At 50.8% G+C, this 71369-nt stretch overlaps 1 non-coding gene across 1 annotated transcript; it reads right to left on the bottom strand.

Moving 5' to 3' along the window:
• Positions 1 to 41852: 41852 nt before the first annotated feature.
• On the bottom strand, positions 41853 to 41924 carry TRNAC-GCA. The gene has a single exon. It is a non-coding gene; the product is annotated as a tRNA-Cys (tRNA).
• Positions 41925 to 71369: the final 29445 nt, after the last annotated feature.

The raw sequence follows: 71369 nt of genomic DNA, 5'->3' as shown, positions 1-71369 counted from the left end.
TCCACTTTCTTCTCTATAATTTGCAAAATGGATCCAAAATCTCTCAGATTGGGAATTCTTTCATTTCTGAACGTTGCTCTCAAAGCTCAGGTTTTGCCTCTTTCTATGTCATTATCAAATGTCAGTTAAAAATCCTCTCAGGTTTGCGGCTGTTCCCCGTGTTTCTAAATCCCAGCAACTTCTTCCATCAAGGGAACCTGTTGCCCTGAGTCCTTCTCCATCCTGGATGTTGTAGGGGGTTAAATTGCCCAGAGATCATCTTTCCCGACTCCTTTGCGAATCATTTGTTCCCTCCTTTATCTCTGTTAAAATGTTTGCTGATGAAAGAGACCAGCCAGATATTTAATACACATCAAAGCCAGAGGCCTCCCCCTGTTTGGGGATCGGTGGTTCCCAGCTGGTAACGGGAGAGTTGGCTGGACCCTTTCGTTTCTCCAGCTGGCACGGGATGAGGAGGTCACTCTGAGTGCAGTGTGGGTCCAGAAGTATCCCAAACCCCATGACAAATGGCCTCTGTGAGGGGCTGCTTCCCGCAGTGCTAAGATGCAGCCACTTCTGGGGTGGATCCAGGGTGGCCATTATTTGCTAGTGACAGGCATGGACATTTCTTACCTATTTTGTCCCTCCAGGCCTTCCATACTCAGTTCAAGAGACATCCCCCAGGTCTCCCTCTGCCTGTGGGACTGGCCAGCAGGGGGCGGTGGTCACTTTCTATCCACTTCTCAGGCACTGTGAGGTAACAGTGTTGCTGGGTGGGGGTGGGGCTGTGTGGGGAGATAGCAGCTGAAGGGGGATTGTGGTGGGGGGAGGCCTCTGGGTGGCTGGGCAGGGGGTACCCTAGTGAGGTTGGTGGGTTCTAGAGATTTGGGATTTCAGGGGGTGGTTGTGATGTGCCCAGCCCTGAGGCTGTGGGTCCTGGAGGTGGGTATCGCTGGGGGCCTGTTGGCTGCAGAACAGCCGGGGTGGGCGTCTCTTGGGGAGGCGGGACAGGGGGTTAGAGGGAGCCTGGCGCTGTGCCAGGGGCTCTGTCTGGGCTTCCCCCGCAGACTCCTGGGATCGCTGCCCTGCCCAGTGCACAGAGTGTGTGTGGAGAATCCCGGCGCTAGGCCAGGGGTGCCCCTGTAAAGCACCAGGGGATCCCACAGGGGGGAGGAGGGGGTGCCAGGCAAAGGGCAGGGCAGATCCTGCTGGAGGGCGGGGGGGGGGGGTCCAGGGCAGGCAGTGAGGGACTGAGTTCCCAGTGGGGGTCCCTTTTGGGGGGTCTCTGGCTGTTGGGGTCTCTTGGTGGGGGGAACCCTTTGGGATTCCCAACCTGTCAGTGACGGTCTGGTGGGGGTTGTCTGGCCGGTGGGGCTCTGAGGGGTATCTGAGGTCCCTGGCCAGGGACTCTGGGGGCTGCATCCCAGGGAGTATCTGGGGGGGTTGGCTGGGGCTCTGGGGGCTGCTCCTGACCTCGCTTCTTCTCCCTGATTAGCTTATGCCAGAATCCTGGCTCCAAGCACTGCTCGACATTCCCCAGCCAGGCCCAGTCACCGTGATAACTTTCTTGCCACTTATCAAACACTGTGAGGTGAAATCACAGATTTTTGCTTTTCTCCCCTCTTGAAAACTGCAGGAACTTCCAGTTCCATTGTCCTAGATTGTCCAGTCCATTGTCCAGTCCTTGTCCTGGATCTGGGGAGAGATGGAGGTGGGAGGGGGGTCAGCACTGCCGCACAATGGTCTCTTCCCCAGCGTTCTGGACTCATTCTTTCTGAACTCTGTTTTCATTGAGACCATTGTTAATCCAGAGTCACTGTATGGAAAGACAAGGAGTGACTCCGGATGGACAGTGGGGCTAATGAGATCAGCAATTCTCCCTGTGAGGAGGGGCTCTCGTTAGCTGCTCTCCCCAGAGAGCTAAAGGAGGGAAGCTGCTCAAACGCTCTGTCCATCTCTGCTCAGGATACTGGGGTTCAGCTTCCTGGGTCAGACGCTGCAGCCTCCATTGTGATCTGGGAGACCAGGCTTAGCAGCTGCTGCTCCCCCAGCGGGGTTCTGTGCTGGGAAGTGACCTGAATTAAAGCTGCTTCTCTGCCTGGCCCAGGGGATGACTTTCTCCAGCTGGTCCTAGCCCCCTAGGGCAGCCCTGGGCCCTGTTAATACTAAATTCTGAGCCAGAGTCTCTAGGTAACTGACAGACTTCAGGGAAAGTGCTGGGGACTGGCAAGAAAGTGACTCTGCACAAACAGCCCCTCCACATTTCTCCTCCCCGTATCAATTGCCAGGAGAAAATCCAGCCATGGGAGAGCAAAGCCCCCAGGAATGGGACTGTCCCAGACAGAGGGGCAGAGAGAGAGGACAGAGGAAGGAGAGACTGAAAGGGGCAGTGGTAGAAATGAGTGGAGGGGGAGATTTCCAGCTCTCTAGTCCACCCAGACACATGTATTGCTGCATCCCTGGGCAGAACCACTTTCCAGTGAACAAGCAAAGGATCAGACAGAGGAAAAGCCAGTTCCTGACTCCATATTCCCCCTGCTGGGGTGTGGCTGCCGTGGGGTCAGTGTCCGAGGGAATCCCCCACAGTGACTCCTTTGGTTCTGCTCTTTTCTAGCCTTGTGTTCAGAGACTTTGTTACGGGGTGAGGGGAGGGAGACGGGAGGTTAAAAATGTGTCTGGGCTTAGCCTGGCAGGAGGGGCCAGATCTACATTGTAATAAACAGATTGAGCATTTCCCAGCATGGCAGAATCTAGGGTGTCTGTCTGCAGGGAAAAGGCCTGGGGGATTCTGATGTGTAATTAACTAAAACCGGTTCTGAAACGCCCACAACTGCCCTTCTCCCCCAGACAGGCTGCAGAATGGCGTCCATGTTTTGCTCCAGCTCATCCCAGCCTGGCGTGGGACAGGGAAGAGAAATGGCTGCAGTGGAGCCAACTCAGGTAGAGATTATCGGGGGGTTGCTGGTGGGTTCCTGCTGGAGGAGAGGGACAGGAAATACACCGGAGATGGGAAGGTTTGCACAGTCTGGTCTGGAGGTTGGAGCGGGGCAGGAAATTCACAGCGTGGGGAAAGGAGGAGGCCAGGGTGTAGCAAACCTGCCGGGAGTTATTTAATAAGTGGCCTAGATTCTAGGCACAGACCCAGGAGGTTCGGGTGGAAATGCCCTAATTTGTGAAGAAAGAAAATAGCCCACCTACATGGAGCTATCAAACTGACCAGACTCCCAGTGCTGGAGCCTGAGCTCACTAACCAGCGGCTGCTGTGAGATATGAAGGGGCACCCATGGGTCAGGCTTATTGGAGCTGCCTCTCCTTCATATCCCGCTCCTCACAAGGAGGAGGCTATTGGGCTTCCTACCAGGAGCTCTCCTGGACCCTGCTAGGGCTCCATCTCCTGTATCAGTCGATGGCTGGTAGGTGTGTGATGGATCTGCTGGGAGAGACAAGGGGCTCTCGCTTCGTCCCCTCACCCTGGTATTTGCTGGATACCCTGAGTGGGGTCAGGCTGGGACTCTGTTGACTGCGATCCACCCAGAGCTTCCATTTGATTCGCTCCTCTCTGCCACAAATAGTGGGGTTGTGAGTGGGGCAGCAGGTGCTAAGTGTTGGACTCTTGCTCTTTCAGGGGCCGGTGACCTTCAAGGAGGTGGCTGTTCATTTCACCAAGGAAGAGTACACTCTGCTGGACCCCACTCAGAGAGCCCTCTACTGGGATGTCATGCAGGAGAACTATGAGACTGTGACCTCGCTGGGTAAGGGTTCCTGTCCCCTCCGTTCTTGGAAGGGGAAATGAAGAGTTAAGGTTCATGCCAGCCCCACAATGCCACCTCTACTCTGTCCTGTTTCAGCATCACCCCAATATGCCAGTGACACACACACACTACCAGAGACTCTCCCCTGCTGCCGAACACTTTGGGAACAGAGCACAGGAGCCGTATCGCACAGTGTCAAATAGCTCCTCTTTAGCCAAGTAAAACTGGGGGTTAGGTCCAGCGTAATGAACAGAAGCTTCCCCCGGCTTTCTCTCAAACCCTGAGCCTTCTCTACCCAAACCAGAAAGTGCTTGGGATGTAACAAGCAGGCGGCTGGAGTCAGAGCTGCTGGTCCAGGGTTACTTTTCACACAGACACTTGGTGCGTCCTTGAATGCTGGCTGGGGGTATCCAGACAGGGGAGCTCCAGCAGCAGAACACTGAATCTCACCCAGGGTTACAGATGACACAACTCACTGATCTTGATTGCGCCCCAGCATGTGAAAATGGCCTAGGTTGGTAGTGACATTTCTTGAGACATGCAGAGTCTTGCTCTCATATCACCAGGTGTAATAACAATAACAGGAAAGGCCGAATATGGAAAACTGATTGTTCAGCTTGCTTTTGACCTGCATCATATTTTGCAATATATTCCAAGTAAGGAAATTAACGTGCAACGTATGTGTCATTGTTTGGGGTTTTAAGCTTTAAAAGGCTTGTGTGATTTTTAGCTCAGGGGGACAGTATTCCAATAGCTGTTGCTCCCTGTGCACTTTTAACCAAGAAAAGAGCCTCAGGCTAAGCTGATTCAAAATCAATCATGTGGTTGTTTTCCACAACAGCTTCAAGAGGTCCCTGTGATGGAATGTAAATGTCTTCTTCCCACCTTCCCCCTGCAGGAGAATGGCTGTTTGACCAGCTGTTTGCCTTGCTGTCTCTGAGGAACTGCTCTGTGGGTGTTCCCAGAATTGTAACTTTTTCAGTAATATCATACAGTAAAATCTCATAACTTTACATACAGTGTTACTACACATTTTAACAGGAGGATAATATTCAGAAGATTATGTGTTTTCAAATGATACCTCACAAGCCATACTGTGTACAAAATTGATCATAATTTTCTAGAAGAGTGAACACAGGGGTATAGACTGACACAGTGTCTGTGTGTGTGTTCCCAGCAGATATGTGGGTATTTCAATCCCTCATAAGCATAGTGTTCAGCATCTTCAAGGACCTGGGGTACTGGTCCTGGGAATTCACTGGTTTACCAAGTGTGACACTGTATGGAATTGTGAGACACTTTGGTATTAATAATAAAATAATAATATAATCTGATAAAATTGCAATGAATCGTGCTAGATATGCCATGTAAGGTGTCAGTGAAAATGTTATGATTTGCCAAGTATGATAATATTGTTTCTATGTTTGTATCACCTTTGTATTGTGAGTTATAGACAGGGGCGGCTCTACAAATTTGGCCGCCCCAAGCAGTCATGCCCGGGAGGCGCCCCCGAGCCGCGGGAGCAGCGGACCTGCCGCGGGCATGACTGCGGAGGTTCCGCTGGTCGCGCGGCTCAGCTGGACCTCCCGCAGCTGCGGACGGTTCGCGGTCCGGCGGCTCCGGTTGAGCTGCCGCAGTCATGCCTGCGGGAGGTCCAGCCGAGCCGCGGGACCAGCGAACCGTCCGCAGTCATGGCTGCGCAGGTCCGGTCGTCCCGGGGCTCGGTGGACCTCCGCAGTCATCCCTGCGGCAGGTCCACCGGCCCAGCCTGCCGCCCCCCTGGGAAAGGGCCGCCCCAGGCGGGTGCTTGCCCCGCTGGGCTCTAGAGCCGCCCCTGGTTATAGATATGTAGGGTATATCTATAACTATATCTATACCTAATGGCTGGGCAGCAGTTCTGCAGAAAACGATCTAGGGGTTACGGTGGACGAAAAGCTGAATATGAGTCAACAACGTGTGCCCTTGTTGCCAAGAAGGCTAATGGCATTTTGGATTGTATAAGTAGGGGCATTTCCAGCAGATCGAGGGACGTGATCATTCCCCTCTACTCAGCACTGGTGAGGCCTCATTTGGAGTACTGTGTCCAGTTTTGGGCCCCACACTACAAGAAGGATGTGGATAAATTGGAGAGAGTCCAGCGGGGGCAACAAAATGATGAGGGGGCTGGAGCACATGACTTATGAGGAGAGGCTGAGGGAACTGGGATTGTTTAGTCTGCAGAAGAGAAGAATGAGGGGGGATTTTATAGCTGCTTTCAACTACCTGAAAGGGGGTTCCAAAGAGGATGGATCTAGACTGTTCTCAGTGGTAGAAGATGACAGAACAAGGAGTAATGGTCTCAAGTTGCAGAGGGGGAGGTTTAGGTTGGACATTAGGAAAAACTTTTTCACTAGTAGAGTGGTGAGGAACTGGAATGGGTTACCTAAGGAGGTGGTAGAATCTCCTTCCTTAGAGGTTTTTAAGGTCAGGCTTGACAAAGCCCTGGCTGGGATGATTTAGTTGGGTTTGGTCCTGCTTTCAGCAGGGGGTTGGACTAGATGACCTCCTGAGGTCCCTTCCAACCCTGAGATTCTATGATTCTGTATTTCCAGACTTGTGCAGTGTTTCTGGGTGACACCCCCAGACATATTGACATCAACACTGCCTGATGGCCCATTGAGGGTCATCAGCTGTACAATGAGCCCATGGAAAGGACCAAGGGGATACACCTATTGAGTCAGCAAGACATGTCAGGGTATGCCTGTCTACTGAGAACTCCAAGGCTTTTCCATGCCACATGCTGTGAATCTTGTGTTTGGGACACAGGAAGTACAAGCCACATGGCAAAAGGAATATAAAGGGCAGCTGCATCGTCTCCATTTTATCTGCAATCCCCCTTCCTACCTCTGGAGCAACTTCTCTACAAACTGAACTCTGGAACAAAGGACTGAATGACCCATCCAAGCTGTGGATGTGTTCCAGATGGACTTTCAAGCCAGCAACTCACCAATACTGCTAAGAATGGGGGGAGGGATAGCTCAGTGGTTTGAGCATTGGCCTGCTAAACCCAGGCTTGTGAGTTCAATCCTTGAGGAGGCCACTTTGGGATCTGGGGCAAAAATTGGTCCTGCTAGTGAAGGCAGGGGGCTGGACTCAATGACCTTTCAAGGTCCCTTCCAGTTCTAGGAGATTGGTATATCTCCAATTATTACCTAACCTGATATATCAATTTTGGAATGTATCTGACTGCTTTCCCATTTAACGTCTTTCTTTCTTTCTTTCGTTTAAACCTTTAGTTTAGATGCTAAAGGATTGGCTGGAAGGATGGAATTTCGGGTAATATCCAAACTTATACTGACCTGGTGATGTGGCTGACGCTTTGGGGTCAGAGGAACACTTTGTTTATGTGAGCAGAGTTTTTAAATAACCTCTCACTGTACTGGACTTAGTCGCTGATTAGGAGCCAGAGAACTGGGATGCAATAAAGGGGGCCGTGTGATTTCTTTTTTCAGCTTCTCGATAACCCATGTGGGGGATCAGAAGCACAGCTGGTGACTGGTCGGTGAGTTTAACTTCAGTGTTAACCAGCAGTTTTGGGAACATCTGCTCTCCCTTTTTCAGCCTGCCCTAACTTTGGGATTTTCAGTGAGAACTGCCCCTGGCCCACCAGGTCACACTAAGCACTGAAGTTAAATTAATAGAATGTTTTTTTATGACCAAGTCTTATGAAATCAACTGAATTCCTTTGTTTTCTTTCATCTGAGCAGGGTTTCTAGTTTTCCAGCATGATGTGATCTCCCAGCTGGAACAAGGGGAAGAGCCATGCGTCCCAGACCTCCAGGGTTCAGAGGAAAGAGAGATCCTGAGATCTCCCTGCACAGGTGAGGAAACATTAAACCACCTCAGAATCTGTAAGTGCCTGAAGGAAAAATCTGGAATGCCCAACAAAGCCCTTGGGAGGTCTCTCAGTTCATTATTGTCCCTAGCAGGGGTTATATCCTCAGGGTAAATATAGTTCTTCTTCGAGTGCTTGCTCATATCCATTCCAGTAAGTGTGCACGCGCTGCGTGCACGCTCGTCGGAAGATTTTTAGCCTAGCAACACTCGGTGGGTCGGCTGGGCGCCCCCTGGAGTGGCGCCGCTATAGCACCGGATATATACCCCTGCCGACCCATCCGCCCCTCAGTTCCTTCTTACCGCCCGTGACGGTCGTTGGAACAGTCAATGTCTTCGATCAGTCGAAGTTTTCAATCCTTCCCGACAACGTCGGTGCGCACCTGCCTCGGTCTATTAGGTCACATGGCGTCCTGCACCTTTGTGACCAAGTACGTGAGACTGCGACTTCGGTGCTTCCAAACCTGGCTTGCTTCTCTATACCGTCCACACAGAGACAATATAGATTCGGTGATCACTATCCCCAGGACGGTTCTCGACTCCCTCACTTGGTGGCTGGACCTCACTGTAGTTTGCGCAGGGATGCCGTTCCACCCTCCTCAACCCTCGGTGGCACTAACCACAGACCCATCATCTCTGGGTTGGGGTGCCCACCTCAGGAACCTTCACACTCAAGGCCTCTGGTTGCCCCAGGAGCTGACCCTGCATATCAATGTGCAGGAGCTGAGGGCAGTCCGTCTAGCATGCCAGGTGTTTCGGGTCCATCTCCAAGGCCACTGTGTATCTGTGTTCACAGACAACACGACGACCATGTATTACATAAACAAGCAGGGTGGGGCGTGCTACTCCCTACTTCGCCAAGAAGCCACTCACCTGTGGGACTTTTGCATAGCCCACTCAATCGATTTGGTAGCGTCTTTTCTCCCAGGAGTCCAGAACACTCTGGCAGATCGCCTCAGCAGATCCTTCCTGTCTCACGAATGGTCGATCCGTCCTGACATCATCCATTCCGTTTTCCGGAGGTGGGGCTTTACCTGCATAGACCTCTTTGCCTCCCGAGAGAACAGGAAATGCCAGGTGTTCTGCTCCTACCAAGGACGCTCCCAGGCTCCCTCTCAGACGCATTCCTCCTCCCGTGGACAAGGCACCTATTTTATGCCTTTCCGCCGTTTCCCCTTGTTCACAGAGTCCTTCTCAAGCTCCGCAGGGACAGAGCCAACCTGATCCTCATTGCTCCAGCATGGCTGAGGCAGCACTGGTACACCCTGTTGTTCGACCTCTCAGTGGCGGATCCGATTCCCCTGCCACTGTGGCCGGACCTCATAACACAGGACTTCGGCAGGCTTCACCACCCAGACCTGCAGTCCCTTCATCTCACTGCATGGCTCCTGCGTGGTGGAACCATACTTTGGATATCCATAGGGCTCTCGCCTTTTATATAGAGAGAACAAAACCCTTCCGGCGTTCACCTGCGTGGTGGAACCATCTCACTGCAGAGCTCTGCTGCTCTGCTTCGGTACAACAGGTCCTCTTGGGAAGTAGGAAGTCTTCCACCAGGACGACTTATCTCGCCAAGTGGAAGCGTTTCTCGCACTGGTGTGATCAGAGTAACTTGGTCCCAGGACAGGTTTCCATCCCTACTATCCTGGATTGTCTCTGGTCTCTCAAAGAGCAGGGCCTGGCGGTCTCTTCTATAAAGGTTAATCTGGCAGCTATTTCCGCCTTCCACCCAGGTGAAAGTGACTGTTCAATTTTCTCTCACCCCATGGTTTCCAGGTTCCTTAAGGGACTGGAACGGTTGTACCCCCAAGTCCATCACCCAGCCCCCACCTGTGATCTAAACCTGGTGTTGACCAAGCTTATGGGGGCCCCCTTCAAGCCTATGGCCACATGTTCCCTGCTGTACCTTTCCTGGAAGAAAGGTCGCTATCACCTCGGCGCTATCACCTCGGCGAGGCGAGTCTCGGAGCTTCGTGCCTTGACGGCTGATCCCCCTTATACGTCTTCCATAAGGACAAGGTACACCTGTGGCCACACCCCTCTTTCCTCCCTAAGGTGGTGTCTGCTTTTCATGTCAATCAAGACATTTTCCTCCCAGTTTTTTCCCCAAAGCCGCACTCATCGCGCAGGGAATAACAACTACATACTTTGGATGTCCGTAGGGCTCTCGCCTTTTATATAGAGAGAACAAAACCCTTCCGGCGTTCACCTCAGCTCTTTGTAGCGGTGGCAGACCACATGAAGGGCATGCTGGTCTCTTCCCAACGGATCTCATCTTGGGTAACATCCTGCATCAGAACGTGCTACGAACTGGCTCACATTCCCGCTAGCCATCTCACTGCCCATTCTACGCGGGCGCAGGCCTCTTCTGCCGCCTTCCTGGCTCATGTCCCCATCCAGGAAATACGTAGGGCGGCTACCTGGTCATCGATTCACACCTTTGCCTCACACTACGCATTGGTCCAACAATCCAGAGACGATGCAGCCTTTGGCTCAGCAGTTTTGCATTCTGCGACGTCTCACTCTGACCCCACTGCCTAGGTAAGGCTTGGGAATCACCTAACTGGAATGGATATGAGCAATCACTCGAAGAAGAAAAGACGGTTACTCACCGTTGTAAATGTTGTTCTTCAAAATGTGTTGCTCATATCCATTCCAAACCCGTCCTCCTTCCTCACTGTCGGAGTAGTCGGCAGAAGGAACTGAGGAGCGGATGGGTCGGCAGGGGTATATATCCGGCGCTATAGCGGCGCCACTCCAGGAGGCGCCCAGCCGACCCACCGAGTGTTGCTAGGGTAAAAATCTTCCGACTAGCATGCACGCAGTGCGCGCACACCTAACTGGAATGGATATGATCAACACATCTCGAAGAACAACAGTTACAATGGTGCGTACCCGTCCTTTTTGGGAGCAGGAAGAACTGGACTCGCAGACGCAGGAGCTCTACTGGAGTGAAGACTAATGGACAGGCACAGGAAAGGAAACCAAAGCATTTTCTACAGCAGCCTGGCTCAAGGGCATTGGCCAGTGTGGACTGTATTGTCTTCTTTGCTTCCTGTGCTAATCTAAGGACTTTCCAATGCTGTGTTTCAGTTGACTAATAAACCCTGCTATGTTTTAAAGTCTGCCCAGTGTCACAGCAAAAACTTGCTCTGTGCATTGACTGAGGAACCGTCACTGAACAGGAGTGTCGTTCAGCTGGACCTGCTGGCAGAGCTCACAGGTTGAAGTAGGAGTGTTGAAGCCAGAGGCTCAGTCTCAGATGTTGAAGCTACATGGCCTGTCCTTGTGGAAGAGTGGGACCCCTTGGGGTCTAGTGCACTCAATGGGCACTTCCCTTGGACGGTTTAAAAGCCAGGGCATTGCAGAGATCCTATGGATCCATGACAGTGCCAGAGGTTCAGCCTTATGGGGAAAAGATATCAGACAAGAAAAGGATCTAAATGCGTGTTTACCATCGCTCCCTCTCAGTCCTCATGGGAATCCCTGATCAGTTCCAGTGTGTATTAAAACCGTCCTCTAAGGCTCACCTCTTGGTTATCAGGCCATGTCAGTTTTGTTACAGGGTTTTCCCTTCACCCTTCCACTTCCTGGGTCTTGTCACACAGACAGGAAGCAGCAACTGACCAGAAGTCGAAGCGCAGACAATGCCATGTTTATTGGGGTTAGTTTCAAGCAACCATATTCGAAGCCCTTCACACCAGTCGGGCTTATCTCTTAGTCTGTTTCCCAGTGCTCTGTTCCCAGCTTTGATGCTGCAAAGCGTTTACCCGTGTCCCCCTTACCCGCTCTGACACCAGAGCATTTTCCCCATGTCCCCATTACCCGCTCTGACACCGCAGAGCGTTTACCCCGTGTCCCCCTTACCCGCTCTGACACCGCAGAGCATTTACCCCGTGTCCCCCTTACCCGCTCTGACACCGCAGAGCCTTGCCTGTGTCCCTGTTCCCTGTTCCTGTTCCCCCTCCTGTTTGACTCAGTTTATATAGTAATATGCACAGCTACACCTTTGCTTAACCAATCATTGTACTGAAATGTAACTAATCAGTCCTAACACATTGAAACATAATTATCTAACCAATTGTATCCCACTATCCTCATTAACTTACATCTAGCAAAATTAATTATACAGCAGATAGAAACAATTAGAGAATCAGACTGATTAACAATGTAAAAGTGGTGGCCATCAAGATAGAACAATACAGAAATGAGGGTTTCACAACCACAAGCATTGAGAAGTGATTTCTTGCCAGACAGGCTGCTGTCAAACTAAGTTTTCTTTAACCATCTTAAGATCTGTTTCTTTATCTGGTGGTGATGGGCACTATCAGGACAGGATCATCTTCCTAACAGCCCAGTAGCACCTTATTTCAGTGTGACTGGTTTGGGATGTGAGGATGTGACCCTTGCTTCCCAGCTTATGGCTGCCCCTGCTGCTTAGCCAAAGGCCTTAGCCTAAGAACAAGGCCTCAGACGGTCACAGTAAGAGAAGGCCCTTACAAATACAGACAGTGATTTTGATTCTTTGTTTTCATACTCCTTTAAGTAGCTAAGTGATAAAAATACCCCTAAGTTCTTAAACTATAGATTACAGGCAGGCCTGAATATCTCTATTCTATCAGTGGGTTCTGTCCCTTCCCCCATTCTGTGTCTGTCTTGTCTATTCAGATTGTAAATTCTTCAGGGCATGGCCCAGCTACTGTTCTCTGTTTGTACTGTGCCTAGCACAATGGGGACCCACTGTTAGTTGGTCCTTAGGCACTAAGGTAATGCATATGATTTATAATCATAATAACTCTCCTGCCACTTTGAGCCAAGGAAGCTGGCCTTGGGATGTTACTGCTTAAAAATGAGCTGGGGGTAAAACCATGGACTATTCTTTGTGCCAAGTATCCCACAAATTACACTGACCTCCCTCATTTTCTTTTCCTGCAGTAGGGTTTCCAAATTCCAAACCTGATGTGATCTCGCAGCTGGAACGAGGGGAAGAGCCGTGGGTCCCAGACGTCCAGGGCTCTGAGAAAGAAGTGCTTCCAAGAGCTGCCTGCACAGGTGAGGACTTGGTTAAACCAACTCAAAAACTGTGTGGGAATGCAGGAAACATTCGGGATGCCCTACAAAGATCCTGTGAGCTCTCCAAGTTCAGGATTGTTCCCTGCAGATGTGGAATCATTATGGCAGATGTCACTCATGGCTTCCCTCCTATTCTGACTGACAACTGGCAGCAGGTTGCTCCCTGATCTCACTTTCCCCTGAGTGTTCTCATGAGATGCAGACCAAAACTGATCCCTTCCTCTCTCCTCTGGGGAAAATCAGCTCCTGATAGGTTTGATCTCTCCCACACATATTTTGGATTGTTCATCCCTTTTTCCATTCCTCTCTCTGAAATTTTCTTTCTTTCTGGCGCAGGTAGTGACCTATGCCTGGATTCTCTGTGTCTCCCATCAGGTGATGGGATGGTGAGTCAGAATGAGGAGGAGACACTCCAGCAGGAAGATGCTGAGCAAAGAGAACCACGTGGAACTTTATCAGGAAGACTCAAAGGGAATGTTTCCAGGAGTTGTGCACTCCCAGAAAAACCAAAAGCCTGTGAGACTCAGCAGAGGCCAGAGGAAAACTTTAGTAGCCACTCAGACCTTATAACAAGTGACAGAATTAACTTGGAAGAGACACGCTACATGTGCCATGAGTGCGGGAAAAGCTTCAATCAGCGCTCACACCTTACCAGACATCAGAGAATCCACACAGGGGAGACGCCCTACACGTGCGCTGAGTGCGGGAAAAGCTTCAATCGGCGCTCAAACTTTATTAGACATCAGAGAATCCACACGAGGGAGACGCCCTACACGTGCTCTGAGTGCGGGAAAAGCTTCAATCAGAGCTCACACCTTAACAGACATCGGAGAATCCACACAGGGAGACGCACTACATGTGCCCTGAGTGCGGGAAAAGCTTCAATCAGAGCTCTGTCCTGAGTACACACAGGAGAATCCACACAGCGGAGAAGCCCTACACGTGCTCTGAGTGCAGGAAAAGCTTCAGTCAGAACTCGGACCTTATCAGACATGAGAGAATCCACACGAGGGAGACGCCCTACACGTGCTCTGAGTGTGGGAAAAGCTTCAATCGGCGCTCAAACTTTATTAGACATCAGAGAATCCACACGAGGGAGACGCCCTACACATGCTCTGAGTGCAGAAAAAGCTTCAATCAGAACTCAGACCTTATCAGACATCAGAAAATCCACATGAGAGAGAACTGTAATAAATCCCTTGACTAGGGCTGGGCAAAATTTTAAAAAAAAAATCACATTTCCTAATTCCCACATTGTGATTTTTGCACCATCTTCACCGTGGTCTCTCAGCTCCATCAGATGAGTTACCTGCTTCTGCCTTTTGCAGCTCACCCTTCTTTGGGGTCAGTCCTGTGATCTTTTCTATCAACTCCTTTCCTTTTGAGCTAGGAATGTTCATCAGCTCCTGGAGATTTGATCCCAACAAGGTACAGTGAGGCAAAAAGTATCTGTGCCTTACATCCACTAGGGCTGTACATGGCGTCGTCTGCTCAAGTTAGTGATCTTGATGTAAAAAGACAATTATAGTTGTAGAACAGATGCCCAGGTGCAGTGGTTGGCATTAGCTTTCCCCTTCAACTGACCTAAATTCCATCACTTTTCCTAGTCTAAACAAACCCTGAGCATCACGGTTATACTGTTCCCCCATTTCAAAGCCATTGTTAGTCATCGAGTTCCCTTTTTGGAAATAAATTGTTTCATTCCCAGTTGCTCTGATGTTGCTTCAACTTGTGTTGGAGAGCAGATATTTTACTATCATTTTTCTCACTTAAAATATATTGAACTATAAGAAAGAGCAGGAACAGGGCAGGGATAGGAAAAATTGTCATTTCACCCTCTGTAAAAACAATAAATCAGAGGGATTCCCAACGAGAGGCGTACAGCTTTCTGCACCGGGACTACAGCCCCGTGGTGCCAGTGTAGACACCCTGGTCGATTACAGTGCTGTGATTGGCCTCCGGGAGGTGTCCCACAATCCCTGTTCTCGCCTCTCTGGTCTTTGGTTTGAACTCTACTGCACTCCCTCAGGTGACGAACCGTGAACCCCACCCCTTAAATTCCTTGGGAATTTTGAAAGTCCCAGTTCAACAGAGACTAATTATGGTTACAGACCCATCCTGAAATTAGAGCAGGATATTGTAAAGCTTTATCTCATAGTACAGTAACACAATTCAAACCTGTCGGCACAGAGGAGAAAGCACTCCTTCAGTTCACATTTATTGCTACTGATCTCCCTGACAAACTTCCTTTTCTCAGGGCTGCTCCAGGTGTTTTCCCTCTGTTCCCTCCCAGCTGTGGTTACAGGACTGCAGCAACTCCCCAGGGCCAGCTTTGCTCTTTCACTTACATCCTTCACTTGTTTGGACAGAGCTGTGTCTGCCCCCAGTTTAATTCACATCTGAGAGCTCAGGTACCAACAGATCGTTACAAAGGCTAAATTCCCATCACCATCAGTGGGAGGTTATCCTGGGCTGCCAGGGCTGCAGGATTTAGCCCATGGTCAGTCAAGGTGCTACAGCAGCTGCACTCTTACATTGTGAGTCCTGCAGTTTCATACCAAACTGCTCTGCCATAGTCTGCAGGGGGCCTGACTTGCTGAGAATCTGGCAGAAGAGAGACCCTGGAGTAGAGAAGGAAAATGTCCTCAGCAGTCACAGCCGGCAGGAGCAGGAAACGTTCAGTTTGTTTTTAAACTCCTCTCCCTGCTCAAGCCTTTAATCATTCCTGTGGCTCTTCTCTGAACCCTCTGCAATTTACCAGGGACAACCACCAACCAACCAAACCAGGCTGTTCTGCGCAATGTAACAGTCTATTGCCTTTCAAGGCTGACTATAAATCAGCTCGTTCTATTCACCCAAGAGTTCCACTTTAAGGGCTTTTTGTTTTCTAATTCCAATCAAACCCTGAGTACCAGCATCACTGTTAACTCACCACTTGGTCACTTCACATTCACAGGGTCACAAAGTGGGCAGGTCTAAGTCTTTCCTCCCACACCAACATGAAGAAAATCAGTGACAGAAAATGTGTAAAGGGCCTCTGCTGCCTTGCACAACAGCCTGGGGAAATACACGAGGGGAAGTGCTTTCCTCTCTCCTCCTGACACCGGGTAACATTTCTGTCTGTCCTTGAGATCCTGCCACAGGGACAAGGCTTGAGGATCAAATGACATGTTAAGGCTTCATTGGATTGCACGTTCCTTTACTCCTTCAATAGTGATAAGGGTGCGTGAGCTCGAAACAATCCAGCTCTGACTTTCACACCGGAGGCAATTTTCAGGGTCGCAATAAAAAACCAACTTTTTTTATGAGCAAGTTGAATCGAGTCGTTGCGAGATGATAAATCCGGAGCCCCAGGCTGACTTTCTGTCATCACATGTTTTTAGAGTAGATCACATTCACTGGGTGGGGCTCCTGCTGGGAAGTGTCTGTCCAGTGGCAGCACCCAGTGCACATTCCCCACTTACCAACTCATCTTCAGTATATCGGCCACTCAACCTAGCGAGTGGGGAGGGTCCCAGTGGTCGGGCTCCAGCCCCTGGATCCCGAGCCTGGCAAGCCCGAGTCAGCCGGCCTGGGCCAGCTGTGGGGTTTAATTGCACTGCAGACATACACGGGTGTCACAATCCCAGCTTCCTCCTCAGGGAATCAAGCCCTCGTCCCCCCCGTGACAGGCAGGGAGAGTCACCACTGTACTCGTGAGGTCGGAACTGACGCTGCCCCTGCACAGGGACCCAGGGGAACGGCTCAGGCAGCAACTTGGCCAGCTGTGGCTGGCAGGAGACCCAGCGAGGCAGGAGCTGCTCTGGGTTCTGTGCAGGGGAGAGTAACTGGGAGAAGGGGGGAGTTTGTCTCTGATTTACAGGGAGCTTTGCCAGAGTGGAGCCTGTAGGTCACATGCTGGGGGGCTGTGACGGGCACACAGGCTCCGTGCTCTGGAACAGCTCTGAGTCAAACCCAGGCAGGAGCCTCGTCAGTGTGACTCCCCCAGGGGACGCTCTCACTGGGGGAAGCCTCCTTGACTTCAGCACCTCCTGGGACTGACCTTGGACCTTTCAGCCCCCCTGTTCCACACCAGGAGCTTCCTGCAGTGAGTCCACCTGAATCGGACACCTGGGAAAGCCTCACCCCCCCCGAAGGGGAGTCCTGCACCCCAACTTCCACAGTCCCCAGTGACTCTCCGCCAGCCCTGTACAACAGAAGGTTCGTTAGGGGTCTGGGATCCAGCCTGGGAAAGTTCTGTGTTCGCACAGGAAGCAGGAAGATTCAGCAACGTCCATCTTGGGCAGACCCCGAACTCAGAGCCTGGGCTCTCCCCTCGAGTCCCCAACCCAGCAGACTCCTTGCTCCCAACAGCCCGACTCAGCCAGGCCCTTTGCCCCTCGTCTGTCCTTTGTCCTGTTTCCCTGGCAACCTGCTCACCTGGCCTCCAGCTCGTTCTTTGTTCTCCGACTCCTCCCAGCCAGCTGGCCTCTTGCAGCAGGTGCGCCCCGGCCATCGGTTGCTAGGAGACAGAATTTGTGGCCATTGTCTGGGCCCAGGCAGCCAGACAGCAGCCACACCTGCCCTTTGGGGGTCTCTGCCAAGATTTAACCCCCTTGTCCCACCACCGAGATCCGTGGTCCCAAAACACTTCAGGGTCATGCCCCCACCCCGTCCATGCTCCCCCCGAGTCGTGGCTGGGAGTGGGGCCGCAGCTAAGGGGGAAGGGACACAGACAGGAGTAAGGGGGCTGAGGCAGGGGCCAGAGCTGGGGCTGGAGCCAAGAGTGGAGCTGGGTGGCTCCTCCTCCCCACCCCCATGGGGGCTGGCCCGGGCCCAGTTTCATCCCTCTGAATGTTACTCCATCCCCCTGGCAGGGGGCACCCCACATTTTGGACCTTTAACCTAGATAATCGTGCCACAAATAGGGGAAACTGAGGTACACACAAGCTGCAAACAAAACATCCAGAAAATTCCCACTTCGTCACAGGGGTGTCAGTGGGGTCTGAGCTGGGCAGCAGCACAGGAAAGTGGGGAGGTTAAACTGCAAAACATCCCCTGTGTTCCCACAAAAGCCTCTCGTTTATCCCCTAACCCCTCCCCATGAAAATCTCCACCCCTGCCCTGGCACACAGAGACCCCCTCACTCCTACACAGATTTTTTACTTTTCTTACTTGTCCTTGGCCTTCCACAAACATTGTTCCCATCAAAATGACCCAGGGCTTTTACAACGAGAATGAGAAAACAAACTAAATCAAACCCAAAGAAACCGCTATCGACCTCCCCACCACACACACTTTGGGTCTGAATTTTTCCACTGAAATGTTGAGGCAATAAAACTCTCACTGCTCTTGTCCAGAAACAAACCTAAGCCCCCCATGCAGTACCTGGGGCATCTATGTCTGACCCACCAAGGCTTCAGCTCCTTTGGGGAGATTTCCAGCTGCCCAATTCTGCTGCTATTCCAGGGGAGCAATTCCTGGCTCCTGTCAGCATTTATCTCAGCCCCGTTCTGGGCATCACAGGTTTCTCTGGGAAAGGGCAGCGAGTGGTTCTAGGGTCCAGTGATCCTCCTCCAAATCGAGCTAGAACCTAGGACTCCTTCCCCTTCCCCAGGCTGTGGGTGGGGAGGCATTTCACAGAGCTCTCGGAGCTATAGCTAAGGAGAGAGAAAAAGCCTCCTATCCCCCTCTGCTCTGGGGGCTGGGTTTCCTCCTGAAGCCTCTGCCCCCCACCTAGTGCCTATGGCTCATCCCTGACCCTTGCTGCTGCTCCTTGCTATAGACTGTGAAAGGAGCGGAGGCAGCGCAGGAGCCTTCTGGGGACGCAGATCTGAGGCTTTGGGAGAGACACATTGTCTGAGACATCAGAGCGCTGCAAACCCTGCAGCCACCCCCTCAATCCGGGGCCTGTTCCAGCCCTGAGTCTGGGCTGCCGCGATCCCTCCCCCACAGCAGGGCGCCCACAGATTACAGCCTGGAAATAGGCGTGTGAGACTAACTCCTGCTTTCCCTGACAGGGCCTCCCCTAGACCAAGTAGCGTCCCAGGCAAGACGTGTCTTCGGAACCCCCCAGCCCCGCTCCATATGTTAAACCATTGAATACCTTATTTTTATTGCATTTGTAGCTCATTTCATTATTTTGATGCACAATCTGGATGCATGATTTTCTCTATCATATAAGACAATAAATGTTCATGCTAGGATGTGTAAATCTGTATTTATTCATGCCGTATATAAGCAAATGAAAAAATCATTTCTTCTAAGCATATAGAAACTTTTAATTTTGACAGTAACTGAAATGTACTAACATCTAGAAATGGAGCACTCACCAGCACAGGGTGGGCCGGTATTAAATAGTGTTACAGTTGGAAACAGACAGTGTTAGGATGTTAACCCCAGGCCCTTTGTTCAAAGGTCACTTCTCTAGCCTTTCCCCCATGAACTGAAGCACAGCATTTGAGAGATCCAGAGACTAGTTGATGACGTTTCCAAGGGCTAAAATAGCAAGCGATGTCCATCTTGCATTGGCCATTGTTGACTGGAGAGATGGTTTATGGAGAATAAACTCCAAGGTGAGAAGCAGCAGCCCAAAAAGCCTTGCTGCAAGTGCTGAAGTAGCTCAGTTGGGAGAGTATTAGACTGAAGCTCTAAAGGTCTCTGGTTCAATCCCAGGCTTCAGCAGGCTGTTTCATCCCTCTTGCTGCAGCAGTGGGCTGGAAACACAGCACTGCCTTTACTCAATGCAAGTCCCTCATTTTGGGCTTCACTGCAGGAAAAGGCAGCATTGGCTTCTGCACCCTGTTGGCCCACCGGACCTTTCTTTCTTCTCTTGCTGCTTCTCAGCAAGGAAGAAAAAGCTCCCCTTCAAGCTAGAGTCACAAGGGTGATGTAAGGACGACTTCCTGATCCCTGGCTCCTGTCCTCTGCTCTTCCAGCTGACCCATCAGAGCTGCTGCCAGTTTCTCCAGGTTCGCCCACCAGTGTGTGCCAGGGTGAGCACCACCAAAGTGCAGGGAATTTGAGGGCAGGGCAGGGCAGTGCACTGTAATGGACTTTCTGTAGTGTAGTGGTTCTCACATTTCCCTAACCTGCATCAAGCCGGCTAGGCAGAACTGACACCAACTTGTCTGGGGTGTTTCCCAAAAGCAGAGCACAAGTTTGAAATACAGGCAGCATAGAGCCAATATTCATAACGTCAACTACAAAAATGATACCGATCTAGAGATAGCATCATTATAATCAGCCAATCAGAAACTCTCCATAGACCCCTAACACAACAACCTTTATACAATATTGGCTGCAAATACAGAACAGCAGTCGCAACGGTGATCTATACAGTTACAAATTATGTCAATAACGTCACAAGAGGTGACATGGCATCAGTGAGACTAATACTGGAATAGCCTCCAGTTTTGGTGTCCTCGTTTGAAAAAGATGTTGTGAAATTAGAGTTTGGGGCAGCAAAGAGCCACCAAATGTTCTGAGGGCTGGAGAAAAATGCCTTCTAGTGAGCTATTGAAAGAGCTCAACCTGTTTAGCTGATCAAAAGAAGATTGAAAGGTGACTTCATTGAAGTGTTGAAGTGTCTTAATGGAGAGAAAAGATTGAGTATTAAAGGGCTCTTGAATCGAGCAGAGAAAGGCATAACAAGACCCAGTGGCTGGAAGGTGAAAAGAGACAAATTCATATTACAATTAAGGCACAAATATTCAACAGCGAGGATGATTCACCACAGGAACAAGCTACCAAGGAAAGTGGTGGATTCGCCATCTCTTGATGTCATTTAATGAAGACTAGATGCCTTTCTGGAATGTGTTTGCCCCAAGTGTAGCTCTTGTGTCATACAGGAGGCCTGTGATATGCAGGGGGTCAGATTAGATGCTCTAATGGTCTCTTCTGGCTGTAAAGTCGACTCATTTCTGAACATCTGAGTGTAGCATTGGGAGCAGCGTCTGATGTTTCCCTGTCTAGCCGGCTTGCTGCCTAGAACGAACGCTCCTTGAGTGGGGTGATGCACAGGGAGTAGCTCAAACCTCCAAAGTGCCTGGCCAGGAGCAGGACATTGGCACAGCAAGGGAGGGGTGTGGCAGTGACATCACAAAGGCCTTTTGCAGGACCTCAGACTATTGGTCCAAGGTGGTGGGGAGGTGGTGACCTCACAGAGAGATGCTGACATCAGCCAGGCAGGACAGGGGCGAGGGGCCAGGGAAACCTCAGAGACCCCTGTGGCTTTGCTCCAGCAAGTCTCCTTCTCCAGGTCTCTCTTTGAGGACTGAGAGAGTATTCGGGTTCACGGACGTGAGCACCAGGAGGAACCTCTTTCGAGTTTTCTCCTTCCCTTTTAGTGATTTTACTAGAAAACAGCCGTCCCTGTTTAGAAGGTAAGAGCCTCCTGGAGGTTTGAAACCTGTTCAGTCTGACCCATCTGGTGACAGTTGAATTCTAGGCATGGAAAACACGAACTTAAGGAGGCAGAAGTTTATTCCGCACCTGGGATTTTGTCCCTTAGAATCACTGGAGACATTAGGGTTTGTGCTTTTTTCCTTTTCCTCCATCCCTCTCTCCCTCCTTTCTCTTCTTCTCTTGCTTATTTTGTCCTTTCTCCTGTTCCCCTCCCACTACCGTGTGTGTGTGTGTGTGTGTGTTGCGGGGGAGTGCTCTGCAGCTCCCACTTTGGGAGGTCCACACAAAAATGTGGGGCTGAAATAGTGCTTGGGCAGTGATCCCCACCAGTGACCTGGGCCATCCTTTGGGCTCTCTGGTGAGAACCCTCAGCCTCCCGTCCTCAGTCTCTACCCTGATTGGCTGAGCAGGGGGTTATTGACAGGGAGGAGACTCATATCCTTGTTGGTCTCTTTTAAGACCCAGGAAATAAGTCAGAACCAGTTCTATGTTTGATGAATTTTGCTGCTTCTCTGCATTAATGGTCTCTGAGCAGTTCATGATTCTGTCTAACATTGCAGTTCTCCTCAAATACTTGCTGAATAATTCCTGTCACTGTTGTTGGTCTGGAGCTCATCTGAGAGCACTTTACTCAGGTCATTCAATGTCTGAAATTCAAGATCCGATGGTTAGTTTGAAAATCAGGGCTCTTGGGTCCTATTCCCAACTGTGCCACTGACTGGCTGTGTGACCTAAGACAAGTCAATTCTCCTTTCTCAGCCTTAGCTTCTCCCTCTTTCAAGTAGGGATAATAATGATCCGCTCCTACCTACCTCACGGTGCGTGGAGGCAGGGTCGGCTCTAGGTTTTTTGACGTCCCAAGCAAAAAAAAATTTTGGCTGCCCCCACCCCAGCCCTGGGCTCCCCCCTGCACCTCCCTGCCACCCCAGACCTGGGCTCTGCCCCCTCCACCCACACCCCCTGCCAGCCCAGCCTTGGGCTCTCCACTCCCAACCTGCACCCCCCCTGCCATCCCAGCCCTGGGCTCTGCCCCCCACATACCCCATGCTGCCCCAGCTCTTGGCTTTGCCCTTTCCCCCCACTGCTCCCCCACCGACACCCCAGCCCTGGGCTCTGCCTCCTCCACCTGCCCCCCCTGCCACCCCAGCCCTGGGCTCTCCCCACACACACACACACACACACACCCCACACCCCTGCACTCTCCTTCCACCCCAGCCCTGGGTCACTTGTAACTTGCTCCCAGGGTGGGTCATTTAGCAGGGCAGGGGGGAGGAATAGCTCAGTGGTTTGAACATTGGCCAGCTAAACCCAGGGTTATGAGTTCAATCCTTGAGGGGGCTATTTAGGAATCTGGAGCAAAAATTGGTCCTGCTAGTGAAGGCAGGGAGCTAGACTCAATAACCTTTCAAGGTTCCTTCCAGTTCTAGGAAATTGGTATATCTCCAATTATTACCTCAGGGAATTTGCCAATGCAATATCACTGTTTTCCTTTTAAACAAAAAGGCAATGGCTGTTGAAAATTGCAATTCCAGTCCTAATAACTCCTGGGACACATTTCTTGCTCAATTTTATCCTACTTTTTCTACAGCAAATGACAGTGGATCAGCATATTTGATTTGGGAGAAATGAAGTAACAGCTGCCCAAACTGAGCTTGAGCACTCCTGAATTTTGAGGGTGTTCAAATCTGGAAGGCAGGTGCTAGATTCCCTTTCTGAACATTAACTAAATCTGGAAAGGAAAAGTCAATTTCTGCTTCCATGGTTCAGGAGTGGAAATCCTCCTACGTGCCTGGTGCTGTATCTAGAGCTGCCCAGGTCCAGCAGAGCCTCCCCCCCCCTCACTTTTCATTTTAAATTCTAGTGGGATCCACGTACCTCCCTTGCCAGGCTTCAGCTAGAGAGGGGCCCTGTCCATTTAGTCCCCCCAATTCCTTCTTTGGGGGCTGCCAGGTGAGGCCAGTCTGCGGATGTCTTCTGAAGGGGATGTCTGGGGCAAAGCTTTCTAGTCCAAAAAGTCGGTGGCTGGAGGGAGGTGCCATTTTCAGTAGTTTAATGTTTGGTACTGCAGTGAGTGACTGCTGGGTGCAGTGATATAGTGACCCCTGGGTCTCTGAATGAGGCTTTACACTTGGTGGGGGGTGAGGAGGCAAGCGGCGAGTCGGTGGGTGGAGAGGGGCAAATCTCCCAGATTCAAAATCTGGGACAGTGTCTGTTGGTCCTTTTTGCTGCTTTTCTCTGGGCTGGGGGTTGTCCCAGTGCTGCACAGAGGGGGTTCCCACAGGAAGGTGCTTGCTCCTAACCCCGAGGCTGTCAGTGTGTCGGTTCTTCTCTAGCCAGCCCACTTGCCAGGTCTGATTGGCCTTGGTCGGGCTCCCAGCCCCTCTCCATGGGGTGCAGCTGTCTGGAGGTGCTGCCTTCCACGCCTTCCTCAGTCCCACCTCATTCACTCCACAGGGCGACGGGTTACCAAGTGGGGCGGGGGGGGAGAGATCTTATTCTACTTCTAGCAAAAAGACATTTTTCTGTTACCTTAATTACACTACCTTAGGGGCCTCCTATAACATATTACCAAGGTTCAATACAAAGTCATGTAAAAGTTATACAAAAATGCGAAATGCAGAGATTTATCTACAACCGCACTGAGTGACTGCGGGGTGCAGTGATATGGTGACCCCTGGGTCTCTGAATGAGGCTTTACACTTGGGGGATGTGTGGGGGCAAGTGGGGAGCAGGTGGGCAAGTGGCAGGTGGGCACAGAGGTGAGCAGTGAGCCAGCAGGGGCTCTAGGGGCAGGCAGGGGTTTCTGGCAGGGGAGGAGGAGGTGAAAGGAGGTGAGTGGTGGGTGGGGACTGACTAGCAGGAGATGCAGCAGGCCAGTGGGGGATAGGGGTGAAGAGGGGGGTGATGGTGAGATCTGGTCACCCTATGGGGGCCGTTTCTTCTCCCTCCCCCCTCCCCTAAACCTTCCTTTTCGGCCCAGAGCTGTTTCGGTGGGGAGGCGCTGGGGAAGGAGGGTTTGTTTCCACAGGGGTGGGTGGCGCTGGGGGGGTGTTTCAAGGGGGCTGGATGGCACAGCAGGGGGCGCAATTTTATATTCTTGCCTTGGGTGTAAAAATAGCTAGTTATAGCTCTGGGACCCCATATTGCGCTAGGTGCTGTACAAACCCTGCCAACACTGGACACCCAGGGGTTTCCCCTCAATCTCCCTGAGCCTCTGCTGCCCAACTGCTTCTGACTCCATCTGGATCACCCCCCCCCCCGCAAAAACCCACCTTTCCAAAGAGTCCTTCTTTCCCTGCCCCCTGATTCTGCTTTCACACCCTGGGCCCATCTCCTCTCTTCGTCCCTCCCCCACCCCCAGGTGAGCAGAGATGGAGGCAACTTCAGCCACTGGAGCCAGCCCCAGCGAGCGCTGCAGCCCGCCCGGGGGGGGGGTGTTTGCAGACACAGGAAGGGAGCAGCTGGGGGTGGGGGGTGCTGGGAAGTAGGAGGCAGGAGAACAAAGCCCAGAGACCCAACATGGGGCAGCTCCTGGGGGCGGGGCTCAGGCACAGGCCGGGGGCGGGGCAGCTCCTGGGGGCGGGGCTCTGACAGCCCAGGGGGGGGGCAGCTCCTGTGGGCGGGGCTCTGGCACAGCCCAGGGGCGGGGCAGCTCCTGGGGCGGGGCTCTGGCACAGCCCGGGGCAGGGCAGCTCCTGGGGCGGGGCTCTGGCACAGCCCGGGGCAGGGCAGCTCCTGGGGCGGGGCTCTGGCACATTGTGACGCAGGAGCCCGGGCCCAGCGGCTGCTCCCGGGTGGCCACGTGCTGCCAGCAGCGCTGGAGCCGCCCGGGCCGGAGCGGAGCCGCGGTTCTCAGCTGCAGCAGGAGCTGCCCCGGCCCGCTGGGCTCCAGGTGGGGACAGAGCCTGGGGCCCAGGGCTCCCCTGGGGCGGCTGGCGGGGCGGGAGGAGAGGCCGGAGCTGCAGGCGGGGAAGGGCGGGGGGCAGGCGGGGGGTTGATCGGTCTCTGGGCACCAGGGGAGCCCCGGGGCAGAGTGTGTGTGTGAGTGTCCCGGGCCCAGGCGTGCGCATGGGGGGAGCCCCGGCACCCTAATGCCCTGAGCCCCGGCTGGGGGGCTGCCAGTGATTTCCCTACACCCCCAGGAAGTGTACACCCCTGAATTTTCCCAACACCCCCCCTAGTTTTGTGAGCTAGTTACATACCAATTTAGTGACTGTTTGGAAATCTGAATTTAAACTGAAACATTAATACACACTTTAAAAGCTTATACAGTGTATGATAAAATATGTGTATCTGAAAAACTATAATAGATTTGAAAAGTATGAACATAGACTAGCTTCCTTGCTTCCTTATACAGCTGTTTTTTTATGATGTCAGTGCATTCATTTCGGTGATGTTGGCCAACCTAATAATTTCAAATGCTGATTTGTAAGCAAAGTCTAAATGAGTTCTCCCTGACAGCTAGTGATGAGCTGGGGGCTAAGGCTTCAGGGCCAGATTATATTTACATTCACACCTAATCTACCTAGGTATCCAGCAAACAGAGCTGTGTTGTCCAAGTGATAGATTTTGGCTGGGGTTGGATTACAAACCACTTGAATGTGGGGGGAAAAGGGATGAAATGTTGTTCTTATTGTATGAGTAAAGGGCAGTAGAACTGTGCTTAGCCTGTGATGATTTGAAGGCATCAAGAGAGAGGGTGGGGACCTGTCCCTCTCCACTGTTTAAAGACAGAGCTGACTAGGCTCCATAGATAGTCTTTTGTTCTGTTAAGTGACCACTGCAGCTGAAATCACTGACAATCAGGTCTAAGTGCTTAGTCCTGTTGTGGGGACAGTGTTCCTGTGGGTACAGTGTTTTTGTGTAAGAGACAGCCCAGACTGCACTAGCAGCGAGGTTCCCGCACTGAGAGCTCAGCTGAAATCACTGAGAGCTGGTGGAACCTCAAGAGACCAACTCATAGAGGTCACAGTGGTAGGTGACAGCAGAAGGTGACTGTGCAGGGCCATTGGCAACAGAGCGGTGGAGTGAACGGTGGCACAACGAACAGCCGTGGCCAGAGCAAACTGTGCCTTTTTGTCCCCCACCTGGAAGGTGTATTCACGTGAAAGCACCTCTGAACTCTGAGTCTCCACTGACCAAGGACAACACCGGTGAGTGGAGTGGTGGAGGGAAAAGTGAGGGGCATGTTAAATAAACATTTGTTTGTTGGACTATATTTTAGTCAGTTTGCTCCAGAATGCTGGATTTGTGACTGGGAATGGAAACTTATATAAATATGTTTCCCAGTAGGCCAAGGTTTTAAAATGCAGTATTTGCCAAGGTTGTTATCTCACATTGTTGCTATCTTGGAAGGTCATTATGTTGGGGAGTTTCTGTACTAAACATTTTTATTATAATTAATTTTTACATAAGAATGGTCATACTGGGTCAGACCCATGGTCCATATAGCCCAATACCCTGTCTTACAACAGTGGTCAAGACCAGGTGCTTCAGAGGGAATGAATAGAACAGGAATCATCGAGTGATCCATCCCCTGTTGCCCATTCCCAGCTTCTGGCAAACAGGCTAGGGACACTCAGAGCATGGCGTTGCATCCCTCTCATCCAGGCCAATAGCCACAGATGGACCTGTTCTCCAGGAATTTATCTAGTTCTTTTTAAAATCCTGTTATAGTTTTGGTCTTCACAGCATCCCCTGGCAAAGAGTTCCCTGGGTTGACTTTATATTGTGTGAAGAAATACTTCCTTTTGTTTTTTTAAAATCTGCTGCCTATTAATTTAATTGGGTGACTGCTAGTTCTTGTGTTATGTGAAGAATTAAATAAAATTTCCTTATTCACTTTTTTGCACCAGTCAAGATTTTGTAGACCTCTATCATATCCCCATTAGTCATCTCTTTTCTAAGCTGAAAATTCCCAGTCACTTTAATCTCTCCTCCTGTTTCATACCCCTCATAATTTTAGTTGCCCATCTCTGTACCTTTTCCAATTCCAATATATATATTTTTAGGATGAGTGACCAGATCTACACACACTATTCAAGGTGTGCACGTACCATGGATTTATATAGAGGCAATATGATATTTTCTGTCTTATTATCTATCCCTTTCTTAATGATTCCCAACATTGTTTGCTTTTGTGACTGTTGCTGCACATGGACTGGATGTTTTCAGAGAACTATCCACAATGACTCCAAGATCTCTTCCTTGAGTGTTAACAGCTAATTCAGATGCCATCATTTTGTATGTATAGTTGAGATTGCTTTCCAATGTGCATTACTTTGCATTTATCAACACTGAATTTAATTTGCCATTTTATTGCCCAGTCACCCAGTTGTGTGACATCCCTTTGTAGCTCTTCGCAGTCTGCCTGGTACTTAATTATCTTGAATAGTTTTGTATCATCTGCAAATTTTGCCACCTCACTGTTTACCCATTTTTCCAGATTAATATGTTGAATAGGACTGGTCCCAGTACTGACACCTCAAGGATACCACTTTTATCTCTTTCCATTCTGAAAACTGATAATTTATTCCTACCCTTTGTTTCCCATCTTTTAACCAGTTACTGATCCATGAGAGGATATTCCCTCTTACCCCATGATGGCTTACTTTTCAAAAGTCAATTTAAATTAAATACATTTTTTTTAAATTATATATTTTTTTAGAAATCTAGATCTGTTATGTGTTTTGGTGTAACTTGCATTTTCCTCATGTTAAATTTGCATTATCCTAACAAAACATTTACTTTGTTCACTTTCTTCACATCAGTCAAGATTTTATAGACCTTTAGCATATCCCCCCTTAGTCATCTCTTTTCTAAGCTGAATATTCCCAGTCATTTTAATTTCTTCTCCTATTTCATACTCCTAATCATTTTAGTTGCCCATTTCTGTACTTTGTGCCTTTCCAGTATGTCTTTTTTGGGATGGGGTAACCAGATCTGCACACAGTATTCAAGGTGTACATGTGCCATGGATTTATATAGAGGCAATATGATATTTTCTGTCTTATTATCTATCACTTTCTTTAAAATGCAAAGGTTTCAGAATAGCAGCCATGTTAGTCTGTACTGCAAAAAGAACATAAGCTTTCGTGGGCTACATCCGATGAAGTGGACTGTAGCCCACGAAAGCTTATGCTCAAATAAATTTGTTAGTCTCTAAGGTGCCACAAGTGCTCCTGTTCTTTTTAAAAAAGCAAACAGAATGTTGGGAATCACTGACTGCAGCTGCACACTGAGTGGATGTTTTCAGAGAACTATCCACAATGACTGCAAGATCTTTCTTGAGTGTTAACAGCTAATTCAGACTCCTTCATTTTGTATGTATAGTTGAGATTGTTTTCCAATGTACATTACTTTGCATTTATCAACATTAAATTTCATCTGCCATTTTTGTTGCCCAGTCACCCAGTTTCATGAGATCCCTTTGTAATTCTTCGCAGTCTGTCTGGGACTTACCTATCTTGAATAATTTTGTATCATCTGCAAATTTTGCCACCTCACTGTTTACCCATTTTTCCAGATCATTTATGAATATGTTGAACAGCACCAGTACTGACCCCTCAGGGATACCAGTTTTTATCTCTCTCCATTCTGAAAACTGATAATTTATTCCTACCCTTTGTTTCCCATCTTTTAACCAGTTACTGATCCATGAGAGGACTTTCCTCTTACCCTATGATGGCTTACTTTTCAAAAGTCAATTTAAATTAAATACTTTTTTTTAAAATGTATGTTTTTTTAGAAATCTAGACCTGTTATGTGTTTTGGTGTAACTTGCATTATTCTTATGTTAAATTTGCATAATCCTAACAAAACATTTACTTTATTCATATCTTTTTTATATATCTCATTGGTCCTGACACCCCCCCTGTAAATTCAAACACCCCCCCTAATTTCAATTCCTGGGGAAACCACTGGGGGCTGCTCCCCCCCTCCGGTGGGGGCTCCGGGGGGGGGAGGCTGCGGCAGCTGCAGGCGGGTGCTCGGCTCCCCCCGGGACTGACCCGCTGCCGGCAGCTTGTGGCGCCTCCTCCGCGGAGCTTTTCCCCGGGGGCGGCCTGGGCGCAGCTGCGATCAGCTGTTTGCTGGGCAGGCTCCGCTCCGCTGCTCCCCCCCCCGCTCCTGGGGGGCTGAGTGAGCCCCCCCCAAACAGCCCCAGGGGTCGGTGGGGGTCGGGGCCAGCAGCAGCAGAGCCCCCGCTCCCCTGGGGCTCCCCGCCCGCTCGGGCTGGGGCTCTGCCAGGGCCCCGGGAATCGCTGCTCCCTGCCCGCCAGGCTCGGCTCCGGCTACAGCAGCAGCGGGTGCCCCGGGGAGCCCAGCTGGGCTGGGGCAGGGGCAGGAGGAGGAGCCGAGCTGGGGGAGGGGGGGGGGAGAAGCCCCGGGTCCCAGCAGGAGCTGCACTGGGCGGGGGGTGGAGGAGGAGAGGAGCCCCCTGGGGCAGGGGAGGAGAACCCCGGACCCTGGCAGAAGACGTGGGGCTGAAGTCCCCGGCTCGGGAGCCCCAGCCACCTTAGTGGCACAAGTTGCAGGGCTGAAGCCCTGACACCCCCCCCCCCCTGTGTGGCGCTGGCCTGAGCCCCTCTCACTCCCATCCCCCCTGTGGAGCTGGCTCTCACTCTCCGGCTGTGGAGAAATCCCGCCCAACTCTCCCCATGTTGGTATCTCCATCCCCCGCCCCCCCCCCCATCTCACCCAGCCATGGATGGATTTAGCCCAGGAGGCAGGGTCAGTGTTGGCCGCATTGGGCAGGTGGGATCTAGGGCACAACGAGGTGAAGTGACTTTCCTAAGGCTAAGCAGGGAGTCTGTGGCAGAGCAGAGACTCAAACCCAGAACACCTGAGCCTGAGTCCGGTGCCTTAACCACTAGGCAACCTTCCCCCCGAAGGAGAGGGAACCTCCTCCGCCACTTTGAGTGTGTGGGTGGGAGCAGCCACTAGACAGAGCTGCCAGGAGGTGGGGAGGGGTTGGATAGTTGGGGGTGATTAGTGGGTGGGGGTCTCTGGAGGCGATCAGGGGACAAAGAGCAGGAGAGTTGAATGGGATGAGGGTTTGGGGGTGCCTGTTGGGGTGGGGTGGAGCGGGGTTGGGGCAGGCAGGGAGCAGAGGGGGTTGGATGGATCGGGATTTCTGGGGGGTCCTGTCAGGGGCGGGGAGTGGTTGGATGGGGCGTGGGAGTCCCGGGGGTCTGTCTGGGGGCAGGGGTGTGGATAAGGGTCAGGGGGACAGGTAAGGGGTAGGGTCCTAGGGAGCCAGTTACAGTGGGGAGGGTCTCAGGAGGGGGCAGTCAGGGGACAAGGAGCGGGGGGGGTGTTGGCGGTTCTGAGGGGGGCAGGAAGTGGGAGGCAGTGGATGGGGCGGGGCTCCCTGGGTGCACACCCTAATGAAATGTGCTGCACACGCCTATGGTCATGGGGGTGAGCTACTTGCATCCTTTTCCTGCTTGTGCCATTTCTTTCCATCTCAAAACCTGAGAACAATTCTCTCTGGTTCTTCCCCTTCTCTCTCCCCTCCCCACATGTGGCTAGAAAATCCAAGGAGATTCCCTCATTTTCCCTAAATTTATTGACTCTCTCATCTCTTATTTTCCCTATTTTGTCCATAATTCTTCAATTCTCCTCAGCTTTGGGACATGAACCCAGCCCATTTATCTGCAGCAATTTGTCCTTGGGTAGGTGGAATTTGCTGTCCTGTGTCACTCCCCCAGCGTGGGTGGGGGTCAGTAGGTGCTGGCTGGGGGAGCCCGCAGACACGGCTGCCTCTGGGGGGGAGATGGGGGGGGCGATCTCTGCCAGCAACAGGACATGGCCGCACAGGAGGGGAAGGGAGGAGCCAGTGTCCCTATGGAGCCTGCCCAGCCCCTTTGGTTCTGCTCCTTTCCAGCATTTTGTTCAGAGACTTTATTACTCGGGAGGCTGAAAAATCTCCCTGTGGGCTTAGCCTGGCAGGAGGGACCAGGTCTCTCCTGCAATAAAGAGCTGGAGCATGTTCCCAGCATGGCAGAACCTAGGCTGGTCTCTGCAGGGAAAGATCCTGGGGGAATCGCGATGTGACATGAACTAAAGCCTGTTCTGAAACCTCCGCAACTGCCCTTCTCGCCCTGCCAGGCTGCAGGATGTCGTCCATGTTTCGCTCCAGCTCGTCCCATCCTCTCATGGGACAGGGAAGGGAAACAGCTGCAGTGGAGCCGGCTCAGGTAGGGGTTATGGGGGGGTTGTTGGTGGGTTCCTGCTGGAGGGGAGGGACATCAAATGCACCGGAGGTGGGAGGTTTGGCAGTCTGGTTTGGGGGTTGGAGTTTGCCAAAAAATTCCCAGGGTGGAGAATGGGAGGAGGCCAGGGTATAGCAAACCTGTTGGGACTTGTTCAATATGCGGCTTCCATTCTAGGAATAGAGCCACGAGGTAAGAGGGTGGAAATGCTCTAATTTGTGGGACAGGAAACAACCCCCCTAGGTGGGGCTAGGAAAATGGGCCAGACTCCCAGGGCTGGAGCCCGACCTGATTAACCAGCGGCTGCTGTGAGATGTGAGGGGGCACCCACCAGGGAGGCTGGGAGGGGGGGGGTTCTTAACCTTTTTCTTTCTAAGGCCCCCAACGTGCTATAAAAACTCCACGGCCCTGCATGTGCCTGGTTCTCTGCATATCACTATCATGTATGTGACTCAGTAAGATTTGACTCCATCATTGCTATTAGTATCATAGCTGCGTTTATTTTCATAGAAATTTTAAGTTACTTTACAGACAGATTTAAAAATACAGTTTGAAGATAAATGATCTTCATCTGCACAGTGTCTAAAGTTTTGAGTTTAGCTATTTTTTTTCAAACGAGCCCTGCTAAGGTAAGTACAAGCAAAATGTACAGTCTGTTATTTGATTGTATCATTGTAAATAACGAATGACAAAGCACAATACGGCAATAACAGTAATAATGATAATTACTCCAGCCAGGCCAGGTGAGGCGTTTTAGAACTTGTTACTCAAAGAACTGAATTTAAGCATAAGACAGAAATAAAATGATGAAATTCAGAGATCAGTTAAAAAGCTAAACTACCAGCACTGTCATCCTGACCGAATGTGAAAGAATAAAATTACAGAGACTATATGTACTTTGTGCATTTTGACAGGAGGTAAAAGGAAGTAACAACAGTAACTGAAGTGTGTGTGGTGGGGGAGTGTGAGACACACCCGCTGTCACTTCCAGCCCAGCGGCACTCTCTAGTCCAAAGGCTCGTTCACACAGCAGCAGGGGCCAGCAGCTCCCACTCCTGACCCAGAGGCAGCAGCACAGAATCTTGTCCCCCCACCTCAGCTCAGCAGAGACTGGGCACAGAGGCAGGAGGGTGGGGCCACCCCGACATCAGCAAACCCCCCGCCCCGGCACAGCACAGGAGGCTCCTGGGAGCAGGTTGGTCGGGGCAGCTCCAAGTGGGGAGGGGCAGGGCTGCAGGAACAGTTGCAGGGGAGGCAGGTGAAGAGAAGTGGGGGGAGGAGAGATAGGACACCCCTGATGGAGGAACCCCCTCAGCAAGGCCCCCCTGGACCATCGTGTCATCTGCCCCCCACTGAGTCTGGCCCCGTCCAGCTCTTCACAATGAGAACAGCACTGGGCTCCCTGCCAGCGAGCTCTCCCTGCACCCTGCCAGGGCCTCCATCTCCTGTGTGCGTCTGTGGCTAGTGGAGGGGGATGGATCTGCTGGGAGAGACAAGGGGCTCTCGCTTCGTCCCTCCCCCTGGCGTTTCCTGGCTGCTCTGAGCGGGGTGGGATGGGACTCTGTTGACTGTCATCCACCAGAGCTTCCATTTGATTGAAAGTGTGAGTGATGCAGCAGGTACTGAGTGTTGGACTCTTGCTCTTTCAGGGGCCGGTGACCTTCGGGGAGGTGGCTGTGTACTTCACCAGGGAGGAATGGGCTCTGCTGGACCCCACTCAGAGAGCCCTCTACTGGGATGTCATGCAGGAGAACTATGAGACGGTGACCTCGCTGGGTAAGGAGTCCTGTCCCCTGGGTTATTAGAAGCTGTGGGGTCTCTGAAGAACCTGAGTAGTAATAACTTTATACCTTTATTCATCATACAAGTTTTGACAAGTTTCCTTGCCCCCCCCCCACTTTTTGCCTCATCTCCCACCCACTAGAATAATTTTTAGACATTTGTCATCAGTCATTTTGAAATTGCATTTAATGTATCCTTATTGGCTACATTAGTAACTACATTAATAAATGTTTTTTTTAAATTAATTAATAAAATTATAAAAAAATAAAAAAATAAAATATTTTAAAAATTATTAAAAAATAAATAATTTAATTAATAAAAATAGGTGTGTGACTGATGCATGGCTTGTGTGACAGTCAGATGAGCTCATCTTTTGATAGAAGTGAGTATAATGTTGCTATTCAGGAGCCCACGGGTGAAGGGAGAACAGAGCCGTGGGAGGGGAGGAGAAGGGGGGAGTAGCTAATTCTGGGGTGCCAGGACATGGGGTGTGTGTGTGCAGGGTTAGAGCTAAGAATCAGCAGAGAGGGAGGAGGTTGTGAGAGACGAGGAGGGAACACAAGAAGCTTCCAAGGCGCCGGGAGGTGGTGCCGGCTGAGAGTAATGGGAAGAAGGGGAGGGGAGTGTGCAGGAAGGGCACCCAGGAAGTGGGCTGGGTGGGTCAGTGGGAGGGAGGAGAGGTTTGGGGATCTAGAGCTGTGGGGGATCCCAGACCTTTAACCCTGAATCCCTGCCCAAGCCTTGTTGTTCTAGAGCCTACACTCCAGTTTCCTCTCTGTTCTGTTTCACTTCATTATACATTTCCTCCCCCAAATATTATTTTAACTCTTGACCTCCCTCTCTCACTCATTACCCCCCTCCCCATATAACCTCCCCATCTCTGTGCACAGCGACCCTGGCCACCGATCCTGAGTCCTTGCTGCATCCTTCCTTCCATAGCAGGGCCCCTACCCAGGCACAAATGGGCACTTTGTTGATGATGTCACAGGGTTGTAGTGTAGCCTGTACAGTTTTTACACCTATAAGATTACGTGTTGGGGGTACAGCTCGCCCTTGTACATGGCTACTCACAGTTAATTGAGAAGATGGAATTTGGTGAAACACACAGAAATTTGATTAAATACAGACAGTTATAACTGAAATCACAGGCAAGGATCAATCCACGTAACAGTTAGACTAAGATCAGTATAGTAAAGAGGGGCTTGCACGGTGCGGACGTACAAGTTATGACACCAGTGGAAACAAAGATCGAGGGGCAAGGGAGCCCGTCAGAAGGGAGGCCCTGCTTCAGTTTACACTGTCTCGGGGACCTGACAAAATGAAAAAATGGTCACTAGGAGAGGTAATTTATCCACTTCCTTATGGTAATAGGATGGCGATATACCGCATCTGCTGCTTTGCTCTGATTACAATAATGTCAATAGCTGCCCCAACCCATATGTGACCTTTGGGAAGTCCATAATTTAGCATCAAGCCTTAATACTCATGATTTACATCACTTAGTTATTAATAATCCCAATATATAAATGTGTCCAACTGCTGAGATCCTGCATAGCAACCTAATTGCTAAAGCCCACCCCAAACGTCCTTCTTTCAGAATCCTGTGGCGTATTCCACCTGTTTGTAGTTACTCCTTAGTCTGTCAAAATGAGGGTGCAAAATATCTGACCTGGGATTCTCTCCTTAGGCCTGGTCAGGTAAATCCCAGACTTCAGCAGAACTTCTCCCACAAAGCCTCCACCTAATATAAGGCCCTTAACTGTAGCAAGCTGAATAACCCATTTATCTATGTTCACCTCCTTGCCCCTCCACGCATGGTCCAAGCTAATAAGCGATTCTCTGATCATGACATGTTACCTCTAGCGAGTATGAAATTGCCCACAAGACATGAGACTGGGTCATAGATCGTAAAATCAGGTCGGGGTCAAGAAGAGTGAGAGTTTGGAGAGAGTCTTGTCCCCCCTCTCCCCATCTGCAGCAGCCACAAGCTGTCTCCCTCCAGGCTCCTTGGATCTCTGAACCTGTCCCTCCTGAGGCTGCGTGGCCCAGTTCTTGTTTCTGACCTTCTCCTTTTCCGGAAGAATTAGAGGCTGTTGCTCCTGAATGTTAGTGTGTAATTCCCCAGCCTTCTCCTCCCACTGGGGGAGTTTAATTCTCCCTCCCATTACCCCTGAGTCACTAGATTTCCTAATTCCCCAAAATGTGCTTTTGCGATGTCACAGTTCAGGGGTAGCGAAGCTTTTGACCTGCCTCCATGGTCTGCTCACGGAATGGCCCCTCAGGTATCAGGCCTGTAGCCAGCCCCTCTCTATGGGCAGGGACCCACCTGCCTCTCCTTTTTGACCAGGGTGTGAGGATTGCAGCTTGTCCTCCACTGTGTTCACTGGACTAACGTCCAGTTCCTGTGCTTTGCTTTCTCTCCAGGGGCTGTGAGCAGTGTGTGTGTGTGTGAGAGGTGGGACTTTTGGTGATACTTGTATGATGTCAATACACACCTCAGTTTCCCGCTGTGATTGGTATTGCTGTGATTATAAAGAGCAGGAGATGTGAGGTGTTTTCTCACGTAGCTGTCATGGGGTGATATGAATGGGTCATTAAGGATTGGCTGGGGCCAACTTAGATCAATGGAATACCCGACAGAGACAAGGGAATAATTGTCACCTGTCCATGGGAGGATCTCAGCTTGGCTGAGTGAAGCACACATGGACTCGTTATGTTTTTGAGAGCAGGAAGAACTGGGCTCACAGACACAGGGAGCTTTGCTGGAGTGAAGACAAATGGACAGACACAGTGAAAAGAAACCAAACTGTTTTCTACAGCAGCCTGGCTCAAGGGCATTGGCCAGTGTGGACTATATTGTCTTCATTGCTTCTCTGGGCTAATGAAAAGACTTTCCAGTGCTGCGTTTCGGTTGACTAATAAACCCTGCAGTGTTTTAAAAGTCTGCCCAGTGTCACAGCAAAAACTTGCTGAGATGCATTGAAGCATGAATGAGGAACAGTCTCTGAACAGGAGTGTCGTTCAGCTGGACCTGCTGGCAGAGCTCGCAGGTTGAAGTAGGAGTGTTGAAGCCAGAGGCTCAGTCTCAGGTGCTGAAGCTAAGTGGCCTGTCCTTGTGGAAGAGTGGGAGCCCTTGGGGGTCTAGTGCACTCAAGGGGCAGCTCCCAAGGACTGTTTACAAGCCAGGGCATTGCACAGATCCTATGGATCCATGACCGTGTGCCCGAGGTTCAGCCTTATGGGGAAAAGATATAAAACAAGAAAAGGATCTAAATGTGTGTTTACCATCAGTCCTCATGGGAATCCCTGATCCGTTCCAAAGTGAATTAAAACCTTCCTCTAAGGCTCACCTCTTGGTTATCGGGTCATGTCCGTTTTGTTAGAGGTTTTCCCTTCACCCTCCCGCTTCCCTGGTTCTTGTGACGCAGACAGGAAGCAGCAAAAGACCAGAAGTCCAAAGCACAGACAATGCCATGTTTATTGGGGTTAGTTTCCAAGGAAGCATATTCCGAAGCCCTTCACACCAGTCGGGCTGATCTCGATAGACTGATACAGTCTGTTCCCCAGTGTTCCCTTCCCAGCTCTGATGCCGCAGAGCATTTATCCCGTGTCCCCCTTCCCAGCTCTGATGCAGCTGAGCCTGGCCTGTGTTCCTGTTTTCCCCCCCACACACCTTAACAAACATGATTCCAATTTCCCTTCCCCCTCCTGTTTGACCCCGTTTATATAGTAATATTCTCAGCTATACCTTAACCAATCATTTTACTGAAATGTAACGAACCAATTTAACATATTGTAACATAATTATCTAACCAATTATATCCCACCACCCTAATTAACTTACACCTAGCAAAATTAATTATACAGCATAATGTGTGTTTACCATCAGTCCTTATGAGAATCCCTGATCCATTCCAAAGTGTATTAAAACCTTCCTTAAAGGCTCACCTCTTGGTTATCAGGTCATGTCCATTTGTTAGAGGGTTTTCCTTCACCTCCCACTTCCCTGGTTCTTGTCACGCAGAAAGCAAGCAGCGAAAGACCAGAAGTCCAAAGCACAGATAATGCGATGTTTATTGGGGTTATTTCCAAGCAAGCATATTCCACTGCCCTAATGAAACAATTAGAGAACCAGACAGATTAACAATAGAAGAGTGGTGGCCATAAAGATAAAATAATACAGAAATGAGGGTTTCACAACCACAAGCATTGAGAAGTGATTTCTTGCCAGACAGGCTGCTGTCAAACTAAGTTTTCTTTAACCATCTTAAGATCTGTTTCTTTATCTGGTGGTGATGGGCACTATCAGGACAGGATCGTCTTCCTAACAGCCCAATAGCACCTTATTTCAGTGTGACTGGTTTGGGACGTGAGGATGTGACCCTTCGTTTCCCAGCTTATGGCTGCCCCTGCTGCTTAGCCAAAGGCCTTATTTAGACTGTAAATTCTTCAGGGCATGGGCCATTTACTGTTCTGGGTTTGTACTTGTCCTAGCACAATGGGGACCCACTGTTAGTTGCTCCTTAGGCACTAAGGTAATGAATATGATTTATAATAACAACTCTCCTGCCACTTTGAGCCAAGAAAGTTGGTCTTGGGATGTTACTGCTTAAAAATGAGCTGGGGTTAAAACCATTCCTTGTTACAAGTATCCCACAAATTCCACTGACCTCCCTGGTTTTCTTTGCCTGCAGTAGGGTTTCCAGTTTCCAAACCTGATGTGATCTCCCAGCTGGAACAAGGGTAAGAGCCATGGGTCCCAGACCTCCAGGGCTCTGAGAAAGAAGTGCTTCCAAGAGCTGCCTGCACAGGTGAGGACTTGGTTAAACCAACTCAACAACTGTGTGGGAATGCAGGAAACATTCGGGATGCCCTACAAAGACCCTGTGAGCTCTCCAAGTTCAGGATTGTTCCCTGCAGAGGTGGAATCATTATGGCAGATGTCAGTCAGAATAGGAGGGCAGCCATGAGTGACAACTGGCAGCAGTCGCTCCCCGATCTCTCTTTCCCCTGAGTGTTCTCATGAGATGCAGACCAAAACTGATCCCTTCCTCTCTCCTCTGGGGAAGGTTTTGGGGAAAATCAGCTCCTGATAGGTTTGATCTCTCCCACACACATTTTGGATTGTTCATCCCTTTTTCCATTTCCCTCTCTGTGATTTTCTTTCTTTCCGGTGCAGGTAGTGATCTATGCCTGCATTCTCTCTGTCTCCCATCAGGTGATGGGATGGTGAGTCAGAATGAGGAGGAGAAACCCCATCAGGAAGATGCTGAGCAAGGAGAACCACATGGAACTTTATCAGGAAGATCCAAAGGGAATGTTTCCGGGAGTTATGCAGTCCCAGAAAAAACAAAAGCCTGTGAGACTCAGGGGAGGCCAGAGGGAAACTTTAGTAGCCTCTCAGACCTTATAACAAGCGACAGAATCAACTTGGAAGAGACACGCTACACATGCCATGAGTGTGGGAAAAGCTTCAATCGGAGCTCTGCCCTTATCAGACATCAGAGAATCCACACGGGTGAGAAACCTTATGAATGCTCTGAGTGTGGGAAATGCTTCATCGATAGTTCAGCCCTCATCTCACATCAGCGAATCCACACAGGAGAAGCACCCCACACATGCTCTGAGTGCGGGAAAAGCTTCAGTCGGAGCTCAAACCTTATCAAACATAGGAAAATCCACACAGGTGAGAAACCTTATGGATGCTCTGAGTGTGGGAAATGCTTCATCGATAGTTCAGCCCTCATCTCACATCAGAGAATCCACACAAGGGAGACGCCCTACACGTGCGCTGAGTGCGGGAAAAGCTTTAGTCAGAGTTCTGTCCTTATCAGACATCAGAGAATCCACACAGGAGAGACGCCCTACATGTGCTCTGAGTGTGGGAAAAGCTTTAGTCAGAGCTCTGCCCTTATCAAACATCGAAGAATCCACACAGGAGAAAGGCCCTACACATGCTCTGAGTATGGGAAAAGCTTTAATCAGAGCTCACACCTTAACAAACATAGGAAAATCCACATGGGTGAGAGATCTTATGGATGCTCTGAGTGTGGGAAAAGCTTCAATCAGCACTCAAGCCTCATTAGACATCAGAAAATCCACATGAGAGAGAACTGTAATAAATCCCTTGACTAGGGTTAGCCAAAAAAATTTTTTTTAAATCATATTTGCTCATTTCCCACATAATGATTTTTGCAGCATCTTCTCTCAGCTCCACCAGATCAGTTGCCTGCTTCTGCCTTTTGCAGCTCACCCTTCTTTGGGGTCAGTCCTGTGATCTTTTCTATCAACTCCTTTCCTTTTGAGTCACAGGAGTGTGTGTCCCTCCTGCAAGGAATGTTCATCCCTCCAGGTGGGGGGAGAGAGGTTTGATCCCAACAAGCTACACTGAGGCAAAAACTACCTGTGCCTGACATCCACTAGGACTGTACATGGCGTTGGCTGCTCAAATTAGTGATCTTAATGTAAAAAATTGTAGTGCAGATGCAGCCCAGGTGCAGGGGTTGGCATTAGCTTTCCCCTTGACCTGACCTAAACTCCATCACTTTCCCTAGTCTAAACAAACCCTGAGCATCACGGTTATACTTTTCCCCCATTTCACAGCATTGTTAGTCATCGAGTTCTCCCTTGGGGAACAAATTGTTTCATTCCCAGTTGTTCTGATGTTGCTGCAGGTTGTGCTGGGGAACAGATATTTTTATGATCATTTTCCACACTTGAACTATATTGAACTATAACAAAGAGCAGGAACAGGGCAGGGATAGGGAAAAGAAGTCATTTCACCCATTGTAACAACAGATGTAGTTAGGGTAAGTCAGAGGGATTCCCTTATTCCCTATCACCATCCTCCTTCAATCAGTGCTAGAACCTAAGAATCCTTTTCCTTTTCCCCAGTTGTGGGATGGGAGACTTCCAAAAGTGCTCCCTGTGCTATAGCACATGGCTAAGCTCAGAGAATAAACCCCAAATATCCCCTGAGCTTTGCTTTTTGAATTCTGTGTTTCTGATTACTTCAAGCCTGGGTCTTGTGATTATTTACCAGTTTCTCTAGCCCTGTTCGTACCACTGTTTCTGTAACATTTTTTGTTTTTTATGGGACAGGGTTGTTGTTCCTTTGCCTAACCCCAAGCTGGAAGGCCAGGGTGTCTGTTTTCTCTGGCCCCTCCCCACAGACAAATCTGACATGGTTGCACCTGCCAGGAGCAAACAAAAAGCCCCACTGGTCGGTTACACACACACAAAGCAGATAGACACACACAAGATACAGAAGAAATTGAATTATTTGAATCATTTCCACTTTCCCACAGCATGTTAGTTCTGGTGGTTGTTTTAATTTATTTTCTTGGAACCAGAAATGGAGAAAGAGACACTGGAGTCAGTGGAATTACAGCAGGAAGGGATAAGTCTCATGATTCGTCACTAACCAAAGGCTTTGTAAACAGAGCGATAATGTTACTGAATGGTCTGGCTAACCCTGCAGTTAGAAACAATCAGCTCTACGGGTGGTAAATTGACAGAGGCTCTGCTGCTGATCATGAAATAAAAGCACATTACCTTTAAACAGCTGCTACTTCAGTGCCTCTGGAAGTACAGAAAACAATGATCTGTGTTAAAGGAAAGTTGCCATTTCTCAGAGCCCCAATTTCTATTGTGTGTGTACAGGAATGTTTGAATGTGTAGCAGGTAGTTTGGTCAAGCTTAGCTATTTTATGTGTGTAACAGGCTCCTGCCCACCTCCAGCAGAGGTTTCAATCACGTACGACGGCAACTTACCGAATGTCACACAAATTAGTCCATCCCTCCCCATGTTCAGTCTCTGACCGGAATATTCGAATGAGGCAGAGAACTGGGAAAGTATCGCAGTAGGAATACATTAACAAGTGGGATTAATCAGAGCTGGGCTGCAGACAGAGCCTGTTCTACAGCTGGTGAAGTGACAGGGACACACTCCTGCTCGTGCTGGCTCTGAAATAACAACAGAAGCAGATCGAAGAGAATGAGCTCATGGGCAGCTGCCCTGTCAGTGCATCACTCACCTGGCAGGTGTTACACAAAACACAGCATGGTCCATGGTGATTCATAACAGAGCCATTGGGGAGCAGGAGTCATCCCAATGGAAATCTCTCCACTTCTTTCTCAGTGTTACCTTCTTAGCCCTGGCTTTGGAGATGACCTTAGCCTTATCCTGTCTTGATTTTAGGTAGGATTTTGATCACCTTCTGGGGCTTGGCAACTTAGAACTTTTGAGGGCTTTTCTCTGCCTTTTTGGTCCCTGCTGCAGTCAGTACATTCTAGACATGGGCATGGTGACCTCCCTGGGGATCTTGACAGCTTTAGCCAGCTTCTTGGTGGCTATTTTCCTGCTCACAGCCACTGTCTTCTTCTCATGCCTTGTCCTGGGGCCCAGCTGCTGGTTGAATGGGAAGGAGCCAAAGTGCTGGTGACTTTAGCCCGCACCAAGTGGCCTTTGCTCGTCAGACTCCTGAACCCCAACTGGATATGGTTCTTGTTCTTCTGCACAGCACAGCCCTGGAGAGGAGGGATCTGCAAATGTACATTCCTATGATCCCTTTGTTTAATTGATGAAAACATAAACTAGACACTTAGAGGATTGGAACTGATTTCAGCTGATGGGCAGGTTTGCTAGGTTTTTATGCATTTGGACAGTGAAATGTTAAGTGTTACATTCATTTCAAGCATCCCCGTATAGTGGAGCTCCTGAACATAATGGAGAATGGAAATCAAAATATTTTCCCTTTTTTAAAAAAAATAAAAGAATAAGGAGAGGCTTATTAGAGGGCACTTGGATTTGAAGCAAGGACCACTTGAACTGCAGTCAAACACTCTACCACTGAGCTATACCCCCATGAGAGCAGATGCTTTCCCCATTGTAGCTGAAGCACATCAGTGATTCCAATAGCAGGGGCAGGTTCTCTCTGGGGCACAAAGATTTTTTGGGGAGTTGGTGGCTCCTTTCTTTCCTCACCCTGGAGTAAACTGAGCTTTTTATTCCATAGTACATGTTTTATGGACTAACAGCAGCAGCTTGAAGAAAGAGGAGAGTGAGTATTTCACTCTCAGGGCCGAAGGGGGTCACGTCCCCTCTGTCTGACCGTTGCCATTGCAGGAGCAAAGGTTTCAATGGAATTGAATGCCCTGGCTCAGACTAGAGACACAGAAAGGTTTTGCTGTTCGTTGAACAGCAAAGGAAATTGTGTCTGTATGTGAAACTGAGGAGGGACATGAAATGCCCACAGGGTGGCGCAATGCCCTAAGCGAAGGCAGGAGGGGGAAGGAATCGGGCTGAGGAATGACTGAAGTGGACTCACCTGGGATTGAAATGACATTTGTTTGAGTCGGGCAGTGAGAAATGTGACATTAATTCAGATGCAGGGTTGAGGCTTCTTTAGCTGCTTGTAGAACTTGAACTTGATTTCCCAGAAGGGAGAAAGGGAAAGTCTGGGGCGGCCTTTAGTCCCTGGCTGGAGCAGTGTATGAAAAAAGGCTCCAGAGACGCAGCTGGCAATTACAGGCCACTAAGGCTAATGTCAGTACTAGGCACATTGGGTGGAATTGTAGAGCCCAATGATTAGACCCATCGGTGAAGGGAATTTGCTGGGTGTAGCGGGTGGTTACCTGCTCCTGCCCTGCGGGGCTTGAAGCAGCCCAGGAGAGGGTTGGGGCTGGGGCAAGGAGCCTGGGCTGATTGGAGGAAGCAGGCTCAGCTGTGGCCATGCCCCAGTCAAGCCCAGCTGGCCCCTAGAAGAGGCTGAGAGCCAGGAGCCCAGTCAGTCTCTCTCTGCTTGTAGTGAGAGAAGGGCCTGGCTGCAGGGACCTAAGCAAGACACCTAGAGTGGGAGCAGGGATGGGGAAGGGCCAGAGGAGCTGGGAGCTCTGGCTGGGAAAGCCCTAGGCTGCAGGCCTGACTATAGGCTGAATAGGTGCAGGGCTGCAATGGGGCAGCCCAGCGGGAAGCAGAGGCGGCAGGTCCAAACCCCTTTGCCTGTGATGAGTGGCTCATACTGCAGTCTGCCCCAGTGAAGGGAGACTGGGCAGTAGCCAAGACTGAGGTGAAGTGGGGATAGTGGGTGGGGGTTCCCCTGGGAGGGGGAGACCCGGAACTGGGGGGGTACTGCCAGGGGGTACTGCCAGGGTAAAAGGGGCTCCAGGGTCCTGGGAGGGACAGGGGGCCAGCTGTGGTAAGGCAGATCACCGGCCTGCAGAGGGCGCTCTGACGGCTGGAGAGCTAATTCCCAAGACGACCGGCAGGAGGTGCCACCGGGTGAGTCTGCCCCCGCTTACATTGGGGAAGAATGAACATGGTTTTTGTAAAGGAAAATCATGCCTCACGAAACTACTATAATTCTTTGAGGGAGTCAACAAGCATGTGGATAAAGGTGATCCCATGGATATAGTATACTTAGATTTTCAGAAAACCTTTGACAAGGTCTCTCCCCAAAGGTTCTGAAGCAAAATAGGATAAGATGGAAGGTCCTCTCTGGGATAAATAACTGGTTCAAAGGCAAGAAAGAAAGGATCTGATTTTGAGAATGGAGAGAGGTAAATAGTGGTGTCCCCCTGGGTCTGTACTGGGACCAGCACTGCTCAACATACTCCTGAGTGATCTGGAAAAAGGGGTAAACAGTGAGGTGGCATCATTTGCAGATGATACAAACCAACTCAAATTAGTTACGTCCAAAAGAGAGTGCAAAGTGTGACAAAGGGATCTCCCAAAACGGAGTGACTGGGCAGCAAAAAGGCAGATGACATTCAATGTGGATCAATGCAAAGTAATGCACATGGGAAAACATGATCTCAATTCTACATCTAAACTGACGGGGTCTAAATTAGCTCTTACAACTTAAGAAAGAGATCTTGGAGTCACTGTGGATATTTCTCTGAAAACATCTACTCAATGTGCATCGGCAGTCAAAAAAGCCAACAAAATGTTGGGAAGTCCTTAGGAAAGGGATGGCTAGTGAGACACAAATATAATATTGCCTGTGTATAAATCTGTGGTATGCCCACATCTTGGATACTGTAGCTGGTCCCCCATCTCAAAAAGATATATCGGAATTGGGAAAGGTACGGAAAAGGGCAACCAAAATGATTGGGGTATGGAACAGCTTCCATATGAGGTGAGATTAATAAGACTGAGGGGAGTTTTCGGCTTGGAAAAGAGATGACTAAGTGGGGGCTAGGATAGAAGTCTATAAAATGATGATGGGTTTGGAGAAAGTAAATAAGGAAGTATCAGAGGGGTAGCCGTGTTAGTCTGCCTCTGTAAGGAAGTGCTATTTACTCCTCATAACACAAGAACTGGGGTCACCTGATGAAAGGAATAGACAGCAGGTTTAAAACAAACCAAAGGAACTATTTCTTCACCCAACACACAGTCAACCTGGGGAAACTTTGCCAGAGGATGCTGTGAGGGCCAAGACTATAACAGGGTCCATCAAAGAACTAGATAAGTTGATGATGGAAAGGTCCATCCTTGGCTATTAGCCAGGATGGGCAGGGATACAAAACCATGCTCTTGAGGTGTCCCCAGCCTCTGTTTGCTGGAAGCTGGGAATGGGCGATGGGATGGATTGCTTGATGATTCCCTGTTCTGTCGATTCCCTTGTGGGCACCTGGCATTGGCCACTGTGGGAGGACAGGATTCTGGGCTGGCTGGACCATTGGTCTGATCCAGTATGGCCGTTCTTGTGACCAATAGAGGGCAGTCCCCACCAGCAATATTTATATTTGGTGCACTGAAAGGGCTAACTTTCCAAAGCTGACCCAAAGGTTTAGTAAAAGTGTTTTGGAGAAAAACACTAAACAGAACAATGTGAATGAAAACTGGGAGCTATTGTTTAAGGAGCTTGTTAGATGGGGCATAAGCCACATTGCCTAATTAGCTGAGCTTGCAATGGCCTTCCACTCAACTCCCTGACATTTCTCTGTCTGCAAATGTGGTACCCATTTTAAAACCTAGATCCAATCAATTACAACATGTCAGGGAAGATTCTAGGCATCAATGATCTGATCATTGGGTTGATGGCGGTAAACAAGAGATTCCCATAAGGCTCCCTCTTCCCAAGAGCCACCCTCATCCTCTCTCCCCTTTCTGCTCCTGCATCCTCTGCAAACTTTCAAAGACAGATGCCTCGTGATGGCCTTTGCTTATGGGGATCTTGCCTCTTGGTCAGGGGTTTGGCTCTTTTGGGGGGAAGGATGCAGCAGATGGCATGGGGGGGGAGCCCAGGGCCTCCCATGGGCTCTGACCCAGGCCACTCTGAGGGCAACACTTCTTACCACCCCCCTATTGTCCTAAGTTCACAGTTTATCACAGGAAGCTCTGAAGGGTGTCAACTCACTGCTTGGTACCTCTTCTCAGCCGGGCGTGACATGGCAGCTCTCTCCTTGGGGTGGCAGCTGCCTCTGTTATTCTGACAGATCCAGGTTGGTGACGTGGTGGTGGGCGGGATTTAACCGGTGACCTCTGGAGGATAGTGTGTGGGCCTCTACAGCATGAACTAAAAGCCACCCGGCTGTTAGCGAAGGCTGTATAGAAGACATGTTTTATTGCTTCCTCTAAGTGATCTCGGTGCCACTAGCTGGGACACCCCACCACACCCTGGAGGTGTATGGGTTACATACTTCCCCTACCTGAGGAAGCGCATCCTGAGCTTCGGAGAGTTCCCAGCTGTAACCCCGGACGACCCCTGTAACGATGCGACCACTGGCAGGACGCTATTGAGAGTATCAATTCAGGACAAATTGCTTGGAGCAGGGCAGTCAGAGCCTGAGGCTGAGTGTCCTTTACTATTAAAGCACGTCACAGCAGCCATGCAGAGAGGACTTTGGTTTCACCCCATTGGCCAATCGGGCGTCATACAAGCAATTCCCTCAGCTATTCCAGTTCCCTTGTATCACCACCAGCCCCGCTCCTGACCAAGCCCCAGATGCAGGTCAATAGATGAGTCAGATCTTACCCACAAATCACGCTCTTGCAAATCCTTTAGCGTTGTTATGGAAAAATTGATCCATGTGTTGTGTTTTCAGTCAGATCAGCCTGAGGCCTTTTATTGATTAGAAGCACGCAGGGGAGAACCGTTATGGAAACGGCCTCCCTGAAGCTGGTTACAGACAGCCTTATAAAGCTTAAAACCACAATCGTAATATGCAAGTTACATACATAATTTCCTTATTATTTTGCTAAAAAAATATTGCAAAGTTAATGCTGATTGGAGTAGGAGTAAATTTCTTCCATATTAGGCTTTTCCTGTTATTACTTATCTGTTCTGTGCGGTTACGTGTTGACAGTAGGGGATATTACAAAATTGTTTTTCAGTCGGGGACGGTTAGGACTTTCCACTGTCTCCTCGGTGCCCCCCCTGCTTGGCTTGTCTGTCCGGCCCTGGCAGCCTGACATGAGGCCTGGGCCTACAAGGCCTTGGATAACACTGGATTTTCCCTTACAACATCTAAAATATAAAGGTTTATTCATAAAAAGAAAGAAATATAGATGAGAGTTAAAATTTTTAAAGGAATTAATTACACACAGTGATGGCAAAGTTCTTAGTTCAGGCTTGTAGCAGTGATGGAATAAACTGCAGGTTCAAATCAAGTCTCTGGAGTCCATCCACAGCTGGGATGGGTCATTCAGTCCTTTGTACAGAGCTTCAGTTTGTAGCAAAGTCCCTCCGGAGACATGAAGCAGGACTGAAAATAAGATGGAGACGAGGCATCAGCCTTTTATAGCCTCTTGCCATGTGGTCTTTGCTTTCTTTGTCCCAAGGACACTCTATCCAGCACGTGGCACAGAAAAACCTTAGAGTTCTCTCCATAGGCAGGTCCCTGCAGACCTTGCTGAGTCACAAGGCGTATCTGCCTTCTCTCAATGGGTCGATTGTAGAGCTGATGGTCCTTAATGGGCCATCAAGCAGGCGAGGCAGAACTGACACCAACTTATCTGGGGTATTCCCCAGAAGCAGAGCACAAGTTTGAAATACGGACAGCATAGAGCCAATATTCATAACGTCAACTACAAAAATGATACACATCTAGAGATAGCATCATTATAATCAGCCAATCAGAACCTCTCCATAGACCCCTTACACGACAACCTTTCTACCATATTGGCTGCAAATATAGAACAGTGGTCGCAATGGTGATCTATACAGTTATAGATTATGTCAATAATGTCACAGGAGGTGACACGGCATCAGTGAGACTGATACTGGAATACTGCCTCCAATTTTGGTGTCCTCGTTTGAAAAAGATGTTGTGAAATTGGAACTGGGGCAGCAAAGAGCTACCAAAGGTTCTGAGGACCGAAGAAAAATGCCTTCTAGTGAGCTATTGAAAGAGCTCAACCTGTTTAGCTTATCAAAAGAAGATTGAAAGGTGACTTCATTGAAGTGTTGAAGTGCCTTAATGGAGAGAAAAGATTGGGTATTAAAGGGCTCTTTAATCTAGCAGAGAAAGGAATAACAAGACACAATGGCTGGAAGATGAAAACAGACAAATTTGTATTACAACTAAGGCACAAATATTCAACAGTCAGGATGATTCATCCCAGGAACAAGCTACCAAGGAAAGTGGTGGATTCTCCATCTCTTGATGTCATTTCATGAAGACTAGATGCCTTTCTGGAATGTGTTTGCCCCAAAAGTAGCTCTTGTGTCATACAGGAGGCCTGTGATATGCAGGGGGTCAGATTAGATGCTCTAATGGTCTCTTCTGGCCAGAAAGTTGACTAATTTCTAAAAAACTGAGTATAGCAGTGGGAGCTGTATCTGATGTTTCCCTGTCTAGCCGGCTTGCTGCCTAGAACGAACGCTCCTTGAGTGGGGTGATCCACAGGGAGTAGCTCAAACCTGCAAAGTGCCTGGCCAGGGGCAGGACATTGGCACAGCAAGGGAGGGGTGTGGCAGTGACATCACAAAGGCCTTTTGCAGGACCTCAGCCTATTGGTCCAAGGTGGTGGGGAGGTGGTGACCTCACAGAGAGATGCTGACATCAGCCAGGCAGGACAGGGGCGAGGGGCCAGGGAAACCTCAGAGACCCCTGTGGCTTTGCTTCAGCAAGTCTCCTTCTCCAGGTCTTTCTGTGAGGACAGAGAGAGTATTCGGGTTCACGGACCTGAGCGCCAGGAGGAACCTCTTTCGAGTTTTCTCCTTCCCTCTTAGTGATTTTACTAGAAAACAGCCGTCCCTGTTTAGAAGGTAAGAGCCTCCTGGAGGTTTGAAACCTGTTCAGAATGACCCATCTGTTGCAGGGGAGTGCTCTGCAGCTCCCACTGTGGGAAGTCCACCCAAAAATGTGGGGCTAAAATAGTGCTCGGGCAGTGATCCCCACCAGTGACCTGGGCCATCCTTTGGGCTCTCTGGTGAGAACCCTCAGCCTCCCGTCCTCAGTCTCTACCCTGATTGGCTGAGCAGGGGGTTATTGACAGGGAGGAGACTCAGGTCCTTGTTGGTCTCTTTTAAGACGAAGTAAATAAGTCAGAACCAGTTCTGTGTTTGATGAATTTTGCTGTTCTCTGCATTAATTGTCTCTGAGTAGTTCATGATTCTCTCTAACATTGCAGTTCTCCTCAAATACTTGCTGAATAATTCCTGTGCACTGTTGTTGGTCTGGCGCTCATCTGAGAGCACTTTATTCAGGTCATTCAATGTCTGAAATTCAAGATCTGATGGTTAGTTTGTAAAAGCAGCAAAGAGTCCTGTGGCACCTTATAGACTAGCAGATGTTTTGCAGCTTTCGTGGGTGAATCCCCACTTCGTCGGATGCATGTAGTGGAAATTTCCAGGGGCAGGTATATTGAAAATCAGGGCTCTTGGGTCCTATTCCCAACTCTGCCACTGACTGGCTGTGTGACCTAAGACAAGTCAATTCTCCTTTCTCAGCCTTAGCTTCTCCCTCTTTCGAGTAGGGATAATAATGATCCGCTCCTGCCTACCTCACGGTGGGTGGAGGCAGGGCCGGCTCTAGGTTTTTCGCCACCCCCAGGAAAAAAAAATTTGGCTGCCCCCACCCCAGCCCTGGGCTCCCCCGCATACACCTTGCTGCCCGAGCCCTGGGCTCTGTCCTCCCCACCCGCACCCCCTGCCGCCCCAGCTCTGGCCTCCCCCCACCTGCACCCCCCTGCTGCCCCAGCCCTGGGCTCTCCTCCACACACACCCCATGCTGCCCTAGCTCTGGGCTCCCCCTTCCCCACCAGTGCTCCCCCCCACACACACCCTCTGCTGCCCCAGCCCTGGGCTCCCCCCCGCACCTGCACCCTCCTTCCGCCCCAGCCCTGGGTCACTGGTAACTTGCTCCCAGGGCGGGTCATTCAGCAGGAATTTTGGATGTGCACAGAACACAGACAGGACTGGTTCCCGCATGGTTACAGAGCTGCAGTAAAGTGGAACAATTTTCAGCTTGTGTGATTGGAGGAGATCTGGATCCATATTATCAGACTGTCCTCCATAAATGAGGAAAAGTTGAGGTGCCTTTATTATTCTTTGTTTCTATGGGGAATTTGCCAGTGCAATATCACTGTCTTCCTTTTAAACAAAGAAAACTAGAAAAAAAATGGCAATGGCTGTTGAAAATAGCAATTCCAGTCCTAAAAACCCCTGGGAAGCATTTCTTGCTCAATTTTATCTAGTAGGATGCCCCTTGAACAATGGGACAGAGAAACCTGCGTCACTGACAGTGCAGCCATGGAGACACCATACAGCAGCCTTCCCTAGCAGGGGCACGGGGGCGAGAAGGGACATCATCCGAGCTCCCTGCATCCAGGTCACTTTCCTCAGCCGGGCTGCGTCAGGGGAGGGCAGAGAGCAGCAGCTTCTGATGCTCCCCTCACAGCCCAGCCCAGGTGGGGAAAGTGACCAGGACGCAGGGAGCACATAGTGCTGCTCCTCGCTCCCCCCACCCTCTGTGGGGCCACGGAGGAGCACTGGGGCAGGGGAGAGCAGTGAGCACCTTTGCACGGCCACACGGTGCCCTTTGACCCCCTGGAGCCCTGGGCGGCTGCCGGGGGCCCCACCCCTAAGGCCGGCCGGGCTCCCCAGCACGAGCAGCAGAGACACAGGGAGACTGGCCACCCACTGAGCAGAGGTAGCCTGGGCGGCTCGTAATGGAGGCTCGGGGGGGGCTCAGCCTCCCCAAACCTTGCGTTGCCAAGGGGACAGTGGGGCCCATGACTAGGGGCCCTGGCCAAATTGGGCCCCCCTGGGAAAGTCTCCCCCATGTCAGCCCCAGGGCTGGAAGAGCTCCCACTCCCTGCTACGGCCTGGGGGCTGCAGCAGGGGCACAGAGCGTCTCTGGTCTCAGGGCCGCAGCGGGGCCGGGGTAAAGGAGTGACGGGGGGGCCAGTGGGGGAAGGGGTGGAACAGAGGTGACAGTGGGGGGGGCCGTGGGTGGAAGGTGTGGAAGGGGGCGGAGCCACACACAGAAGGGGGGGCAGGGTTCCGGTGCTGGGGCCCCCGCACTTGTTCTCCCTTTCCCTGGGCTTTGGCATCACCAGCCCCTGCTTAGCGAGTAGGGGTCAGTTGTCCCCAAAATGTGGGGCATGACTCCTAGGGGGACACAGAGGAAGATTGATGGGGGCACCTCAGGGCCCGAGCCAGCCCCCATGGAGGGCAGGGAGGGAGCCCCACTCAGCCCCACTCTGTCCCAGCTCTTCCCCAACCCCACCCTCAGCCTGGGCCCCTGGCTCCCAGCCCGGCCTCGACCCCCTTACCCCTGTCCGCACCCCTCTCCCCAGCAAGTACCGGCCCCACTCCCAGCCCCGGTTCTCGACCGCGGCTTCCGAGGGGCCACAGCCATGGGTACGAGGGCGCAGTGTGAAATGTTTGGGGCCCACTGGGTTAGGGTGACGTCCTCAATCACTTCTCTGCAGTCCAATGAAAGCGATTCCTCACCCACCCACCCCTCCGTCAGGACGGCCTAGGTACGTTCTGCTCCCTTCACTCGTACAGGGAGGAGAATAACATTTCATTGCACTCAATGCTAAAGTGATTTGTTACCCACCACCATCCCAAACTGGTCATTTTGGGGAAGCGGCCCCATCATGCTGCATAGCTAGGCAGAGTAGGGGTGTCTATGCAAACACGGCCTGTTCCTGAAGTCTTCCCACAGTTCCTCACTAGATGTGAGGGGGGAGCTCATTCAGCCCCTGCTTACGCTTAGTATTTAAAAACTCCTTAGTGTCCCTATCTCTGCCGGCCTTAGATTTCTCCTCCTGTACTTTTACTAACAGCTCAGATGAGGTGGCCGAGGGGTTAAGGTGCTGGCCTGCTAATCCATTGTGCTCTGCACGCAGGGTTCTAATCCCCTTCTCATTGTCTGCATTTAGTCTTCACCCTCCTTTATAGACAACCATCTCCCCCTTTGGTACAATGACAGATCCAACAATGTTGCTTCTGTTACCCAAAATTGGGCCAGCTAGTAAGCTGAGGGAGGACTAATGACCCCCCAGAGTTTGGCAGAAAGCAGCACATCTATTATACTGACAGCTAAGCTCAAAAGAAGGGATGGGTGAGGGTGTCACACTCTCACTCGCATACTCATGCTCCCAGGACAGGCCTGGCACTGGAGATGTCAGGATCCTTTAAGGTAAGTGTCCCCCAGCGCCGTGATGGACGGTGCGATGAAGGTAAGTCTTCCCGAGGCGCAATGGAATGTAACACAGCGAACCACTGGCCAGGCGGTCGGGGCGAAGGGCATTCACTGGAGGTACAAGCTTGTGAGTGACTCCTGAGCACAGGGCCCCTTCCCCTTTTAAGGACCTGCTCCTCATGGCCTGCGACTAGAGATGACTTGGCTGCATCTGGTGGGTCACACTCCACCTTGGGCAGTGTCCATGCAGTGTCCATGCTCTGGGTCTGTGAGTGCTGCCTAATGAGAGTCCCAGACACCTTGTCTATCTAGGAGCTCTTCTGCTCTTCCAGCTGTTCAACCAGCCCCTTCATCCCACAAGCATTGCAGGAGGTGGAGAGGGGGAAGCCACTTCACAGGCATTCAGAGAGGGAGAGGAGACAAGCAGGGGATGTAACAGACCTTTTGGGGATACAGGTGATACGGAGCACACAGATCACTGCTGCTCCTACAACAGGGTAAGTTCTCAAGCAGCATGTTTCTTACTTTGCCCATCTGTCAGTTTTGATTATTATGGATGGAAATATTTTGCCATTGGGTCATGTGTTTACACAGAAATTGACATTTACCAACAAATACGTAATTCTTCCAGTCCTGCCTGGTCTGCAGTTGATGGGTTTAGAGGGACACATTCACTCTCCCCACCCCCCATGCCAGGCCTGTGCTCTCAACTTCCCACACTGCTGGGATCCTTCCCTGGTCTCCCCCCAGACCACTGCCCCACCCCCACTTCTGGGATCCCCTCCCCACACTGTCTAAATCCCCTGCTGGCAGGATCCCTCCCTGTTCCTTTCATTTCCTGTCTCCACTCTGGGCAAAAGCCCTGCACTGTTCCCACAGCAGAAGTTGAACCCAGGCCCCCTGGGGGAAAACCAGGAATCTTGACCACTAGCCCATGTGGGACTGTTGGTGCATCTGACGAAGTGGGGATTCACCCACGAAAGCTCCTGCTCCAATACGTCTGTTAGTCTATAAGGTGCCACAGGACTCTTTGCTGCTGTTATTACTACAACTCTCTAAGCCAACCCCTCGTGAGCGCAGCAGGGACTAGCGTGACCGGATGTCCCAATTTTGGGGCCTTTTTCTTATATAGGCTCCTGTTACCCCCACTCCCTGTCCAGATTTTTCACATTTGCTGTCTGGTCACCCTAGCAGGGGCTGCACACAGGGCTGCATTAACCCTTCAGGTGCTGAGGTTTCCCTCTCTCCATTCCCAGTGCCTGTGATTAGGAAACAGACATCAGGGCTCCCAGGTGCTGCACAGACCATGACTGAGATCGGACCCCGTATTGCGCTAGGTGCTGTACAATCCCTGGCCAACACTGGGACACCCAGGGGGTTCTTCTCAATTTCCCTGACCCTCTGCTGCCCAACTGCTTCTGACTCCATCTGGATCACCCCGCAAAAACCCACCTTGTCAAACAGTCCTTCTTTCCCTGCCCCTAATTCTGCTTTCACACCTGGGCCCATCTCCTCTCTTTGTGCCTCCTGCCCCCTCCGGGTGAGCAGAGAGGGAGGCAACTTCAGCCACTGGAGACAGCCCCAACAAGCGCTGCAGCCCGCCCAGGGGGGTGTTTGCAGATACAGGAAGGGAGCAGCTGGGAGCGGTGGGTGCTGGGAAGTAGGAAGCAGGAGAACAAATCCCAGAGACCCAACATGGGGCAGCTCCTGGGGGCGGGGCAGCTCCTGGGGGCGGGGCTCTAGCACAGCCCGGGGGCGGGGCAGCTCCTGGGGGCGGGGCTCTGGCACAGCCCGGGGCAGGGCAGCTCCTGGGGGCGGGGCTCTGGCACAGGCCGGGGGCGGGGCAGCTCCTGGGGGCGGGGCTCTGGGCGTAGCTGCGATCAGCTGTTTGCTGGGCAGGCTCTGCTCCGCTGCTCCCCCCCCCCGCTCCTGGGGGGCTAAATGAGCCCCCCCAAACAGCCCCAGGGGTCGGTGGGGGGGGCGGGGCCAGCAGCAGCAGAGCCCCCCGCTCCCCTGGGGCTGCCCCGCCCCGCTCGGGCTGGGGGCTCTGCCATGGCCCCCGCGTGAATCGCTGCTCCCTGCCCGCCAGGCTCGTCTCCGGCCACAGCAGCGGCGGGTGCCCTGGGGAGCCCAGCTGGGCTGGGGCTGGGGCAGGGGGAGGTTGGAGGGAGGAGAAGCTCCGGACTGGGCTGGAGCCACGCTGGGGGGCGGGGAGGAGAAGCCCTGGGCCCTGCAGGAGCTGCATTGGGGGGGGATGGAGGGGGTGAGGAGCCACCCTGGGGCAGGGAGGAGAAGCCCGGACCCTGGCAGAAGATGTGGGGCTGAAGTCCCCGGCTCGGGAGCCCCAGCCACCTTAGTGGCAGAAGTTGCAGGGCTGAAGCCCTGACCCCCCTCTGTGTGGAGCTGGCCTGAGCCCCTCTCGCTCCCATTCGCCCTGTGGAGCTGGCTCTCACTCCGGCTGTGGAGAAATTCAGCCCAACTCTCCCCATGTTGGTATCTCCATTCCCCACCATCACCCAGCCATGGATGGATTTAGCCCAGGAGGCAGGGTCAGTGTTGGCCCCATTGGGCAGGTGGGATCTAGGGCACAACAAGGTCAAGTGAGTTTCCCAAGGCTAAGCAGGGAGTCTGTGGCAGAGCAGAGACTCAAACCCAGAACACCTGAGCCTGAGTCCTGTGCCTTAACCACTAGGCAACCTTCCCCCCGAAGGAGAGGGAACCTCCTCTGCCACTTTGAGTGTGTGGGTGGGAGCAGCCACTAGACAGAGCTGTCAGGAGGTGGGGAGGGGGGTTGGATCGTTGGGGGGGTGATTAGCGGGGGGGCGGGGCTCGGGCGGGGGCGGCCAGGGGCCAAGGAGCAGGGGGGTTGGATGGGTTGAGGGTTTGGGGGTGCCTGGGGTGGAGCAGGGTCGGGGCAGGCAGGGAGCAGAGGGAGTTGGATGGGTCGGGAGTTCTGGGGTCCTGTCAGGGGCGGGAGCGGTTGGATGGGGCGTGGGAGTCCCGGGGTCTGTCTGGGGTGGGGGTGTGGATAAGGGACAGGGGACAGGTAGGGTCCTAGGGAGGCAGCTACAGTGGGGGTCTCAGGAGGGCAGTCAGAGGACAAGGAGCAGGGAGGTTGGGGGTCCTGAGGGGGGCAGCCAGGGGGCAGGAAGTGGGAGGCAGTGGATGGGGTGGGGCTAGGGCGGGGCTCCCTGGGTGCACACCCTAATGAAATGTGCTGCACACGCCTATGGTCACGGGGGTGAGCTACTCGCATCCTTTTCCTGTTTGTGCCGTTTCTTTCCGTCTCAAAATCTGAGAACAATTCTCTCTAGTTCTTCCCCTTCTCTCTCCCCTCCCCACATCTGGCTAGAAAATCCAAGGAGATTCCCCCGTTTTCCCTAAAATGATTGACTCTCTAGTCTCTTATTTTCCCTATTTTCTCTGTAATTCTTAAATTCTCCTCAGCTTTGGGATGTGAACCCAGCCCGTTTATCTGCAGCAATTTGTCCTTGGGTAGGTGGAATTTGCTGTCCTGTGTCACTCCCTCAGCGTGGGTGGTGGTTAGTGGGTGCTGGCTGGGGAAGCCCGCAGATGCGGCTGCCTCTGGAGGGAGATGGGGGGGGGCGATCTCTGCCAGCAACAGGACATGGCCGCACAGGAGGGGAAGGGAGGAGCCAGTGTCCCTATGGAGCCTGCCCAGCCCCTTTGGTTCTGCTCCTTTCCAGCATTTTGTTCAGAGACTTTATTACTGGGGAGGCTGAAAAATCTCCCTGTGGGCTTAGCCTGGCAGGAGGGACCAGGTCTCCCCTGCAATAAAGAGCTGGAGCATGTTCCCAGCATGGCAGAGCCTAGGCTGTGTCTCTGCAGGGAAAGATCCTGGGGGAATCGTGATGTGACATGAACTAAAGCCTGTTCTGAAACCTCCACAACGGCCCTTCTCGCCCTGCCCGGCTGCAGGATGTCGTCCATGTTTCGCTCCAGCTCATCCCATCCTCCCATGGGACAGGGAAGGGAAATGGCTGCAGTGGAGCCAGCTCAGGTAGGGATTATTGGGGTGGGGGGGGGGGGTTTCTGGTGGGTTCCTGCTGAAGGGACAGCAAATACACAGGAGGTGGGAGGCTTGGGCAGTCTGGCCTGGAGGTTGGAGTAGCCAAAACATTCACGGGTGGAGAATGGGAGGAGGCCAGGGTGTAGCAAACCTGTTGGGACTTGTTTAATATGCGGCTTCCATTCTAGGAACAGACCCAAGTAGCTCTTGTGTCATACAGGAGGCCTGTGATATGCAGGGGGTCAGATTAGATGCTCTAATGGTCTCTTCTGGCCATAAAGTCAACTAATTTCTGAAAAACCGAGTGTAGCATTGGGAGCAGCGTCTGAGGTTTTCCTGTCTAGCCGGCTTGCTGCCTAGAACGAACGCTCCTTGAGTGGGGTGATCCACAGGGAGTAGCTCAAACCTCCAAAGTGCCTGGCCAGGGGCAGGACATTATCCCAGCAAGGGAGGCGTGTGGCAGCGACATCACAAAGGCCTTTGGCAGGACCTCAGACTATTGGTCCAAGGTGGTGGGGAGGTGGTGACCTCACAGAGAGATGCTGACATCAGCCAGGCAGGACAGGGGCGAGGGGCCAGGGAAACCTCAGAGACCCCTGTGGCTTTGCTCCAGCAAGTCTCCTTCTCTGGGTCTCTCTTTGAGGACCGAGAGAGTATTCGGGTTCACGGACGTGAGCGCTAGGAGGAACCTCTTTCGAGTTTTCTCCTTCCCTTTTAGTGATTTTACTAGAAAACAGCCGTCCCTGTTTAGAAGGTAAGAGCCTCCTGGAGGTTTGAAACCTGTTCAGTCTGATCCAGCTGGTGAGAGTTGAATTCTAGGCATGGAAAACACGAGCTTAAAGAGGCAGAATTTTATTCTGCACCTGGGATTTTGTCCCTTAGAATCACTGGGGAGATTAGGGTTTGTCCTTTTTGTTTCACCTTTTCCTCCATCCCTCCCTCCCTCCTTTCTCTTTGTCTCTTGCGTCTTTTGTCCTTTTTCCGGTTCTCCTCCCAACACCAGGAGATAGGGGTGTGTGTGTGTGTGTTGCGGGGGAGTGCTCTGCAGCTCCCACTGTGGGAGGTCCACCCAAAAATGTGGGGCTGAAATAGTGCTCAGGCAGTGATCCCCACCAGTGACCTGGGCCATCCTTTGGGTTCTCTGGTGAGAACCCTCAGCCTCCCGTCCTCAGTCTCTACACTGATTGGCTGAGCAGGGGGTTATTGACAGGGAGGAGACTCAGGTCCTTGTTGGTCTCTTTTAAGACCAAGGAAATAAGTCAGAACCAGTTCTATGTTTGATGAATTTTGCTGCTTCTCTACAATAATGGTCTCTGAGCAGCTCATGATTCTCTCTGACATTGCAGTTCTCCTGAGATACTTGCTGAATAATTCGTGTGCACTGTTGTTGGTCTGGAGCTCATCTGAGAGCATTTTATTCAGGTCATTCAGTGTATGAAATTCAAGATCCGATGGTTAGTTTGAAAATCAGGGCTTTTGGGTCCTATTCCCAACTCTGCCCCTGACTGGCTGTGTGACCTAAGAGAAGTCAATTCTCCTTTCTCAGCCTGAGCTTCTCTCTCTTTCGAGTAGGGATAATAATGATCTGCTCCTACCTAGCTCAACACACTCACTCTTCCCCAGCACACACACTGTCTCTCCCCAGAACACAAACAGTCTCTACCCCGCCACACACACCGCAGTTGAAAAGCAGCTGGTAATCTAGTAAGATGCAGGTTTCTCTATCCCACCGTTCCACGGGCATCATGTGATGCTGTACCAGTCCGTGAGGCATTGCAAACCCTTCCCAAAACACCCTGCAGCCAGTTGCACAGTGGGATAGTTGCCCACAGTGCACTGCTCTCTGTTGCCATCCACGAACTGCTAGCATGGATGTGCTCTGGTGACACAAGGGGCATAGGGAGGACATTCAATAGCTGTTTTAACTAAACACTTTAACTAAAGCAGCAATGCCGGGGGGTTGGTGACTTCTTTGTTTCCTCACCCTGGAGTAAACTCAGCTTTTTATTCCATTCTTGATGCTTCATGGAATAACAACAGATGACCGAAGAAAGACATGGACAGGGTGGGTCTCAGGGGAGGGGCAGAGAGGTTCGAGCGGTGGGCAGAGCAGGCCTCGGAGGTGGGGGCAGTGGGCAGGGCAGGTCTCAGGGGAGAGGCAGAGAGGTGTGGGTGGTGGGCAGGGTGGGTTGCAGTGACGGGTCAGAGAGGTGGCGGTGGCGGCTGGTGGGCAGACCGTGTGGTAGGGGGTGGAGAGGCATGAGCAGCAGGCAGGAAGGCCTTGGGGGAGGAGAGGAGCGAGCGAAAGGTGGATCAGCCGTCCTCAGCCAAAGAGGAAGAGCGGGGGTGGGAAGTGGCCAAACAGGAGCAAGGGGGGAGCACAGGTGAGGCCTCAGAGAGAGGAGAAGGGGGGGCAGTGCCATGGTCTGGGCACCAATGGGCCCCCCACTTCCAGGGAGCTTCCAGCGCTCACACCCAGCCTCCCCAAATGCAAGATCCATGGGCCACCTATTCTCTTCATCTTCACTAACCAAGCCCCTCCCCAAGCTATGTTGATGGAAGAAGCCCTCCTGTTGGCACAGCGCTATCTGCACCGGGGTTAGGCTGATATAACTGCATTGCTTAGGGAGGTAAATTTTTCACACCCCTGAGTAATGTAGTTACACCGATCTAATTTTGTAGTGTAGACCTGTCCAAAGAACCTTGGGAGTAAAACTTCACCTGCTCCTCTGCTTTACTGAATCCAAACACCAGCAAAGCTTGTCAGGCCCAGATGGAGGTTGGCAGAGAGTCAGGTGTGCGCAGACATGATCCCTTCAGCAGCTGTAGGCACCATGGCTTAGCTGGCTAAAACCACTGTTTTGTATGCAGGGGTTCCTGGGTTCAAGTTCCAGTGGTACCTTACTGAGTTGCTTTTGGGGCACCTGGTACTGGCTACTGTCAGAAGACAAGATTCAGAGCTAGATGGACCTTCGGTCTAGCCTAGTGTGGTTTTTCTTATGGTTTAAATTACACTCACAGGCACTGAGGATAGAGTTACTGAAAGTTTGGGAGTTAGGAGCTGATAGGTCAGTGGTCCAGTCCCCTCACAAACGATCCCGTCGCTCTGGGACAGGGTCAGGTCTGAGCTCTCACACCAAATGCTCATTGTGGCTGCCAGAATCTGTGGGCAGCTCGTTTAGTTTATGCCGAGGGTTGAGTCCTGTTTTGTGCACCGAGTATGAGAATGAAAATCCTAAACCGCCCTTTGAAATAACAAAAGCAGCAGGACGTGTTTCTGTCCCTGCCCCAGAGCAGACAGACCGATGGAGAAATGCCATGAGTCCAGGGTAATACTCCCCTGCGGTTTTACCATTTCCACTTGCTAAACCCCCTCCCAACCTTCTGGGCTCCTGGAGCAGGGGACTGAGCCTGAGCCGAGACACGGACACTGCAACTTTACAGCCCAAGCCGCATGACCCTGATTAACGTGACACGGGCCAGTCGTGGGTGTTTCATTGCACTGGAGACGTAGCCTAATGTTATGTCTGCACTGCGATTAACACACCCAGGGCACCTGTCGCAAAGCCCGGGTCAGCTGACTCAGGGTTATGGGGCTTGGGCTGCAAGAGTATAAAATTACAGTGCAGACAGATGGGCTTGAGCCCAACCTCTGAGACCCCACGAGGGGTGAGGGTTTCAGACCCAGGCTTCAGTGTGAACACAAATATCTGCACCACAGTTTTTAGCCTTTCGGCTTTAGCTTCATGAGCCCACGTCAGATGGCCCAGGCCAGCCATGCTGCCATCTTTATCCCAGGAGAGATGGACTCTAAGGGTACGTCTCCACTGCAGTGTCAGCCCAGGGGTGGCTCGCTGTGCTCAAAGCAGCACCCTGGAAGCCCCATATTCACCAGTCTCATATAATGGTGATACGGTTTGTACAAAGTCTGCCTGGTGAGGTGTCATTTCAAAAGTCTTGGTCTGTTGAACATTACTATTGTGTTGGATTGTGTGTGTAGCATTGGCTGGGAAGATTTGCTCTGTGTGTGTGACTGAGATGAGGTTGGGAAATGCCCACCACCAACCTTTCAGGTGTGACAATGGAGGAGTCAGACCCACTGCTGGCCCATTAAAGGGATCCACACTCCCAAGGACTATCCCAGGAACCGTGTACAATCCAGACTTCTCCGAGATAGCACAGCGACAATGGGCACTGCTTGACTCACATCCTAGCAAAGGTACTTCCTAGCCAGTTGGAAGAAACTATGAAAGGGGGGGTAGAGACATGAATTGGCCTCTCTCCCCCACAACTCCACACCTGTAAACACATCTGGAGGACAAACACTGTTAGGTGTGAGAAGTATAAACTGTTCAATATGTTCAGTTAGTTGGTTAATAAGATGTTTATGAAGTAAATTGAAATTTAATGTGGATAAATGTAAAGTAATGCATATTGGAAAAAATAACCCCAACTATACATACAACATGATGGGGGCTAATTTAGCTACAACGAGTCAGGAAAAAGATCTTGGAGTTATCGTGGATAGTTCTCTGAAGATGTCCACGCATTGTGCAGAGACTGTCAAAAAAGCAAACAGGATGTTAGGAATCATTAAAAAGGGGATTAGAAAATAAGACTGAGAATATATTATTGCCCTTATATAAATCCATGGTATGCCCACATCTCGAATACTGTGTACAGATGTGGTCTCCTCACCTCAAAAAAGATATTCTAGCACTAGAAAAGGTTCAGAAAAGGGCAACTAAAATGATTAGGGGTTTAGAGAGGGTCCCATATGAGGAAAGATTAAAGAGGCTAGGACTCTTCAGCTTGGAAAAGAGAAGACTAAGGGGGATATGATAGAGGTATATAAAATCATGAGTGATGTTGAGAAAGTGGATAAGGAAAAGTTATTTACTTATTCCCATAATACAAGAACTAGGGGTCACCAAATGAAATTAATAGGCAGCAGGTTTAAAACAAATAAAAGGAAGTTCTTCTTCACGCAGCGCACAGTCAACTTGTGGAACTCCTTACCTGAGGAGGTTGTGAAGGCTAGGACTATAACAATGTTTAAAAGGGGACTGGATAAATTCATGGTGGCTAAGTCCATAAATGGCTATTAGCCAGGATGGGTAAGAATGGTGTCCCTAGCCTCTGTTCGTCAGAGGATGGAGATGGATGGCAGGAGAGAGATCACTTGATCATTGCCTGTTAGGTTCACTCCCTCTGGAGCACCTGGCATTGGCCACTGTCGGTAGACAGATACTGGGCTAGATGGACCCTTGGTCTGACCCGGTACGGCCTTTCTTATGTTCTTATGTTAAATCACTGGCTTTAGAATAAGATCCAATCTGGAGCATATGAACTATTGACCCCTGGACTCCATCTCTGAGAGGGGACTTGTTTACCATCAGGGGACAGGCTCAAACCAGTCCAAACCAGTTTTTCCCGCCAAAACCAGCCCTCAGCGTTCCATCTCCTCAGCACTTTTCCCACCACAGAAGTGATATAAGGACGTGCTCAGCGCCTGCGCGGGGCCGCCCCCCCCCAGCGACGGCCCATCCACGGTCGGGTCTTCCCAGCGCTCCCGAGCCGGAGAGCGACGAGCCCCCTCGGTCCCGCCGTGAGACTGAGGAACAGGAGGCCTGTCACCCCCATTCCTGCCGTCCTGCATCCCTGGTGTCCAGCCTCCCACAGGGCCTCCCTGCCAGCGACGAAACCCACCCGTCGTCTGGACGCCCCAGTGCTCCTCCTCAACGGCTCTAAACCAGCCGGCGAGTGGAAGGTCCTGGGCCTCGCGCCGGCCCGTGGGACCCGCTGCACCTGCACAGGGGGGAAAGGTTTCTGTGCTGGGACATCGTTTAGTGTTTTCCGGTTTCCAAGGGAGGGTTTCTGGGCCTGAGTGTTAAGCTCCCAAAGCCAGTCGCTGTTTGATTGGATTCATTAAGTTTTCATTTTCCCTTCTTCCCCCAGTTTTCTGTACCTTTACCCTGACTACACTGACCTTTGTTTGTGCCAAACCACCTTGTTGCCTCTTTATTTTATTTACAGCTCACAAGGAGGGAGGCTAAATCCACTGGTGATAGAGACAGGAGGGAGTCGAGTTTGTATCTCCTGAGAAAAGGGGCGTTTTCTTTTCCTATTTCTCCCCTGCCACTTCTAACGTTTTCCTTTGAAGCGCTGCCTTATTCCCCTGGAGGTCACAGAGGGGACGTGGCCACCTTCCCCTCTGAGAGTGAGATATTGGCTCGGCTCTTTCTTTACGCTGCTGCTGTTAGTCCATGAAACATCAGGGATGGATGCAAGGCTGAGCTCACGCACCAACCCCCTGAAACATTTCAGTGCCCCAGAGAAATCCTGCCCCCGGCTATTGGCATCATCTGGTGGCCTCTGGGTGACTGGGCAGTGCTAAGATGTAGCCACTTCTGGGGTGGATCCAGGGTGGCCATTATTTGCTAGTGACAGGCATGGACATTTCTTACCTATTTTGTCCCTCCAGGCCTTCCATTCTCCTGTTCAAGAGACATCCCCCGGGGCTCCCTCTGCCTGTGTGATTGGCCAGCAGGGGGCGGTGGTCACTTTCTATCCACTTCTCAGGCACTATGAGGTAACAGTGTTGCTGGGTGGGGGTGGGGCTGTGTGGGGAGATAGCAGCTGAAGGAGGATTGTGGTGGGGGGAGGCCTCTGGGTGGCTGGGCAGGGGGTACCCTAGTGAGGTTGGTGGGTTCTGGAGATTTGGGGTTTCAGGGGGTGGGTGTGATGTGCCCAGCCCTGAGGCTGTGGGTCCTGGAGGTGGGTATCGCTGGGGGCCATTGGCTGCAGAACAGCCGGGGTGGGCGTCTCTTGGGGAGGTGGGACAGGGGGGTAGAGGGAGCCTGGTGCTGTGCCAGGGGCTCTGTCTGGGCTTCCCCCGCAGACTCCTGGGATCGCTGCCCTGCCCAGTGCACAGAGTGTGTGTGGGAGAATCCCCGGCGCTAGGCCAGGGGGTGCCCCTGTAAAGCATCAGGGGATCCCGCAGGGGGGAGGAGGGGGTGCCAGGCAAAGGGCAGGGCAGATCCTGCTGGAGGGCGGGGGGGATCCTAGGCAGGCAGTGAGGGACTGAGTTCCCAGTGGGGGTCCCTTTTGGGGGGGTCTCTGGCTGTTGTGGTCTCTTGGTGGGGGGAACCTTTTGGGATTCCCTACCTGGCAATGAAGGTCTGGGGGGGGTTGTCTGGCCGGTGAGGCTCTGAGGGGTATCTGAGGTCCCTGGCCAGGGACTCTGGGGGCTGGGTCCCAGGGAGTATCTGGGGGGGGGGCTGGCTGGGGCTCTAGGGGCTGCTCCTGACCCCTCTTCTTCTCCCTGATTAGCTTATGCCAGAATCCTGGCTCCAAGCACTGCCCGACATTCCCCAGCCAGGCCCAGTCACCGTGATAACTTTCTAGCCACTTATCAGACACTGTGAGGTGAAATCACAGATTTTTTGCTCTGCTCCCCTCTTGAAAACTGCAGGAACTTCCAGTTCCATTGTCCTAGATTGTCCAGTCCTTGTCCTGGATCTGGGGGTGAGGGAGGTGGGAAGGGGGTCAGCGCTGCCACACAATGGTCTCTTCCACAGCATTCTGGACTCATTGTTTCTGAATTCTGGTTTCATTGAGACCATTGTTAATCCAGAGTCACTGTATGGAAAGACAAGGAGTGACTCCGGATGGACAGTGGGGCTAATGAGATCAGCAATTCTCCCTGTGAGGAGGGGCTCTCATTAGCTGCTCTCCCCAGAGAGCTAAAGGAGGGAAGCTGCTCAAACGCTCTGTCCCTCTCTGCTCAGGATATTGGGGTTCAGCTTCCTGGGTCAGACGCTGCAGCCTCCATTGTGATCTGGGAGACCAGGCTTAGCTGCTGCTGCTCCCCCAGCGGGGTTCTGTGCTGGGAAGTGACCTGAATTAAAGCTGCTTCTCTGCCTGGCCCAGGGGATGACTTTCTCCAGCTGGTCCTAGCCCCCTAGGGCAGCCCTGGGCCCTGTTAATACTAAATTCTGAGCCAGAGTCTCCAGGTAACTGACAGACCTCAGGGAAAGTGCTGGGGACTGGCAAGAAAGTGACTCTGCACAAACAGCCCCACCTCATTTCACCTCCAAATAGCAATTGCCAGGAAAAAATCCAGCCATGGGAGAGCAAAGCCCGCAGGAATGGGACTGTCCCAGCCAGAGGACAGGAAGGGAGAGAGGACAGGGGAAGGAGAGACTGAAAGGGGCAGTGGTAGAAATGAGGGGGGAGAGATTTCCAGCTCTCTAGTCCACCCAGACACATGTATTGCTGCATCCCTGGGCAGAACCACTTTCCAGTGGACAAAACAAGGATCAGACAGAGGAAAAGCCAGTTCCTGACTCCATATTCCCCCTGCTGGGGTGTGGCTGCCGTGGGGTCAGTGTCCGAGGGATCCCCCCACAGTGACTCCTTTGGTTCTGTTCTTTTCTAGCTTTGTGTTCAGAGACTTTGTTAGGGGGTGAGGGGAGGGAGAAGGGAGGTTAAAAATGTGTCTGGGCTTAGCTGGCAGGAGGGGCCAGGTCTACATTGTAATAAAAAGATTGAGCATTTCCCAGCATGGCAGGATCTAGGGTGTCTGCAGGGAAAGGGTCTGGGGGAATTCTGATGTGAAATTAACTAAAACTGGTTCTGAAACGCCCACAACTGCCCTTCTCCCCCAGACAGGCTGCAGAATGACGTCCATGTTTTGCTCCAGCTCATCCCAGCCTGGCGTGGGACAGGGAAGAGAAATGGCTGCAGTGGAGTCAGTTCAGGTAGAGATTATCGGGGGATTGCTGGTGGGTTCCTGCTGGAGGAGAGGGACAGCAAATACACCAGAGATGGGAAGGTTTGCACAGTCTGGTTTGGAGGTTGGAGCGGGGCAGGAAATGCACAGGGTGGGGAAAGGAGGAGGCCAGGGTGTGGCAAACCTGCTGGGAGTTATTTAATAAGTGCCCTAGATTCTAGGAACAGACCCAGGAGGTTGGGAGGTGGAAATGCCCTGATTTGTGAAGAAAGAAAATAGCCCACCTCCATGGAGCTAGTCAAACTGACCAGACTCCCAGTGCTGGAGCCTGAGCTCACTGCCCAGCGGCTGCTGTGAGATATGAAGGGGGCACCCATGAGTTAGGCTTATTGGAGCTGTCTCTCCCTTCATATCCCGCTCCTCACAAGGAGGAGGTTATTGGGCTTCCTACCAGGGAGCTCTCCCTGGACCCTACTAGGTGCTCCAACTCCTGAATCAGTCGGTGGCCAGTAGGTGTGTGATGGATCTGCTGGGAGAGACAAGGGGCTCTCTCTTCGTCCCCTCACCCTGGTATTTGCTGGATACGCTGAGGGGAGTGGGGGTTGGACTCTGTTGAGTGGGATCCACCCAGAGCTTCCATTTGATTGGCTGCTCTCTGCCACAAATAGTGGGGCTGTGAGAGGGGAAAGAGGTCCTGAGTGTTGGACTCTTGCTCTTTCAGGGGCCGGTGACCTTCGAGGAGGTGGCTGTGCATTTCACCAGGGAAGAGTGGGCTCTGCTGGACCCCGCTCAGAGAGCCCTCTACTGGGATGTCATGCAGCAGAACTATGAGACTGTGACCTCGCTGGGTAAGGGTTCCTGTCCCCTCGGTTCTTCGAAGGGGAAATGAAGAGTTAAGGTTCACGCCAGCCCCCCAATGCCACCTCTACTCTGTCCTGTTTCTGCATCACCCCAATATGCCAGTGACACACACACACTACCAGAGACCCTTCCCTGCTGCAGAACACTTTGGGAACAGAGCACAGGAGCAGTATCACACAGTGTCAAATAGCTCCTCTTTACTCAAGTAAAACTGGGGGTTAGGTCCAGCATAACCAACAGAAGCTTCCTACCCCCGGCCTTCTCTCAAACCCTGAGACTTCTCTACCCAAACCAGAATGTGCTTGGGGTGTAACAAGCAGGAGGCTGGAGTCAGAGCTGCCGGTCCAGGGTTACTTATCACACAGACACTCGGCGCGTCCTTGAATGCTGGCTGGGAGTATCCAGACAGGGGATCTCCAGCAGCAGAACACTGAATCTCACCCAGGATTACAGATGACACAACTCCTCACTGCTCTGGATTGCACCCAGCATGTGAAAATGGCCTAGGTTGGTAGTGACATTTCTTGAGACATGCAGAGTCTTGCTCCGATATCACCAGGTGTAATAACAATAACAGGAAAGGCCGAATATGGAAAACTGATTGTTCAGCTCGCTTTTGACCTGCATCATATTTTGCAATATATTCCAAATAAGGAAATTAACGTGCAACGTATGTGTCGTTGTTTGGGGTTTTAAGCTTTAAAAGGCTTCTGTGATTTTTAGCTCAGGGGGACAGTATTCCAATAGCTGTCGCCCCTGCGCACACAACCAAAAAAGAACCTCAGGCTGAGCTGATTCAAAATCAGTCGTGTGGTCTTTTTCCACAACAGCTTCAAGAGGTCCCTGTGATGGAATGTAAATGTCTTCTTCACACCTTCCCCCTGCAGGAGAATGGCTGTTTGACCAGCTGTTTGCCTTGCTGTCTCTGAGGAACTGCTCCGTGGGTGTTCCCCAGAATTGTAACTTTTTCAGTAATATCATACTCTAAAATCTCATAACTTTACATACAGTGTTACTACACATTTTAACAGGAGGGTAATATTCAGTAGATTATGCATTTTCAAATGATACCTCACAAGCCATACTGCGTACAAAATTGATTATAATTTTCTAGAAGAGTGAACACAGGGGTATAGACTGACACAGTGTCTGTGTGTGTGTTCCCAGCAAATATGTGGGTATTTCAATCCCTCATAAGCACAATGTTCGGCATCTTCAAGGACCTGGGGAACTGGTCCTGGGAATTCACTGGTTTACCAAGTGTGACGCTGTATGGAATTGAGACACTTTGGTATTAATAATAAAAATAATAATCTGATAAATTTGCAATGAATTGTGCTAGATATGCCATGCCAGGTGTCAGTGAAAATGTTATGATTTGCCAAGTATGATAATTTTGTTTCTACGTTTGTATCACCTTTGTATTGTGAGTTATAGATATGTAGGGTATATCTGTATTTCCAGACTTGTGCAGTGTTTCTGGGTGACACCCCCCAGACATATTGGCATCACACTGCTTAGCCTGTTTGATGGCCCATTCAGGGTCATCAGCTGTACAATGAGCCCATGGAAAGGACCAAGGGGATACACCTATTGAGTCAGCAAGACATGCCGGGGTATGCCTGTCTACTGAGAACTTCAAGGCTTTTCCATGCCACGTGCTGTGAAGCTTGTGTTTGGGACACAGGAAGTACAGGCCACATGGCAAAAGGAATGTAAAGGGCAGCTGCATCATCTCCATTTTGTCTTCAATCCCCCTTCCTACCTCTGGAGCAACTTCTCTACAAACTGAACCCTGGAACAAAGGACTGAATGACCCATCCAAGCTATGGATGTGATCCAGACAGACTTTCAAGCCAGCAACTCACCAATACTGCTAAGAACCTGATATATCCATTTTGGAATGTATCTCACTGCTTTCCCATTTAACTTCTTTCTGTCTTTCTTTCGTTTAAACCTTTAGTTTAGATGCTAAAGGATTGGCTGGAAGGATGGAATTTTGGGTAATATCCAAACCTATACTGACCTGGTGATGTGGCTGAGCCTTTGGGGTCAGAGGAACACTTTGTTTATGTGAGCAGAGTTTTTAAATAACCTCTCACTGTATTGGACCTCGCTGGTGATTAGGAGCCAGAGAACTGGGATGGAATAAAGGGGGCCGTGTGATTTCTTTTTTCAGCTTCTCGATAACCCGTGTGGGGGATCAGAAGCACAGTTGGTGACTGGTTGGTGAGTTTAACTTCAGTGTTAACCATCAGTTTTGGGAGCATCTACTCTCCCTTTTTCAGCCTGCCCTAACTTTGGCATTTTCAGTGAGAACTGCCCCTGGCCCACCAGGTCACACTAAGCACTGAAGTTAAATTAATAGAATGTTTTTTTATGACCAAGTCTTTTGAAATCAACTGAACTCCTTTGTTTTCTTTCATCTGAGCAGGGTTTCTAGTTTTCCAGCGTGATGTGATCTCCCAGCTGGAACAAGGGGAAGAGCCATGGGTCCCAGACCTCCAGGGTTCAGAGGAAAGAGAGATCCTGAGATCTCCCTGCACAGGTGAGGAAACATTAAACCACCTCAGAATCTGTAAGTGCCTGAAGGAAACATCTGGGATACCCAACAAAGCTCTTGGGGAGGTCTCTCAGTTCATTATTATCCCTAGCAGGGGTCGTATCCTCAGGGTAAATATAGTTCATGGATTCCTATAGATCCTAGCAGACACCAGGCAGTGGCTTCCTCCCTTTCCCCTGCGTATTTGGATGGGATGTGAAGGCTGAATTCATCCCCCTCCTCTCTCCTACTTGGGAGAAGAGTTTGGGGGAGTTCAGCTCCTGATTTTTATTTGACCTGTCTTCAGCACTTGTTTTTGTTTGGTCTTCCCCTTTCCATCCCTGTTTGAGGTTTCTGTCTCTATCACAGCAGGTGATGCAATGGCATGTGAGAAAGAGGAGCAGAATTTTCAGCCTGAAAATGTTGAGCCAGTGGGTAAAAACAGAACATTATCTCAAAGATCGAAAAGGAATGTGTCCAGGAGTCATGAGCAGGGAAAATCTTGGGAGATTCAGCACAGACCACAAACAGATCAAGGAAACCAGCCAGGGAAGAAAGTGGATAAATTTATTTCCTGTTGGGGAACTCGGAAGGTCCTCATGGAAACCACAACACAGCAGGATATTCTCAGGCGAAAAAGAAAAAATACATGCACTGAGTGTGGGAAAACCTTCTCTCACAGCTCATCCCTTTCTGTACATCAGAGAATCCACACAGGGGACAGGCCCTATGAATGCAGTGAGTGTGGGAAAACCTTCAATCGCAGTTCGCACCTTATTAGGTATCAAACAATGCACAGAGGAGAGAGGCCCTATGAATGCCGTGAGTGTGGGAAATGCTTCACTAGCAGCTCACACCTTTCTAAACATCAGAGAATCCACACAGGGGAAAGGCCCTATGAATGCCGTGAGTGTAGGAAAACCTCCTCTCACAGCTCAGCCCTTTCTTTACATCAGAGAATCCACACAGGGGACAGGCCCTATGAATGCACTAAGTGTGGGAAAACCTTCAATCGCAGTTTGCACCTTATTAGGCATCAAACAATCCACAGAGGAGAGAGGCTCTATGAATGCCGTGAGTGTGGGAAATGCTTCACTAGCAGCTCACAAGTTTCTCAACATCAGAGAATCCACACAGGGGACAGGCTCTATAAATGCTGTGAGTGTGGGAAAACCTTCAATCGCAGCTCAACCCATGTTAGCCATCAGAGAATCTGCAAAGGAGATAAACATTGTAAAAATCTCTAGGGCTATCAAGACTTTCTTTTCTTTAATACTTTTCCTGATTCCCACATAGTAACTTTTAAAACTCTTTGAACTGTGTGCAGAACCATTATCCCTCAGCTTGTCCAGATGACTGGCCCATTTTTGCCTTTTGCAGTTCACCCTCTTTTGAGATGGATCTATTTGTCCTTTCTATTGTCCCACAAGTAACTGGAGTGTGCCCTCCCTATGAGGAACCAGGGAGCATCACGTTTATACCATTCCTCCTATTGCAAAGTTATTGTTAGAGTCACCAGTGATCCAGATTGTATCCTTGCCAGTTGTTCTCACGTTGCTCTGGGTTGTGCTGAAGAGCAGATATATTGGGAATTTTTCAAATTATATGTAAATGAAGAGGAGCAGGGGCAGGAAAAAAGTATAATTACAGCTTCTGTGACAGTGGAAGGAGATGGGGTGAGTCAGAGATTCCTTCCTTCCCCATCACTGCAGAACTGTTACCTTTTGCCTGAGCCAGGCAGAGTTTATCTTCATCACGTTCTATCCATCCACTTCTCAAAGTGTCATGTGATGAAGCATTCTCCATTGTCTGTGCTTGCAGATGATGTTTTGACTTCTTTAATCCTATATCAGAGTCGCTATGACTGGAGCTGAAAGTGTCAAAGACCTGGGAGGGGAATTCAAATGGATCCCAAATATAGTGTTTATTGGAGTTTAAATCCCAGGTTCCATCTATTGTAAAGCCACTTTGGCAAGGTGGCTGTTTTTCCCTCATTATGGGGATGCTGGGATACTAAAAATGTTGTAAATAACATAACTGACTATTGAGACAGGGATGAGGGAAGCAGTTTTGAATGGATCAGAGGAGAATGTGATGGGAGAATCTCTTGTCCCGATACTGAATAATCAGATGTAACCTGCTCTTGAATTTCACTTGACACTTTCTTTGTCATGTATTCTCTATCTGTGATGTGGGTTTCTATCTTTCCTGAAGGCTGTTTGGTCACCCAATTGGATATTAGCTCAGTTTGATAGGCTGTAGCTCAGATTTATTGAAGAATTTAAGACAATGACCCTTTGCTAAAGTCCTCATTTATGATTTCAGCTTTGCTTTTTCTCCATCCCTCCATGATGACATGGAGAAAGCTGAAGTGCAGTTCTATCAACAGGAGAGAACTCTCTAATTTACTGGACAGGCTAACAAAGAAACAGCAGTGATTTAAAATCTCCACTCAGAAATGGTGAACAACAGCAGAACCCCAACTAACTGAAGGAAGTGCATCTGATCACAGTGTATTTCAGTTGTTTAAGGCAATATTCTCTCCGATGATCTGGGAAGAGAATTCCATAGTAAGTGGTTTTGAACTAGGCAAAATGCCCGTGTTTGGTTCCCAAAGCATTTGTAACCCAGGCCCTACAGAAGATCTCTCCTAGCTAATCCTATGCTATGGGAAATGCAGCCTTTCATGACACAGATGTTGAGGAAATAGAAGCGGAGTTTTTGTCGAATTTATCCTTTGTAGGTGCTAAAGATGTGTATAAAATGAAACCAGTGTTGAAAATGTAATATCGTCAGAAAAATAGCCATTTTTTAATAGAATCTCCAGCTCTGGTAACTAACGAAGATTCTGATCCAGGCCTGTTTCCAGTCCCTTCCCTGGACCTGTGCCACCGAATTAAAGAAAAGCTGGGCATGTTTCAGGAAGCCATTCTTCATTCACACTGCTGAGATTTTAAGTGGTTTTGTAAAGGATTCTACTTCAGAGAAGTGTAAATTTACCCCATCCAAGACCAAGGATTTACCCCATCCAAGAGTCCACACCCAGTTCTTGGTTTTCACCCCAGTAAAGGAAGCAATGGTGACCCAAGGAAAATGGTTTGTACAACTCCACTTCCTAGTTCAGTGTCACTGATTACACTTCCAAAGTATGCCAGGGTTAGATTGAGAACAGTCATCCTTCACTGTTTGGATGCAAAGAGAGAGTGCTTCATAGGACAGTCCTTCCCTGTGATCCCAAACTGGCTGCCTGGTTGGGTAACAAGGACTTTCAGGCTGTAGAAATGATGGTAACCAATGAGGCAACGAATTTGTCAGGCTCCAATTTTAGACTGCCCGAGACACGCATGTTGAGTCCTGATTCTATGGTTTTGTGTCTGACGCTGTGGCTACACAATTAAGCTGATGTTGGCACAACTGCACCAATGTAGCTGCGCTGCTCTAGCACTGCTATAACAGATGCTCTAAGCCGATGGGAGAGAGTTCTCCCATCGGACTTGATTAGTCCAGCCCCCGCAAGCAGTGGTGGCTATGTTGGCAGGAG

Source organism: Mauremys reevesii, linkage group 14, assembly GCF_016161935.1.
Source record: "Mauremys reevesii isolate NIE-2019 linkage group 14, ASM1616193v1, whole genome shotgun sequence".
Classification (NCBI taxonomy): domain Eukaryota; kingdom Metazoa; phylum Chordata; order Testudines; family Geoemydidae; genus Mauremys; species Mauremys reevesii.
Note: the sequence above shows the minus strand (reverse complement) of the source record. Positions and strands in the feature narration are given on the sequence as shown.